The sequence below is a fragment of the Mya arenaria genome, chromosome 9 (genome assembly GCF_026914265.1).
Source record: "Mya arenaria isolate MELC-2E11 chromosome 9, ASM2691426v1".
NCBI lineage: Eukaryota > Metazoa > Mollusca > Bivalvia > Myida > Myidae > Mya > Mya arenaria.
Genome location: NC_069130.1, coordinates 48,626,091 through 48,698,179, shown reverse-complemented (window position 1 = coordinate 48,698,179; position 72,089 = coordinate 48,626,091). Strand labels below are relative to the sequence as shown.

At 38.1% G+C, this 72,089-nt stretch overlaps 2 protein-coding genes, 1 non-coding gene and 1 pseudogene across 7 annotated transcripts in view; 3 read left to right on the top strand and 1 right to left on the bottom strand.

Moving 5' to 3' along the window:
* The window catches only part of LOC128246686 (uncharacterized), a 33,545-nt gene extending 1,549 nt beyond the window's left edge, over nucleotides 1-31,996 (top strand). For 3 of the 5 annotated variants that reach the window (XM_052965026.1, XM_052965025.1, XM_052965024.1), the window contains exons 2-5: nucleotides 5,686-6,271; nucleotides 25,347-25,505; nucleotides 28,444-28,501; nucleotides 28,955-31,996. In XM_052965026.1, coding sequence (XP_052820986.1) covers nucleotides 5,714-6,271; nucleotides 25,347-25,505; nucleotides 28,444-28,501; nucleotides 28,955-31,296 — 3,117 coding nt within the window. In that variant the 5' untranslated portion in view covers nucleotides 5,686-5,713 and the 3' untranslated portion in view covers nucleotides 31,297-31,996. Of the gene's footprint in view, nucleotides 1-1,415; nucleotides 1,669-5,685; nucleotides 6,272-25,346; nucleotides 25,506-28,443; nucleotides 28,502-28,954 lie in introns of those variants that run through there. The other 2 variants (XM_052965023.1, XM_052965027.1) reach the window with 2 other exon arrangements.
* Nucleotides 1,048-1,124, bottom strand: Trnan-guu (transfer RNA asparagine (anticodon GUU)). The gene has a single exon. It is a non-coding gene; the product is annotated as a tRNA-Asn (tRNA).
* A 15,766-nt stretch (nucleotides 31,997-47,762) lies between the features above and the next one.
* On the top strand, nucleotides 47,763-52,800 carry LOC128246121 (uncharacterized). The gene is made up of 4 exons (XM_052964319.1): nucleotides 47,763-47,940; nucleotides 48,626-48,806; nucleotides 51,909-52,465; nucleotides 52,749-52,800. The coding sequence occupies exons 2-4, from the start codon at nucleotides 48,633-48,635 to the stop codon at nucleotides 52,798-52,800; spliced, it is 783 nt and encodes a 260-aa protein (XP_052820279.1). The 5' UTR covers nucleotides 47,763-47,940; nucleotides 48,626-48,632.
* Nucleotides 52,801-52,978: 178 nt separating this feature from the next.
* LOC128246120 (myogenesis-regulating glycosidase-like) lies at nucleotides 52,979-66,273 on the top strand (annotated as a pseudogene).
* Nucleotides 66,274-72,089: the final 5,816 nt, after the last annotated feature.

Here is a 72,089-nt window from a genome sequence, read left to right as displayed (position 1 = left end):
AATATACATGAAACACATGCACATAAATTAACGGGTTCATAGCGGCGCAACGCAGTGTCTCTTTGGAAGCAAAACAATTATTATTTTCATGTCTGCGTAATTATAATCAGCGTTTTATCTTCTCAGTAAATAAATAATATTAGCTTTTAAATTGCAATGTAACTGTAGAATATATTTAGTTGGTGTTTAAATAGTGCCTACCAGTTTTGGAATTACGTATGGCGTTGCCATTTTAGGATTTCTAAGATCTTGTCGTGTAAGAATGTAAATGGTTGAGTGATCAAAAATATAAGATATCCACTGGTGGTGGTGTTAGTAGTTTATACTCCGGGTCCCGGCGTGAGCACATTGAAGGGTCCCAGAGTGACAGTTCAACCACCGCACACCTATTCTGGCGGTGAACCAGTACTAGGTGCCTTCACCTCTGCAAGGAACTGACAACTTCTGTACATGCCAGGGGCAGTGGTACAGTGCGAATGGTCGTAGAAAGGATTTCATAACCAGTCACAACAGAAGTGACCTGGTCCGCCAGATATCCACTGGTGGTGGTGTTGGTGGTGTTAGTAGTTTATACTCCAGGTCCCGGCGTGAGCACATTGAAGGGTCCCAGAGTGACAGTTCAACCACCGCACACCTATTCTGGCGGTGAACCAGTACTAGGTGCCTTCACCTCTGCAAGGAACTGACAACTCTTGTACATGCCAGGGGCAGTGGTACAGTGCGAATGGTCGTAGAAAGGATTTCATAACCAATCACAACAGAAGTGACCTGGTCCGCCCGGGAATCGAACCCGGGTTGTCCGATTAATTGTCCACTGGTGGTGGTGTTAGTAGTTTATACTCCGGGTCCCGGCGTGAGCACATTGAAGGGTCCCAGAGTAACAGTTCAACCACCGCACACCTATCCTGGGCGGTGAACCAGTACTAGGTGCCTTCACTTCTGCAAGGAACTGACAACTTCTGTACATGCCAGGGGCAGTGGTACAGTAGTGGTACAGTGCGAATGGTCGTAGAAAGGATTTCATAACCAATCACAACAGAAGTGACCTGGTCCGCCCGGGAATCGAACCCGGGTTGTCCGATTAACAGTCCAACGCTCTACCGACTGAGCTAACCGGGCGGACCCTGTCAGATTGCGCCGCCTTATATACTCGACAGTCGGTTTGGATTTTAGGAATTAGGAATTCTGACCAATTAAAAAGTCTTTAGGAAATTACCAGCCAATGGCATCGGTGCTTAGAATTCCTAACCCTAGAAGGCAGTACTTCGGTCGAGCAAACAACAACAATTTTATGCATAAATATCGAGTTCAACATACAAATATTAACAAAGGGCAGTAACTGTCGTCATGGAAATATCAATTTAATGCTTTGTGACCTTGGTTCATTTGCAAAAGTCACAATCAAAATAATTTTCATAACCTTGGACTTCGGTTAGAGGAACGCGCGGATGTTACAAAATAGTTCAAATACATATCAGTTCAGAGTAATGCATCATGTGATGCATCTGTTGAATTACGATTTGCTATTAACAAATAACATTGTAAGACAGTTTAAAATTACATTAAAAGTTATAAATAACATTCATGTTCTGAAAATGAACCGATGTATCATACCTCAAAATGGCGCAAATGACAGTTCCATGACAACTTTAGGAATTCCTAAAATCGGTAACTACTTCGAATAAACGTTATTTCACAAGATAAACTATGAATGATTACTTGCATACACTTGCATTGTATTATATTATTTGTGGATTAACATGTATACATAGTGTTTATGAGAATGAAACAGCAATTAAAGATGCACTTTTGCAGAGTCAAAATGTAGTCTAAAATAATAGACGTGTTATACGGGATTCTTCCAATCCCTAACGTCTAAACGGGAATGTGCAAAAAACGGGGGTGTTTCAAAAATATTGAAATTCTTTTAAGTGAAGTATTTTATGGTTGAAATTGATCATAAAGAGTTATTTTCATATTTTTACCATGTAAGTGAAATGTTATTTTGCACTAAACAAGCATTTCATGCATTAAAACAAGTTGTTTACCTTTCCAACAAAACGAAAGTTGACTGACACTGACAACAATTATCCGAAGGGGGACAACTCGTTACAATCGTAAGAACTCGGCCTCTCCGACAAAGCTTCGAGAAAGACCTCGTTATACAATCGTAACAACTCGGCCATGGCCGAAATGTTCCGAGCGATTTAAAACTGTGCCCTGAAGCCTTGCAGGTGCCCTTCATGTATATATCGTTATGTTTCGACAGAATGAAATGAAGAAAAGCCGTCAAACTCATAATTATAAGTTGGATATTTATTTTTTGTGTACGGAACTAATATAAAATAACATTATCTGGTAATATTTCTTGTTTTTATGATATTTTATAGACGCTATATGCTTTAACCCGGAATCCTGATCGGAACAACTACCCACTTTTGATACTAAACAATTTGTACGTGAAGGATTTGCCATATCAAAAATCTAAAAAAAATCTGTCAACGTACAATTATTTGGACTAAGTCAAAATGTCAATGCAGTAATTTATTACAATATTTTTTAACATAATCGCATTTACCATTAATTATTCTAACCTGTCATCAAATGTCATGTCAAAAAGTAGGGAGGGAGATTCTTTATTTCCTCCAATATGAAGTGACACATGATAATCAGAACATATACAAAGAAACATACAGTCACAGTGGCTTGATGACAAAGGCTCATTAAAGTCACAATAAATAATTTCAACTAGCCAAAATTATATTTTATACATACTTGAACAATTATATCACCAGAATAATACATTGCCATAAACATAAAACGAGATTTGACAAAATTCAAAAATACCCTATACTGTAGCTACAATAATGAGCGATCAGGGATACTTTTTTATTATTTTGACATTTCATGTGTATCCCTGTAACCCTACAACTCTCTACCATTTAACACTGGGCGAAAGAATATATAGTAATATTATGCATCGATGTTGATTAATAATGATATAATTGTTACAAATATACCTAACAGTGATCTTAACTGGGTTGGATTTGTCGTTAGAGTCGTTATTTTCACATAAATATACTCTGGGTCACGAAATGAGCGTAGCAGTCCACCATTTTTTATACATGTTGATTTTTATCGAATAAATTTGTACCCATCCGTCAATGATGGTTAACCCTGTGCGCAGTCACAGTTATCCTCCCTTTTCTATGTATTGTGCAGAGCAACGCAACAGTGTTCAAAAATGGTGATACCTAATCATCATCATCATCATCATCATCACGAACATCATCATCATCAACTTCTCCCAACTTGACCCATCAAACACGTTAGCGTTCAGCGCATTGAAATGGTTGCATTTTAATAGTGTTATTTAACCGAGCCTATTAACGACCAACATATTCGAAATCCTCTCCCCCGTTTCATACATGTACACAACCTGTCAGATTTGTCCTAGATTTACAGATTAATGGATACAATCGATGCATGTAAGTGCATTATGGTATCTGAACATGTTTTTTTGGCATAATGACATTAATAAATGTGTGTTTGATAGTAGGCAATGATATTTTCGTAGAAATTTGAATTTATAACAAAGATAATTTAAAAATTGTGGCCGCGAGGATCCTCTGCGCAAGGCCCGTTTGCTACTTTTTGCTGGGATGGTGGACGTCACCAGTCTGCCATAGTCTAAAAATTGTCAAAAGACTGGTTGACGGCCATTTAGGTGGACTACCCTATACTGTAATATGAAACAAGTGAAGAATGTTCGCCCGGCGAAAATGTAAACAAAGACCAATTCTCGTCGAAAATTATAACTTCTTCGTAAGCTACAAACAAAATACCTGGCTCATATATGCAGTGGCCCGTTATATACACGTTAAAACCGGTATTCTTGTCGAGAGAAACAGTATACGACGAAAATGCTTCAAAATGCGAATTATCACAAGCGCTAGCCAGACATTGTTCTGTCAAAATGACGTAGTACCCGATTAGCGAAAGCGGCCGAAGGACGGGAAACATCGGAAAAGCGTTGAGTGTTCCAGTGGTTCCCGCCCTTCGGCCGCTTTCGCTAATCGGTGAAGGAGAGCTGGGTACCACGGCATTTTGACAGAACAATGTCTGCCTAGCGCTTGTGATAATTCGCATTTTGAAGCATTTTCGTCATATACTGTTACTCTCGACAAGAATACCGGTTTTAACGTATATATAACGGGCCACTGCATATATGAGCCAGGTATTTTGTTTGTAGCTTACGAAGAAGTTATAATTTTCGACGAGAATTGGTCTTTGTTTACATTTTCGCCGGGCGAACATTCTTCATTTGTTTCACATTACAGTATAGGGTATTTTTGAACTTTGTCAAATCTCGTTTTATGTTTATGGCAATGTATTATTTTGGTGATATAATTGTTTTAGTATGTATAAAATATAATTTTGGCTAGTTGAAATTATTTATTGTGACTTTAATGAGCCTTTGTCATCAAGCCACTGTGCATACAGTACAGTCTTATAGAACAAAAATTTACATAAATGTTATTCGATAAACATATAAATCGGGTAAGAAGGATAACTTTAAATAATACAATGAATAATACTGTATTATAACAATGCATCTACACATATACTGAAATATAGTGAATGAAACATAGTTTTATCATTTCATTTACCTTTTTTGGTGATTACCTGATACTATAGGCTCGGTAGGCCAGCATGGGAGTCAAGCCTGCGACCCCTTGAGAGTGGTCTAGTGGTATAGGTGTCCGTCTCTCACTCAAGAGGTTGTGGGTTCGATCCCCATCAGGGGTTCTTTCTCATGACCTCTCAGAAAGGACATAGTAATTGTTTCTGCCCAGGAAACAGACTCGGGAGTGATTCTATAAGTTAATCTTTCGTCACATTATCGAGTTAAAATAAATTTATATATATTCATCGAATCTGCGATTGGTGGTTGAAATTATATTTTTGCCCAATGGGATGACAGTATTTTTAAAATCTGCAGTACATTTATTAAGGAAATTATCAGTCAGCGGTTATAGGGGCTGGACCCGTAGACAAAATATAGTCTCGAATACTAAGCTGGTTTAAGGGTTGTTAGTATGGATTTACCAAACCAAAGAGCTCTGCGACTGCATCTCATTAAATTGTTTATTTTGGTAAACAATATAATAACGGTGAACCATTACAAAGGTTATAACTTCAATAATTTTATGCTGTATATTAAGGCATAATTATAATCCCCTACCGATTTCACCGTAGGGGATGTCTGTCCGAATATCATGCACATCATTTTATTCATTGTTCGACAAAATTGTGGTTACCATGGCGACATAAATAGTGTAAATGTTACTTTAAGATTATCAAAGCTGCTTTGTATTGCATCTATGATACAATTGGCTGCTACAGTAGTGCATATGCCATTCTCTTTAACTGGATCTTTTCCGTATTAATGAAGTATTAAAACTTCGTGTAATGCTGTATGCGGATAGAGGGCAATAGGGATATTATGCAGGCCAACAATATTTTAAGTTTGTGTTGTACAAAAATGTGGCTGCTGTTTAAACATTGTGTGTGTTTTCAAATTTATGCTAGTAATTTCAAATTGTCCTCATTGTATTAAGAACACTAAGGGGACTTTTGTATTATTTAATTAGCAATACTCAAGTGACTTGTTTCTTTTACCAGGTGATGAATACAATCTCATGGCAAAACAATGGCAACTTATGGCCAATTATTGAAGGATAAGAAAGCACAGAACTGGGTCAAGGCTGCCTTCGCCCTCAATATAACCAAGGAGGGTCTACAGCCTCTGGTAGAGGATGTGCTGACATGCGTTCACCAGGACATCTATAACAACGTCAGAACATCTAAGGGTCTTCCAGGCGGGGCAACATGTGCACAATGTTTCACCGAGAACGTGTTGAATTGCCCTACTCGTGGGATATGCACCAGTACTAGAAACTGTAAATTTCATAACTCCCCTCAAAAGCTGTATTCTCCGTGTCCAAACGGGATTTGTAAAGGCGTCCATGATGAAATAGTCAAACATCACAGGTTTTCGGGACCATCATGGAAGAACACAAATGCCGACAAATGGTGTACGAGCCACTGGGAGATCGGCAAGTGTTTCCTGCCTCCTGATGGCTATAAGACCGTGTCCTCCATCAAAGACAGTGACTTTAACGGAGTGATCAGCGTCATGATGAATTGTAAGGATTTCCAGAACAAGCTGTCATTTAACGTTGCGACACAGCCAAATTTGTTAACAGAGGTAAACATATGAATCATACTATAATCATGTTATGCGATTTAGATGACTTAAAAGCTGCACTCTCACATATTGACAGTTTTGACCTTTATTTCATTTTGTATCCCAGAATCAGCTGATTTCTAAAGGCATTAATACATTGCTGATCATTCAATCATATAAGATTACTCACAAAGAACTGCCGAAAAACTCATTTTTCTTAAAGCGTTACTAACTTTTAGCCATTAAACTTCAATTTTCGAGAATTTGAATAAAAAGTGATCTGATCTTGTCAGCTGTCTTATATTACTGGTTTACAGATATTAACGCAAACATTGGCTCATTCCCATACAAATTATAAAAAAATGTTGTCTAAACAATCTGTGAGAGTTCAGCTTTAATGAATGTTCATAATTAATGCAGAATGTTTTAGTATTCGCTTGAAGTTCCTCTTTGTACTTATTAAATACAATGAGGCCTAAAAAAATATGTCCGTTTCCTGTAACATGCTGAAAAAAAGATGGGTCGGTAGGTAGGGATTTTTTTAGCTCACCCGTCACTTTGTGACAAGGTGAGCTTTTGTGATCGCCTTTTGTCCGTCATGCGTCGTCCGTCAACAATTTACTTAAAAGACATCTCCTCCTTAACCGCTGGGCCAATATTAATAAAACTTCATAGGGATGTCCTTTGGGTGGTCTTCTATCAAAGTTGTTCAAAGAATTCAATTCCATGCAGAACTCTGGTTGCCATGGCAACCAAAAGGAAAAACTTTAAAATTCTTCTTCTCCCAAACCACAAGGCTTAGGCCGTTGATATTTGGTAGGTAGGATCACCAAATGGTCCTCTACCAAGATTGTTCAAATTATGGCCCTTGGGGCTGATGGGTTTTCTCTATATATATGTGTTATAGTGAAAACTTAAAAAATCTTCTCCGAACTCACAAAGACAAGTTGCGTCTTAATTTAAACTGGATAACATATTTAGTACACATACCAATTTTCAAAATGGGCCACATACAACAATTAATAACAAATATACATATATAGATACACACGTAAAATCAAATAGTGACAAGAGCTTAGATATTTGGCATGATATATCATCTAGTTGACCTGTACCAATATTGTTCAATCTTTGGCCCTGGGGTCAAAAAATGGCCCCACCCGGGCGGTCATGGGTTTCCTTATATATGTATATGATGAAAACTTAAAAAATCTTCTTCTCCGAAACCAAAAGGCGAAGGCCTTAGATATTTGGTATGAAGCATCGTTTATCGGACCACTATTAAGATTGTTCAAACTTTAGCCCTGGGGTCAAAATTGGCCACGCCCCGTGTTCATAGGCTTAGGTTTTCAATATTTGTATATAATGGAAGCATTAAAAAAAATTCTCTCCGAATTCACAAGGACTAGAGCTATTTGGCATAATACATCATTAAGTGGACCTCTACCTTTATTGTCCAAACTTTGGCATTGGGGTAAAAAATGACCCCGCCCCGGGGGGTCATTGGTTTTCCTTATATGTATATAGTAAAACCTTAAAAACAATTCTTCTCCAAAACCACAAGGCTTAGGTCTTAGATATTTGGCGTGAAGCATTGTTTAGTAGACCTCTACCAACATTGTTCAAACTTAAGCTTCAAAATTATCCACGTTCCAGGGGTCATGGGTTTCTAGCTCCCCAGTCACTTTGTGACAAGGTGAGCTTTTGTGACCGCCTTTTGTCTGTCGTCCATCATGGGTCGTCCCTCATGCGTTGTTAGTCAACAATATACTTAAACAACGTAGCAACCAGTGATTTTTTTAGCATCCAGTGACTTCCTTCATCAACCAATGACCTTTTAACAACCTGTGATTTCCCTTGTAACTAGTGATAAACCATTTTAGGAATTATTTTCGTCACTTTTAAGTTGGGCTTGTATATAGAGAATTTACACTAATCCGAGAGAAAAAATACTAGTTTTTTGCTGTCGGGCTAATACTAGTTTCGACCACTGCTCATGACCAACATTGGACCTACTTTTTTAAGCGTAGTACTATAGAAAATAGTTACAGACAATGCGAATGTCCGTCGGACATGTCCGGTATATTTCAATTTTGACCGACGAAACTTTTGTTTTGGTCGGTCACAATGTCCGGTGAAAAATTAAAGTCAGCACCGTTTAATTTTCGGAAAATTTACTTTCAGTTTCTAAATAAATGTTCAGAGTTATTTTTATATCATGATTATTCAGCGTGTTAATCCGTGTTTCACTATTTGTAAACCCCGTTTCGACATGTTTCCGTAAAAGCCGATAAAAGGCTTAAGGTTCCGATTTCAGCTCGTACTCTTATACTTTTATTTTACGGAAATGTTCGGAAATTACAAAATTCTTATGTAGTGGTTCCCGGCAATCATGTTAATTTAAATATGATGATTAATATACCGAGCTGACTTTCTTTCCGCTCTGTTTAACATTGCCAATAACAAGAACTCTACTTTCGTTTTTGCATAAATGTTGTGCCTGAGTTTGACTAGTAGTACAATTCGTTACATTTTTTAACCGTATTGTATCTTTAATTTAAAGATGAATAAAAAGAGTAAGATCTAGCTGTTCCATGGGTAGACGAACCAGATGAGTTTTTTTTGGAAGAAAAAAATTATGACATTTATAAGATCCGAATATTGATTTTTTTACATTATGTTTGGCTTTTTTTTTGTAATTTATTATTGTACTGTAAGACAAATCTAACCAAAATGATCTAAACCTGTTATAATGGGAAATTACAAAACTTATTTAACAAAGAGGCTTAAAATCAAGGTTTAGGCTGATGTAACTGAATACTGTTTGTAACATTGCGACAGGTAAAAATTTGGTGCGACAGGTAAACTTTCAGTGTTTACCTGTCGCAATGTCCTGTGAAGAAGAAAAAGTTTTCGCGTTGTCTGTAGTTACTGAGTAAATCGGTTTCCCGCAAACGTTTTGCTATCAAAACAATGGCGCAAACAAACAAGAAACCAGAGAGTTGTCCTGACGTTGTTGGTTATATTCACAAAGTGTCGCCTCTTAAAACGAGCAGAAATGGAAGTCAGTTCTTTGTCGGACAGTACAAACAGAAACAGGTTACAAAACCCTTGTTTCTTGGAGAGCAGAAAGTCACCATGCTTTCAGAGACATGGAAAATGCGAAGTAAGTCTTAAATGTTCTTAATTTTATAGCATTACGTTCTTTATCAATGTATCCTATAAGTTCGTGCAAATTTTGACCCACTAATAAGGGTATTTAGATTACATACAACCATATTCATCAAAATCCAATTAGACAAGTTCCTGTTGATGATTTAGGTACACTGAGTTGACTGGCATTGTGTTGAGAGTAAACATTGTTTTCATGAATATTTGCACTGAATTTTAGTGGCTTAAAATATCAAGTTTTGCAAAATTTTATATGTTCTCTGGAATAATGCAACTTGCTACAAATGTGCATATTGTATTTTGCAAGAGGCATTTGCAGTTCCATTGGAAGTATTTTGAATTGTTTTTGCATTATAACTAAAATGTTCTCTTGGATGATTCCGCGAGTGGCGATGAAAACACCAGTGCCAAAGATGACTCAATTTCTTCCTTAAACAACTTGTGGGCAAACTTGTAAATTATTCACAAATATGCATTGCTATGAAAACTTAAATGACATCAGTTTATTCTTATAATGATAACTGTATTAATAAGCTCAGTTTAAGTATTTTTAATGTCGATCAAATGCATTGGCTAAGAAACCCAGCCGTTTACACAGTAAACCTATGGTATGCTTGTCAAACTAGTCAATTATTTTACATTTCGGTAGGTTGAATACGATAAAATGCATGTAAAGAGACTATTTATGATCACGAAAAACGATTCACATGGGGGCAGCCATCTTGCTTCTGGATACATTTGGTTGACCGATGTACAACTAATCGAATTAAGGTTGCAAAGCACTAAAATTGTAACAAATATAGGCGATAGTTGTTCGAAATGGCGAAAAAAATGCCAGCTCCAAAAAATATATTGTGACATCTTCTTAATGATGCGGGCGGAGGCAAATTTCAAATAAAAATTATTTTTTTTACTTTGAAAAAAACTCATGCGGGAAATCCGATGAACTAGAAATTAATTTGGTGTGGCCTTAGTGGAAAGAGTAAATTCGGGTAAACACTTTAACGCAAAATATCGTTTTACACCAAACTTCACTTCATCAATACAATATATTAATGGGTGTCGGCATTAGCCGCATCAATATATCGCCGAAACAGTCTGAGATATCTGCACTCTGTATTAATCAGTAATAAGTAGGGAAAAAAGAATAAAATTTGCGAGTTATTTCGTCCAACCCCGACACCATTTGGCTAAGCCAGACACTCTTTTGAAACTTAAAAATATATGATTTTGAAGAATAAAAATGATCATTCAACTTAAGTAACACTATTATTATATGTCAGCATATAGTAAAGCTATTTTTCATTTAGAACAAGCATTATCAGGGTATACTATAATGTTGCAGCAGCACAGGGCATATACTCTCGCTTTTGAATTGAGGAGTGGGAACCATGTTTCTCAGGCCACTTGTCGAAATTACATTTTGTCCATGCACAGTCGATGCTGGCGTCATCCAAGCATATGTGGTAATGGAAATCATACAAAGTACTAAATAATCGTTACCCCAAGAGTACATGACATAAACACTTCATCTTTAATGTAATCGAGCTTGAAAAAAGCTTTAAAGGTGGTGATTTAAGTACACTTTCACAATTTAGTTCAGTGTGCCAAACACGGTGGACTGTGTGTTGTTACGCTTCATTCAATGTATCAGAATGACACGTGTCTTTACATTGATGTTATTCAAAGATGGTTATAACAATTTACATGTATGTTTATTTAATCTACTGCTAATTGTATTGTTAGCATTCAAAGGACTTTATTTTTATTAGTAATTTTATCAATCAATAAATTTTGTGACTTTGTAAAGTGGGGGTTACATCGAATAAAATACAAATCTTCAAAATATGGAAACGTTTGTAGTTTGTCTTCTACCAACCACTGTCTAATATATTTCTTTAACTGTTCTGAAAATTTCACACAATTATCACAAGTAGTTTTAAAGTTATTGCAAAAATGCTACTGGTAGCGTTAGAAAAGTTGTTAAGTGTAAATATGAAATGTCAGTCAACATACAAAATAACAGGTGTCTTTATATTTCCTCAGCGTTTAAATGAATACTGAAGTAGAAGCAGTTTCCAACAAATCGTTTTTCAGTGGATTTGACAAATTATATTTTAATTAACTTTAAAATTCCCCACCGATGAAACACTTGGATGTTATGGTATAAAGAATAAAAAAATATTTTGAAATAAAACAGCATGACATAATTACCCGAACACAAACATTCACCAACAACCAGTTTAGGAGTCAATACATTTTGGGCAAAAACACCTGTTGCTACTAATAAATTTGTCAATATGGTTATCGCACATGCAGATATCGCACGTGAGAGGAACAAAACAGAAATTGTCAAAAACTTGTAGACATGTATTTAGGTAAACTAATGTTTTGGTATTAAAGTATATTGTTGGTTAGTTGCTCAGTAACTACCGATTTAACCTGCAGTAACTTCTTTGTGAATATCAAAAGAAAAAACGAAAAATGCACATTGTCAGAAACTGCATTCTGTCAAAAATTTACATCCAAACACATGCTCTAATCCTTTTCCTTTTTTTGTAGAACACAAGTGTGCCTCCAGCAAATGGCTACAATGCCATCATACAAGAAACCTGGAAACTTTGACTTGAAATACACTTATCAGTCCAAAATTACAAAACCAAGTCGAAAGCTGAACTTCACTTCACAACCACCTGAAGATGTTGGAAAAAAGATGACACTGAATGTTGTCAAAGAAGCACCAGTGTGGGAAAAGGTAAATTTTATGTTATAAACATTTCAAGTTCAGCACTGTAACCCGACATACAGGGTTCCCAGAACGCCTCATATGGGGGAAAATTAATCTTAAGATTTCACCATTTATCACAGTGTTTCCTTTATTTCCATATATGAGGTACAAAATTCCCCAAGTAGGGTTTATGAATCCCCCATGTGTAACAGACAACGGGAACCCTGACTTATTGCCTAACCATGTCTGTTCCATTTCTCTTAATCCCTTTGTCATTTAAAAGCATTTTCGAATCATATTACTTCAAAATGGCTCAAAACTGTTATCGAAAGTGATCAGTGATTCACCAATTCAATTTTTCATTGTTCTTGTCATTTTTATGCCCCCGAATTGAAAATCAATGGTCCGATTTTAAAATAACTTGCCACATGTGTTTGACATATATAATAAAGACGATGTGTCACGCACTAGACCCATGTCCCTATTTCCAAGGTCAATGTCACACTTATCATATGATTGCTATGTAATGCTGCATATAAAAAAATAAGTGTATGTGGTTGTGTCCGGACTGTAACCTTTTCATATACTGACCTTATTAATAGGTCAATGTCACATTCTGTGGCATTCGTCACTTACTGTGACATTTCTTGTTTAATTACTATTTCAGTTGAATTTCATCTCAAACAAATCATTGCATAACTACCAGTTGCATTCATGAATTAAATTATTAAAACTACATGGTATTGACTATACTTCTGGAAAATAGACTGCTTATGATATGATGTAACACTGCAAAACATGCTAATAACACAGAAAACACACTACCTTCTTTGCTGTAAGAAAATCTCTTCTTATACCATACATATAAATGTTATAAAAAATTACCCAAACAGTCAGACATATATCCAACCCAACACCACTCTATGCATGTATACAACTACAAAAATAGAAATTTAATACATCAAGCAATACTTCCATTTCAGGTCCATGTTGTTGCCAAGGTTGTACAGGTATCAACTCCAGTGAAAGTGTCCGAAAAGTTGACAAAAATGACAATCAGAATCGCGGATGAGACCGATTCAATACATCTAGCAATCTGGAATGAGGACATTGAAAAAGTAGCAATAGGCCGAACGAATAGGTGGGAAGACGTCACAGTAAGAGAATTCATGGGAGAGAAAACACTGTCCACTAGCAGGGGTGTAGAAATTAATTCAAGTAGCAGGGAATATCCTAAAAGTAGGCGGGGGGGTCTGGGTGTCCTCCCCCTGTTAGGGTCAAGGGGGCAACGCCCCTTGTGGGATGAATTTAAGCCTTTTTAACCAAACATTCTAGTCTTCTGGTGCATGTTTATTTTGTAACAGGGAACCTTAACATAAATGTACTATAATATGATACTGAAACTGAGTACTATCCCCCCACCCACCAGTGAGGGCTAACTAATGAACCAAACTACTGTCAAATTCAGATTCAGGATAATATTATAATATTATAACATTCCAGACCACATGCCTTGACATTTGCTAGCTATTCCCTCCTAATAATATATGTAATTTCTTCTCTACCAATTATATACTTTCAGCCACTGAATCACTATTAATCTCTGAAAATTAAACATCTAACTTCATTTTCTGTGGTTTTAGATATTTCACCTGCAGCTAACTTATTCCATTTTAATAACCAAAGAAATATCTGGACACTTTGTGACATTAGCGTACTAAATTTCAGCCAACGTACATGTAAAATTCATCAAAATAATGGATTATTTTTAGCAGTGACATCACCGCAAGCTTGTTCATTTTGTTTACACCTGGTTAAGTTTAACACGCGTATATAAAATTTACTGTTGCGTAAATGGTAATAGGACTAACAGAAGGCCAGACACGCTCATGTTGCATACTTACTACGCTTTTTTGTGTCTGGAATTATTTTTTTATTTCACCCTCCATTGCTTCGCAAATCATTAATTTCAAAACATCCGCAGAGGGGATGCGACTAATAAGGTCATGTATCGAGCTAATGTTATTGTATTCGGAACACTGGGAAACCCAAACCTAATACTTGAAAAACATCCCAGAGGGGGATGCGACTAATGACGTCATGTATCGAGCTAATGCTGTAGTGTAGTCGGAACGCGCGGAAAGCAAAATAAACAATATCAACAATCAAGGTTTTAAACGGATGTAAACAGAACAGACATGACAAAAAATAACAGATTTTATTTTTGTTGATGTGGGGAAATTAGCCGGGTAGAGATGCTAAAGTAACCGGGTTATTTTACCGGCTCCCGGCCCATTTCTACACCCCTGCACTAGCACAGACTCTCACATTACCCTCCATGATGATCTTGAAAATGTAACACAAAATGCCGGGGAGGAAATACTGGAGGGAAAGAAAGAAATTGAAAGTGTACAAGCCTCCAGTACATCCACATGTTTTGGATGCCATCAAGAGGTGACGTACAATGAAGACTTGCCAACATTCACATGTTCCCACTGCAAAAGGAAGTTCAGAACTTCAAGTGTCAAAAATCAACTGAAGGCCATCATCACCTGTGACAACAGGGAATATGTTGTAAACAAGCAAGTCCTTCAGGACACTTTCAGTGATCTTGAACAATTATCAATTCACCAACTGGAAGATGAAATCCTACTAAACACAGACGCAATTGTCTCGGGAAAGTTCATTGTTAAACTAATAAAAAAATGATTCATCATTGAATGAAAGATTAAGTGTAAAGATGGGTCAATGATATAAAAAACCTTCTTTGCATTTTTAGCTTGACTATTCTATAAAGTGTTAAGGGGCTTTACCACTTAACCCGGCCTCTGCATCCTGTTAAAGATTAACTTAGAGCTAAATGGAAATTCCAATCACAACTTTTGAATTCCATATCGGTCATCACAATAGTCAAAAGGTCAACATCAGCACGAAAACTTAACATTACCCATAACATTGACATTTCTTTATACTTCTCCTTCAATCAGTTAACAGAAACCCGTCTGAACACAGCTGTTGTTCATGGAAAATTATTATGGTCAAGGTCAATAGGGGGATAGAAGGTCAAACATTGGGCCTTTTTGATGGCCATAATAGTTGCTACTTCTTCATACTTTCCCTTCTAAATATCAACATACAATGATCATGGCAACAGCTTTATAATCCTGCAAATAAATTCTGTTCAAGTCATACAAAAGATTACTTAAAGAGTTAAATATTCAAAATTATTTAAGAAAATGTAACATTACTTTGCCATTTCTTCATAGTTTCTTCTTGAAAATTAAAACATACATTGACAAATTTTCTCGCCCATGAAAAATAAGGTCAATATCACTGGTGGGTCAAAAAGGGTTACACTTTTATGGCAAGTACAAAAAATACCATTAATTTTTTTAACTGTATCAGTTAATTGACTTTGGCATAAATGAATTTATATATTTATTAACAATTTCAATTCGGTACAGGAAAACTTTAAATATTAAAATTTTAAACATATTGCATAACTAATGTTTCACACTAAACAAGTTTAAAACAATCAGGGGTGTCCACGAACTACCATACCTTAATATATTCACCACTGTCAACTTCTCACCAGTTACACATACATAAACCAAAGTATGCTGTTGAAATAGTTATTGTGATTTTTATAGTTTCTGTACATTCGATACACAACTCTTCTAAACTTTGGAGAGTTTAACATTTCTTAATACATAGTTTATAGCCATTTATGTTTACATGTATTACCAGGGCTAAATAAATGATGACCTTTTGAAAGATTAGCAAGTATAACCATCTGACTTCAAAAACCCTTAGGTATCATCTTTCATACATTTAACATGGTTTCTAAAAAAGTTTTGATGGCCTGCGACTTCAAAACTTAAGATTATAATATACAAGATAAAAAGATTATAATATACAAGATAAATAGCCCTGTATAGTTACATACATAGTGCCAAACGCTTGCACATTTTGATTTATAGTTACATAGTGCCAAATGCTTGTACATTTTGATTTATAGTTACATAGTGTCAAATGCTTGTATATTTTGATTTATAGTTACATAGTGTCAAATGCTTGTATATTTTGATTTATAGTTACATAGTGTCAAATGCTTGTATATTTTGATTTATAGTTACATAGTGTCAAATGCTTGTACATTTTGATTTATAGTTACATAGTGTCAAATGCTTGTATATTTATGTCTCCCCCTCTCTGGGGGAGACATATTGTTTTTGCCATGTCCGTCAGTCCGGTAGTCCGTCAGTCCGTCCGTACGTCACACTTCGTTTCCGATCGATAACTGGAAAACCGCATGACCTAGGATCACCAAACTTGGTAGGGAGGTTGGTCATGAGGTGTAGAAGATCCCTATTGTTTTTGGGGTCACTAGGTCAAAGGTCAAGGTCACGGCGACCCCCAATGTAAAAAACATTTCCGCTCAATATCTTGACAATGGTTTGACATAGGTTCACCAAACTTGGTAGGGAGGTTGGTCATGAGGTGTAGAAGATCCCTATTGTTTTTGGGGTCACTAGGTCAAAGGTCAAGGTCGCGGCGACCCCCAATGTAAAAAACATTTCCGCTCAATATCTTGAGAATGGTTTGACCTAGGTTCACCAAACTTGGTAGGGAGGTTGGTCGTGAGGTGTAGAGGATCCCTATTGTTTTTGGGGTCACTAGGTCAAAGGTCAAGGTCGCGGCGACCCCCAATGTAAAAAACATTTCCGCTCAATATCTTGAGAATGGTTTGACCTAGGTTCACCAAACTTGGTAGGGAGGTTGGTCGTGAGGTGTAGAGGATCCCTATTGTTTTTGGGGTCACTAGGTCAAAGGTCAAGGTCGCGGCGACCCCCAATGTAAAAAACATTTCCGCTCAATATCTTGAGAATGGTTTGACCTAGGTTCACCAAACTTGGTAGGGAGGTTGGTCGTGAGGTGTAGAGGATCCCTATTGTTTTTGGGGTCACTAGGTCAAAGGTCAAGGTCGCGGCGACCCCCAATATAAAAAACATTTCTGCTCAAAATCTTGAGAACGGTTTGACCTAGGTTCACCAAACTTGGTAGGGAGGTTGGTCATGAGGTGTAGAAGATCCCTATTGTTTTTGGGGTCACTAGGTCAAAGGTCAAGGTCGCGGCGACCCCCAATGTAAAAAACATTTCCGCTCAATATCTTGAGAATGGTTTGACCTAGGTTCACCAAACTTGGTAGGGAGGTTGATCATGAGGTTTAGAAAACTCCTATATTTTGGGGGGTCACAAGGTCAAAGGTCAACGTCGCTGTGACCTCTAATGTAAAAAAATATTTCCGTGCAATATCAGGAGAATGCTTTGATCTAGGTTCACCAAACTTTGAAGTGAGGTTGGTCATGATGTCTAGTTGATTTTGCAATCAGTTGGTCAAAGGTCAAGGTCACTGACCTTGAGGTGAAGAACCGGTTTCTGCTCAATAACTCAAGAACGTTTACACCCAGGAACTTCATACTTGGTATGCCAGTTAGTCATGACTAGTTGATGGCCCCTATTGATTTTGGGATCCATCATTGATTATTTCTCACCTACGACCACACAATGGGGGAGACATGCGCTTTTTCAAAAAAGCAATCTCTAGTTTGATTTATAGTTACATAGTGCCAAATGCTTGTATATTTTAAATTATTGTTCTAGTTACCGGTACAATTTTAGCGATGTCAAATGTTTGTATTTCTAAACCCTATTTAGCTCGGCCACATTCAAAGACTTAACAGAACAAGTGTACACGCCCTGTCTTCTGTGCCAACTTTGTCATTTCAACTTTTAAAACTCTAGTGTTTAATTCTTGATTCATATAAATGATTTCTATATATAAGTTTTGATGTCATACTAATTAAAAATTTATCTCTTATAATACTGGCAAAAGTTTGTATATTTTAAATCATATTTTCATTGAACAAAATACTTGTACCTTTTGATTTTTAGTTACAAAATGCCAAATGCTTGTATACTTTGATTCATTGTTGTCGAGCCCGCTTGCGGAAGCTCGATATAGTTGTCACAAAGGCGGTCCGGTGTCCGTTCGTTAGTAAGTAAGTAAGTCAGTAAATCCGTCAATTTTGTGTCTGTGCTATATCACTCTCATTGACCAACCAATTTTAAAATAACTTTGCACAAATGATCAACGTGAAAGCGATGTGTCGCGTGCAAGAACCATGTCCGTCACTTCAAGGTCAAGGACATACTTCAAGGTAAAATGCCAAAATTTCTTGTGTCCCGGCTATTTCTTCCTCATTTACCAACATTTTTTTTAAATACCTTTGCACAAATGATCAACATGAGAAGACAATGTATCACCTGAAAGAAACATGTCCGTCAGTTCAAGGTCAAGGTCAAACTTCAAGGTCAAATGCCAAAATTTCTCATGTCCAGGCTATATCTTCCTCATTTATCAACATATTTTGAAATAACTTTGCACAAATGATCAACATGAAAAGGCGGTATGTCGGAAGCAAGAACCATGTCTGTTAGTTAAAAATCAAGGTTCTGCTTCATGGTCAAATGCCAAAATTTCTCATGTCCCAGCTATATCTCCCTCATTTACCAATATATTTTGAAATAACTTTGCACAAATGATCAACACGAGAAGGCGATGTGTCACGTGCAAGAACCATGTCCCTCAGTTCAAGGTCAAATGCCAAAATTTCTCATGTCCAGGCTAAAATTTCCTCATTTACAGATTTTAAAATAAATTTGCACAACTGATCAACATGAGAAGACGGTGTGTTGGGTGCAAGAACCCTGTTTATTAGTTAAAGCTCAAGGTCATTCTTCAAGGTCAAATGCCAAAATGTCTGGTGTCCTGGCTATATCTTCCTTATTTACCAACATATTTTGAAATAACTTTGCACAAATGATCAACATGAGAATGTGGTGTTTCGGGTGCAAGAACCATGACCATCAGTAGGTCAAGGCCATGCTTCAAGGTCAAATGCCAAAATGTCTATCAAAAACAGGTCAAGGTCATACTTCAAGGTCAATAAAACTTCCCTACTTAACCTTACTGTTAGAAGAAACAACGGGCTCGACATTGTTGGCGTTCGGCCGACATCCATCTAGTTCTTATTACAATTTTAATCATGCTATTTTATGTCTAAATCCATTCAGCTTGACAATACAAAACTAAGCAAAACTATCATACTTGCCCTTGCTTCAATGTCAACATTGTCATTTCATTCAAATAAATTTACTTTCAATGCCAACAAACCGTTCAGTAAGGCTTATGTAAAATCCAAACTTCTTTGCGTCATAAAATTAAAACAATGGTGGCTACTTTCATTCAGCAATGCAATATTTACATTATGTTCTTTTTGGTAACAGGCATAGGTAAAACCATATATAAAACTTTGCAATAAGTGGTCCAGTAAATCTATCTGATATGTAATGACTGTTTTAAACTCCTCATTATGCTTTTTTAATACTTACAACATTCAATATTTCATACAAATAGGGCATTTGAAGAAATAATGTCATTTTTATTATTTTGTTGCAGATAGCTACTCATTGCTTCATTAGAATTAAACATATGTGTTACATGTATCATATTTCTGATGTAAAACATCATATTTCTATAACTGCATAAAAGTATCAAAATGTGTGCAACTTACTCTACCGTTTTTTTTTGCTTTTTGTTACGCTACAATAATTAACACATTTTTAAAAGATATGTTACTTCCAACACTTGTTATAATACTGAGTTCATTAATAAAAGCAATTAAACTAATTCTTGTTGTTCATTCACCAGACTCCATGTTATCACTGTTCAACATATCATCCTCTTACTTGATATACTCCATAAGTCCTAGCTTATTCCAGACTTCTAAAAAACCTTAACTACTTTGAACCATCCAGATTTCTTATCAAACCAATGTGCAATATATGACAGGTGAGCGATTCAGGGCAATTTGGCCCTCTTGTTTTTAAATGTCAGAATTATCCAATATTCATGTTTATTTCAGGTGAATTATTTTAAAACGAATTCAGTGTGATATATAGATTCAAGCTTTCTGCCTTAAATAAGTTTAAACTGCTAGCTTAACAGCCATTGTACATGTATTTCAGTTGTAGAATGCATCCTTTTGAAGGGCAAGACCTGGGTTTGAGCATTCTCAGTATGTTCACCAGGGAAGCAGTTCATATTTACACTTTGCAAATATAACCCAGTGAAAAAGTGAATCAAATAACATTTAGACAATTTATTTTTGGCAAATGTTTTAAACAAAACTTTCAAAATGCATACATTTTGTAGTAATAAAACATGATATTATTGCACAAACTATTTTAAAATAGACTGTGTAATAATATCAAGTTGTATTACAATTAAATGTACATGGCAATTACTATTATAATATAAACAGTTGGCTAGACATGGTAAGAATCATAACTAGACTATAAAATCTGACTAGCATCAAACCGCTGTTACAACATGAACTGGCGAGAATCTCCACAAAACATATATATATAAATCTATACTTGGATTGATAAATGACTAGAATCAATAACTAAACCATTTAACTCTTAGAGCGCTGTCAGAATTGTACAGGACCAGTGTAGACCCATCGTATACGCTGTTCACTGCTTGGGCACTTAAGGTTACACACCACCATTGTTATTCCCTATATAATTCAATGTAAAATTATATTTTTAGACAACATTTAAAGGCATTTCGAGCGAATGCAGGCTATGATAACCACATATTCTTAAAGTACAAGCTTTAAATTAACTTTTAAGCCAATACAAAAGGGGGGTCAAGTTATTCCTAAGAAAAATCACCACTTGAAAAACAAACTCTAAAATTTGCACCGTCCGCCATGACAGTTCTTCCAAAATGACCTTTCAACTATAGGGCAGCGGTTTATGCTTTAATCTCTACTTTAAATGATAAATCAAGCAAGAATAGATACTTAAGGTATAAAAGTTTCAGGAATAATGATATGTTTGATTTACAGTGTATTGAGCATGTGAAAACATGTCTATCAATCATAAGAACATTTTTTTTTTATTGAGAATTTTCCACACAACGGAAGTACGTCATACACAACGGAAGTACATATGACGTAATGGTGACGTCATTCCTTAAACCTTACCTACTGACTCGGCAGCGAACAGTGTAGACCCTGAATGGTCTACACTGGTCAAAATACCTGACATAGTTGTGCTTAACGCGTTAAGGGTAATATTAAAAATCAATACTTTATAAAATGATTGGACTGGAATAGGTTTAAATAGACTAGAATCAGTGTCAAAAAAGCTTAGACTGACTGATCAAAAATTAATACCATTTTCTTTTTTAAACAGTGAAACAGCAAAACTAGTACACATACAGTACCTTCATTAAATAGTTTCCACAAGTTAATCAAAGCGCTGATAGCGCTGTATGAACAGGGTTTTAAACGGGTTTTCACCATTATGATTTACGATCATGTGTGTATTAATAAGGTGCTGATATGTTGCACAGTGACTCTAAGAGTCGGCGTGTAAAACAACCATAGGGACCGCCCCAGGTTTATTGAAGCATGATGGTAAATGAAAAATTAATATTTTATTGACAATAAAATTAATGTCGCTGTGTAAGAAGGCAAACAATGATGGAGAACGTAACCAATCCGAGCAGAACTCCATCATATGGTGTTACATATGAGTATATATATATATATATATATATATATATATATATATATATATATATATATATATATATATATATATATATATATATATATATGCTAATCAAACTTTACTCATTAGAAAGAGTTTGCCTATGTTTTGCCTTGTTATTCACAAAACAACTTCGAAAATGAAACAGATTAAAGAGAAATGGTTTCTTAATTAAAATGATGAAAAATTAAATAATTTCAAACAATTGTAGATATATATACATCATATAAAGTTAGCATAAAATCTTTAATTTCAAAACTTTTTTTTCTTCATTGTCTATATGGTCAGCAACTCTCTTCTATTTCTATATCGTCAGGTTACTCGTCAGCACTTTAGCACGTTTGTTATTCCCACGTGGGCTATCACGTGATGTTTTAACCAGGGAAACTGTGTGATAATTGAGATCAATGAGACCATTGTTGCTTTCTAGGTCATTCCAGGTTTTAAGATGAGAATACATTTGTAATTCCTAAGCGAGGGTGGGTCTATATGTCCAGGTTACCATATGTAGCAGTTAAAATTCAAACAACAAACACAGACTGTGTTTGTCAGTGTTCTTCAATATCTCTATATTCAACATTATCGAAGGTAGATATAATATCGGAGCGTCATGAAAATATAAATATAAACAACCATAAGATAATGAATAATAACATGTTTATAAGTTAACATCTTATATCTTATACCAGGTACGATTTAATCGTGTGCAGTGGCAGATTAAATTAAATGGCTAAAGCATATAAAACACACATATAATACAAGCGATTACAACAACAACAACAACAACAACAACACAGTTCATCATAAAACAAATCATTGACATGGAACTTACTGATTTATGGAATCAAACACTCCTACTCCCTCGTACTCCCATGGTGACTTCTGTTATCTATGCATGTTATCATCATTAACCAAACCCACATATATTAATATATGGAAAGAGGCTAAAAGAATCTCACGGAACTGCCATTCTCGGTTTAAATACAAAATCTGCTGATGTCGTAAAAATACATGACAAAACTAAATAAATGCAGCTGAATGAAATAATGATCATTCCAATCCATTGCTAACCCAAGACAAACACAAAAGACTACAAATGCAAATTAATACTACAATCAAGTTTTCTAAAAAAAAGTAAAACAAATATCTCTGTAGACTTCAAATGTGCACGACAATCAATCAAGCTTGGATTTCTTCTTTACAAAGACAAGGCAGAGAAATCTGATTAACTTACTGCATTATCTCATTACAGGATTATCTCTCTTCGACTGTAAATTCACTTGGCTTCATCATTGTGTCACGTGATTGAATGATGCGCTTAGAGTGGATAGTAATTCTTTGTTTACGTTTCGATGTTCATTCATCTTTTGGTGCAGGGATACTTCTTTAATATTATCTTTATCTAAGTTCAACAGATTTAATTATTTAAATAGATATTGCGTTATGATTGCTTCTTGCTTTGTCAAATCTACCTCGGTTATTTAAAACATAGCTTGCACTTTCTCAAACTATATTTTTGGTGGTAAATCGGCTGGCGACATTTGTAACTATTAATAGGAATTTTCTGTTGTGAGTGTCGAGTTTGTGGCTACACTGAACAGGGTTGAAACAACCCTGTTCAAAAACAAACAATTTCCATATTAGATCCACTGTTCATTCTGTAAAAATCTCAAGCACAATGAAAAAAAATCAATTTAACTTTTAATAGAATATCTTGTCTTATTTCCTTTTCTGGACTGGTGGTTAAAAAATTCCCAGAGTTAAAATTTGGAAAAATATGTTCTGACTCTGACGAACGTATTATTTAGTTAATGCATGTTTGTTATGTAACCCAATGCATCCTTGTCAAATTCCAATATGCACCAGCGATTGTTTAGTTGCAACGACATCATTCTTACTTTAACTTTCAGTTTCACTTTCACGTTTATCTTTTTTCCGGAAGTAAACAAAAACATTCAACGTTCTTATTGCAGCATTGTATTTTTCATAAATGGCATAACCATAACTATTATGCACCAGTCAATTGTAACCACGGCCCCCAGGTCCGGGGAATAGCCGGGACTTGGACTTTTGGTCCAGCCAACCACGGGTAAAATCCCCGCCCTGTGGGGACGAACTAATGGTTAAACCCCGGCCAAATGCCCCCGCACCCAGAGACTCTATATAAGACACAAACTCCGCTAAATTTGGCGCTATGACAAAACCACCGCGGTCACCCGGCCCTGCGGGGGCACCTGGAAAGTAAAACACGGCCCTTTCCCCCGGCTATCCCCGGTATACCCCCGGACCTGGGAGGGGGGGGGGCGTGGTTACAATTGACTGGTGCATTATACAATACTGTTTTGTTATAGAACTTAACTGTAACACTGACAACGATCTACGCAGTTCTCCTTTCACTTTCATTAAAATGAAGTTAGCCTGCACCTCAAGGGGTGAAAGCGAAAAGGTTTTATCTGCTTCTTTACTTAATGTCACTTAGAACCTTTTCGCTTTCACCCTTCGAGTCCTGTTTCCCGCGCTTTTTAGACCATGTGCTACGAAAAATGTTTATCTTTCTAATAACTCATTAAAAACTTATAATGAATATTTTTTCAAGATATTAAAAAAAAACTTTAAATAAATGAACAAAATATATCTTTGCATTGTTGTTTTTCAAAACCATTGCGAAAACGCGGAAGGTATCCGGTAATTTGCATATTAGGTGGAGTTAATATTACGTCATTGAGTTTGAGTGCTGCTAATTGACACAGTTACCAATCAAATTTCAGATCGATAATCACTTGTCACTTCGGGTGTTAATTGCTCTTGCGGGTTAAACAAACATTCAGATCATGAATTGAGGCTCCTTTCAGATGATATATACTCTCACACCGAAATATCACGGGTCAAAACTGACGCATACTACAAATGTATGATGCATCAATTTCGGGTCATTTACGATTTCTGTGCGTCAAAGCCCGGGACTCGGGAGCTCGGGTCAATTTAAAGCCCTGCAGTTTAATGCCAGAGCCAATAAGCGTTTTGCCATTGTTTCAACTTATCAAACCGGAAACGTTTGTAACTATGCGACGAGTTCGGACAGGACTAAATTATTTAAATTATCGTTGTCATCACAGGCCAGAGATCGCTAAAAATCTGAATTTTTGAATTATGGGGCATAAAAAAGTTGCGGTCGGCGGTAAACAATTACGGTCGGTCGGGTTACAGGAAACATACATATTTTGTTTAGGCCTGACATTACCATTGCAAATACTCTTATCTTATTGATTATTTTGTACATTCGTTACTCTTATCCAAACAACCAAGAAGTCTTACAGGGCATATATGTATATATATTCTATCATGCATACTATCATACAATATCATATGTAGTAACATATCTATCTATCTATCCCTCTCTCTCTCTCTCTCTCTCTCTCTCTCTCTCTATATATATATATATATATAGAATACATATTATATGTTTTGTACCTTTGTTTGTCAATACATATTTGAAACATTACATTTAAGGTTCGGGACATTGGTCGACGAGTACGCCACTCCAATGACCAGAAGGTCAAGGACACGGAACTAGTGGACTTCCTGTTCAAGCTCCGCACCCTGCTGGAGGACAAGACTGAACTAGCAAACCGACCAGAAGCACAACACGCCGTGGAACAGCTTAAGAAGGTACGAACTTACATGCTTTATGACTCAACTGAACTAGCAAACCCACCTGAGGCACAACACGCCGTGGAACAGCTTAAGAAGGTACGAACTTACATGCTTTATGACTCAACTGAACTAGCAAACCCACCTGAGGCACAACACGCCGTGGAACAGCTTAAGAAGGTACGAACTTGCATGCTTTATGACTCAACTGAACTAGCAAACCCACCTGAGGCACATCACGCCGTGGAACAGCTTAAGAAGGTGCGAACTTACATGCTTTATGACTAAACTGAACTAGCAAACCGACCCGAGGCATCACACGACGTGGAACAGCTTAAGAAGGTACGCACAACACGCCGTAGAACAACCTAAGAAGGTAAGAACTTATATGCTGTATGACCAAATTGAGGGAGCAAACCGACACAAGGCACAACACGCCGTGGAAAAAATTAAGAAGGTACGAACTTACATGCTTTAAGACTAAACTGAGGTAGCACACCGACCCGAGGCACAACACGCCGTGAAACAGCTTAAGAAGGTACAATCTTACATGTTTTAAGACTAAACTGAGGTAGCAAACCAACCCGAGGCACAACACGCCATGGAGCAGATTGAACAGGTATGATTTTACATAGTAGTGGGCATTACTGAATTAGCATACACCGACAACAGGCACAACACGCCGTGGAACAGATTAAACAGGTGTGACATTACATGATGGTCGTCACAACTCAACTAGCATACACCGACCTGAGGCACCACACTCCGTGTAACATATTAAACAGGTGTTACATTACATGATGGCCGTCACAACTCAACTAGCATACACCGACCTGAGGCACCACACTCCGTGGAACAGATTAAACAGGTGTGACATTACATGATGGCCGTCACAACTCAACTAGCATACACCGACCTGAGGCACCACACTCCGTGGAACAGATTAAACAGGTGTGACATTACATGATGGCCGTCACAACTGAACTAGCCTACACCGACCTGAGGCACCACACTTTGTGGAACAGAATAAACAGGTGTGACATTGCATGATTGCCGACACAACTGAACTAGCATACACCGACCTGAGACACCACAATCCGTGGAACAGATTAAACAGGTGTGGCATTACATGATGGCCGTCACAACTGAACTAGCATACACCGACCTGAGGCACCACACTCCGTGGAACAGATTAAACAGGTGTGAAATTACATGATAGATGGCACAGCTGAATTAGCATACACCGACCTGAGGCACCACACTCCTTGGAACAGATTAAACAGGTGTGACATTACATGATTGATGACACAACTGAACTGGCATACCGACCCGAGGCATAACAAGCCGTTGAACACATTAAATAGGCATTTCTTAACTTAATAGCGGACACAACTGAACTAGCGTACCGACAACAGGCACAGCCCGCCGTGGAACATACTAGACAGGTATGACTTTACATGATAGCGGACACAACAGAGCTAGAATACCGGCCCATAGCACCACATTCCGTGGAACATATTACAGGTATGACTTTACATGAAAGCGAACACAACTGAACTAGAATACCGGCCCATAGCACCACATTCCGTGGAACATATTAGACAGGTATGACTTTACATGATAGTGAACACAACTGAACCAGCTTACCGACACAAGGCACAACATGGTACCCAACCTTGGTTAAACATCTCGTCATATAAAATCACCGGATTTTGGTGTAGGTGGGGGTCCCTATATGGGTATATGCAGGGATTTTGGGGTGCATATTTCTGCGTGGTGACCTTATTCGATGTAAGGCCAAACCAAGGTTGCGTAACATTGGGACTCCACCCATGACACAAACTGAACCGATCTGAGCTCTCCCGCGTCTATTGCATACGAAGTGGTGGCCTCGAGTTTATTAAAGTGACTCGCTCATGTTTTGAACCAAACATTAGTTTTCCCGGTAATGCATATAAAACACTTATTTTATCATTAGTTTACTCTATGATGTCGAAATTGCAGAAATTATAGCATAACAAAGTATTTTGGTTTTAGTGAGGTGTGAACCCACGCTGGTAAAGTCAAGAAAAAAAGTTGGAAACAGCCGACTAATCCTCACGGCCACCGGGACTTAAAAAACAGTGGTGGATATGTTGCCCTGTTTTGGATACATTGATAACATCACGTGATAATGTCAATCAATGAATCACGCAACACCACAGCCGTAATTAATTTTCAATTGCGTTACAAAAATGTGGTCTTCAAAAAAACTAGTTGAGCAACATCATCTGCTAAAAGTGACATTCTCATTCAAAATCAATACATACACATGTATAACAAACATCAATTTTGAGCGATAAACCTTTAACTACTTACTAAATAGTGCATTTATGGAAACCATTTATAACTGATAATAGGATTGTAACCGTCGATTTAATAGCAAAAATATTTAATGATTGGCAAGTGCTAAAATATTTACGGTGATCTACTATAGTCGCATAAGGTAGAAATACCGTGTTTCTACACCTTTCTTTCAAATTAAACTCTGTTATATTCATAAGAACAACTGTTTTCAACATTTATCCATTCTTTTCATTATATTTAAACAATAATATTACTTGCGGTAAATCTTATATTGGAGTAAGAGTGCATCTTTAAGGGTTCCAGCTTTTTTTTTAACACTCCTTATGATTTGCCACACTTAATTTCATAATTAAAAAAATGCATGTTACAAACCATGAACGAGTTACTTTAAGTCGTGGCCACAACATGTGAGTCGTTGGAAGTCAGTAAGTCGTGAGCACGAGATAAAAACAGATATTTACGCCTGTCACCTCAATGACAGCGTACATAAAAACACTAATGTAGTTATATTGTTTTTCGTTACAATATTGTCTTTATTAGTTTATATTATTTTTGTAAAATAGCCTTTGATTTATGGGATGCTTAATGCCTTGATCTGTTTTGTTGACAGCTGCAAACAGACGATTTCAAGATAAGCGCTGAGAACGAAGGAGAGATGTTGAAAGAAGGTAAGAAACGCTTTTCATCAATGACGTATCGAGCACTAAAACTCGTTGCCATCCCTAATTTTTATGGCCAAGAGTCTTGTGATAATACTGCTGCCTATCTTCTATCACAAGAGTCTTGTGATAATGCTGCTGCCTATCTTCTATCACAAGAGTCTTGTGATAATACTTATCTTCTGCAACAAGCGTCTTGTGATATTCCTGCTCCTTACTTTCTATACTAAGCGTCTTTTGACATTGCTGCTACTTATCTTCTACAACAAGCGTCTTGTGATATTGCTGCTCATTGTCGTCTGAAACAAGCGTCTTGTGACAATGCTGCTACTTATCTTCCGCAAAAAGCCTCTTGTGATAATGCTGCTACTTATCTCCTGTACTGCGTCTTGTGATAATGCATACGTATCTGATCTTAACTTTTATGTTTTTTAATGTGATATTTTTTTACATTTACTTCAGGATTACGACTACGTTTGGCAAACCATTACCGAACCACGTTGGCCGACATGCCGATATCTCCCATTCTTGGAGAAAAGAACGCAAAACTCAGGAAATTCTACGTGGCACCGAAAATTGTGGAGAAAGATCATAGAAAAATCGGCGAAATTGACAAGGGAGATAGTGGTCAAGAAGTTGCAAAGTTTTCAGATGTTTTCTTAAAAAACGGTCAGTTGCTCAGTAATGCTTTCCTCGTTGGCGAACCGGGCAAAGGCAAATCCACATTCTCCGTAATGTGTGCCCTGGAATGGACTCACCAGTATTTACCAGCGGAGGAAAACGTCGGTATTAAAATAAGCTATGCCGACCCAGAATTCTTCAAAGAGTTTGCATTTTTGTTCCATGTCACCCTACGAGATTCAGGTAAAACGTGTGATCTAGCACAAATGATCAAGGATCAACTTATACGTAAATTCTACCACGAGAAGGATGCCGATGATGGCTACCGGCTCTTACAGACGGTGCTGGAAAGTGAAACATGTTTAATCATAGCTGACGGCCTCGACGAATGGACCCATCCGGAAAACGTAAACTGTACCTGCAAAACTGAGGAAAAAGTCATCCCTTTCCGAAATTCGGCCAACATGGCCACACTCCTCACGACAACGCGTCCCTGGCGAATGTCACAGTTTAGAGTGCAGGATTCAAAGATCGACAAATATCTTGAAATAGAAGGAGCAGCAGACACAAAGCAACTCGTGGAAAATATCATCAACATTCTTAATGGGGGAAATGAGGATGAACGGACACCAGAGGCTTTCATGGAAATGGTGTCAGCGAAGCGTCTTAAAGGATTATTGTCAGCACCTATCAGTATCACCCAGCTCGTGTGCCTGTGGTTCGAGGGCAAATCGTTAACCGATTCAAAGTGTGACATTTATGCTTGCATGATAAACATGCTATCATGTAGACTTAGTTATATGCAAAGCGGGCATAACATTCCGGAAATTGAACTGCCATCTGTATTAAAGGAACACGAATGCTTCGTGCAAAATCCCATGGTTTACCTTGCGCTGGCAAAGTTAGCATACACAACTTTGTTTTCAGAGTGCAGAGATTCGTCTGTTGTTTTCAGCAACAAAACAGTCAACGCTTCGTTAAGCAGGGAGCAGGTTGAATTTGCATTGAAGTCAGGCTTACTCACGGAGAAGAAATCCAACTCATTGATCAAGAGATCATCTCACTTTTCATTCTTTCATAAAACACTTCAAGAGTTTTTAGCGGCTCTTCATTTATGTTTAAATGAAAACGACTACAGTCAGCTATCAAACAAGTACGAACAAGATAATAAGAAAAATATCTTGGGAGATGTTTCTCAGACATTTATTTTCATATGTGGAATGAAGCCCGAGCTCGGTGTACAAATGTCTTCATGGATCAATAGTTCTATACCAGACATGCTTTCATGGATCGATAGTTCTATACCACCAGACCAACCAACAATCTACATTAGAGAGGCTGAACCACTTCAGCGCCTGATTCTCTCCGGACACCGTGAAGCCAGGGCGAACAACTATGGTGACATACCGCTCTATCTCGCACACTTGTGGATTCGTAGTTACGAGGATGTCGTAGTGTTAAAAAAGCTGATGATGATAAACAAGGAACGTATTCAGTCACTAGACATCTATGGATGCAATGATCAAATTAATGGGGAAGAGGTGCAGGAGGTGATCACATCCTCCTCCGACTCCCTCAAAGCAGTGACACTGTTGTACCGTGATGGGCAGTATGACCTGTCCCAGTGTCACAGGCTGGAATATCTGGATATACTGGGACACAATACAACACGTGTGCAGGTTGATCCAACACATATTACAACATGTATCTTACATGAAGTATCATCGAATGTTGAAATGGACATATTTAGATTATTTAAACACAATCAAAGGTGGAGATTTAGATTATTTAAACACGATCAAAGGCGGAGTAAACTACAACGTGTTGAGTTATATGACGTTAAGAATGTCCAGTTACTTGTGGATACACTACCAAGTCTCCCTCAGTTACAAAGCCTTTACATAGAGAGTACAGATCTAGGTGAGCTCCACCTCCTCTCTCCAGCCTCCATCACCGATATTACACTATGGGATGTGACAATGACAGCGGAGGCGGTGCGGAGTCTGATAGAGACGATGAAGAACATACCACACACCATTACATGCAACATGGAGGGCTGCACGGTGAAACCTGCCAGTGAGATGAAAGACATCCGAGAACATATGGACAGTTCGCCGTCATTCAAGGTTCTCGAGTTTGACGATAGGTGGGGAAGGCTTCATTTCAGCTTCACCAAAATGTGAACAATAAGTTAAATGTTAGCATCGATTATGGGAATTCATGTTTGATGAAAAACAGTGAAACAATCAATGGGGAAGTGTCATTCTATTTATAGATATATATGTCACTTTTCCCGGAACTAATTATCATCAACCACTTTCTGTGTGTATTCAGTTAATTTGATTTATGTTGTGTATTTGCATGCATCCTAAAATAGATTTAACTGTACACAGCAATGACGTTGAGGCAGGTGTTATTAAACATAATTATCGAACTTGGATGAAAACTTTCTTTTTTTTAATTATAACACAACAGTTCGCAATCAACACGTGCAATAATCGGTTAAACTTGATCAACTTTTTAAAAAAGAATCCCTTTACAAATGAACTCATTTCCTAGTTTAATTAGATATCATTTGATAAATGTTAAGTACTTACTTCGCTTAGGGATAATTGATTGATGGGGATGATAATCCGTATTTAATAGACAAATATACCAATAACACGTTGACCTTTTTAATTTGAATTATCTATTACATAAATTTCACGTAAATATAATAATATCTTCAAAATAGTAATATCATATATGGACAATTGCTACAAAAGAAATACCCAAACAGTAAACACATTTAGTTACCTAAATAATTGAATATACAATGGCCTATTATTTAACATGTCACACAATTTGATTATAATTGAAGAAGATATTAAACGTTGAAAATATTGTTTGATTTGTATTTAATACGATAAGGATGAAAATGTGTTATAATGATGATGATGATGGTGGTGTTGTTGGTAATGATGATGATGATGGTGGTGTTGTTGGTGATAATAATGATGATGATGGTGATGATAATGATGATGATTGTGGTGGTGGTGATGGTGGTGGTGGTGGCGATGTCGACTACAACCACCACGACGTTGATGATGGCGACGACGATTACAACAACGACGACGACGTCGATGATGATGATGATGATGGTGGTGGTGGTGGTGGTGGTGGTGATGATGATGATGATGATGATGATGATGATGATGATGATTAGCTAATAATTATGCCTTAGAAATCAAATTTAAGGCTGGACAATAAATGTTAACTTGCTCTTGAAGCAAGGTACGTAGAAAACATACAACACACTCATGATGTTGGCATTAGAAGTACGTTATCAAAATAATCATGCAAGGCGAAGTATTTCTAATTTAAGCAAAACTCCGAAAAAAATGGTTTTGTATACAAATACACACATTGCGGGAGTCGATTCTAGCAGGCTCAGAAATGCACCTGATAGCGTTTATATGAATGAATCCTTTGGGGACTGACGGACACGTCAACTACCAGACCATTTTACTACCAGAAGGCGGACACAGGTATCACATTATTACTATTTACGAGGTCTATCTCGTAGCTTGCCGAAGATGGCCGAGTTGTTACGATTGACCTGGCGTCAAACCAAACAAATTGCAAACACAGCGAACGGTATTCAAGAACCTTATACAATATTCCATGTCAATTATTATCATTTAATATAAACTAGTTTAGTCATATCATTTTATTCTTTAAATTTGACCATTTTATAAATAAGAAACATCAACATAACACTATTAAACTATACTTATAGCAATTCACCGATTTTTTTTATTGAAAACAAATTTAAAGTGACACTCGTATTTAATATTTATACTTACACATGTATAAAAAAAACATTAATCTTGAGTGATACACCTTTAACGACTTCTTAGATAATGCATATATGGATAATATTAATTACTGGTAACAAGATTGCGTCATCGTGAGGTGTCGTTATCAGAGAGGCGTGGTCAATAGCGTCATCGTCGAGGTGTCGTCATCGGTGAGGCGTCGCCCATAGCGTCATCGTCGAGGTGTCGTCATCGGTGAGGCGTCGCCCAAAAGCGCCATCGTCGAGGTGTCGTCATCAGTAAAGCGTCGTCCAAAGCGTCATTGTTGAGGTGTCGTCATCGTCGAGGTGTCGTTATCAGTGAAGCGTAGCCCATTGCGTCTTCAGTGAGGTGTCGTCATCAGTGAGGCGTCGCCCATTGTGTCATCGTCGAGGTGTTGTCATCGGTGAGGCTTCACCCATTGCGTCATTGTCGAGGTGTCGTCATCAGTGAGGCATCGCCCATTGCATCTTCGGTGAGGTGACGTCATCGGTGAGGCGTCGCCCATAGCGACATCGTCGAGGGGTCGTCATCGGTGAGGCGTCGCCCAAAGCGTCATCGTCGAGGTGTTGTCATCAGTGAGGCGTTGCCCATAGCGTAGTCGTCGAGGGGTCGTCATCAGTGAGGCTTTGCCCATAGCGTTATCGTCGAGGTGTCGTCATCAGTGAGGCATCGCCCATAGCGTCATCGTCGAGGTGTCGCCATCGGTGGGGCGTCGCCCATAGCGTCATCGTCAAGGTGTCGTCATCAGTGAGGCGTCGCCCATAGCGTCATCATCGAGGTGTCGTCATCAGAGAGGCGTCGCCCATTGCGTCATCACCTTAATGCACTAACACATCTTTGCATCCTTATGGTGAATGGCGTACCGTAATGCACTAACACATCTTTGCATCCTTATGATGGATGGCATACCGTAATGCACTAACACATCTTTGCATCCTGATGATGGATGGCATACCTTAATGCACTAACACATCTTTGCATCCTTATGATGGATGGCTTACCTTAATGCACTAACACATCTTTGCATCCTTATGGATGGCGTACCGTAATGCACTCACACATATTTGCATCCTTATGATGGATGGCTTACCTTAATGCACTCACACATCTTTGCATCCTTATGATGGATGGCATACCGTAATGCACTAACACATCTTTGCATCCTTATGGTGAATGGCTTACCTTAATGCACTAACACATCTTTGCATCCTTATGATGGATGGCTTACCTTAATGACTCACACATCTTTGCATCCTTATGATGGATGGCTTACCTTAATGCACTCACACATCTTTGCATCCTTATGATGGATGGCATACCTTAATGACTCACACATCTTTGCATCCTTATGATGGATGGCTTACCTTAATGACTCACACATCTTTGCATCCTTATGATGGATGGCTTACCTTAATGACTCACACATCTTTGCATCCTTATGATGGATGGCTTACCTTAATGCACTCACACATCTTTGCATCCTTATGATGGATGGCTTACCTTAATGCACTCACACATCTTTGCATCCTTATGATGGATGGTTTACCTAAATGCACTCACACATCTTTGCATCCTTATGATGGATGGCGTACCTAAATGCACTAACACATCTTTGCATCCTTATGATGGATGGCTTACCTTAATGCACTCACACATCTTTGCATCCTTATGATGGATGGCTTACCTTAATGCACTCACACATCTTTGCATCCTTATGATGGATGGCGTACCTAAATGCACTAACACATCTTTGCATCCTTATGATGGATGGCTTACCTTAATGCACTCACACATCTTTCCATCCTTATGATGGATGGCTTACCTTAATGCACTCACACATCTTTGCATCCTTATGATGGATGGCGTACCTAAATGCACTCACACATCTTTGCATCCTTATGATGGATGGCTTACCTTAATGCACTAACACATCTTTGCATTCTTATGATGGATGGCTTACCTTAATGCACTCACACATCTTTGCATCCTTATGATGGATGGCTTACCTTAATGCACTAACACATCTTTGCATCAGTATCATGGATGGCTTACCTTAATGCACTCACACATCTTTGCATCCTTATGATGGATGGCTTACCTTAATGCACTCACACATCTTTGCATCCTTATGATGGATGGCTTACCTAAATGCACTAACACATCTTTGCATCCTTATGATGGATGGCGTACCGTAATGCACTCACACATAATTATTTGCATCCTTATGATGGATGGCTTACCTTAATGCACTCACACATCTTTGCATCCTTATGATGGATGGCTTACCGTAATGCACTAACACATCTTTGCATCCTTATGATGGATGGCTTACCGTAATGCACTAACACATCTTTGCATCCTTATGATGGATGGCTTACCTTAATGCACTCACACATCTTTGCATCCTTATGATGGATGGCTTACCTTAATGACTCACACATCTTTGCATCCTTATGATGGATGGCTTACCTTAATGCACTCACACATCTTTGCATCCTTATGATGGATGGCTTACCTTAATGCACTAACACATCTTTGCATCCTTATGGATGGCATACCGTAATGCACTAACACATCTTTGCATCCTTATGATGGATGGCATACCTTAATGCACTAACACATCTTTGCATCCTTATGATGGATGGCTTACCGTAATGCACTAACACATCTTTGCATCCTTATGATGGATGGCATATCGTAATGCACTAACACATCTTTGCATCCTTATGATGGATGGCATACCGTAATGCACTAACACATCTTTGCATCCTTATGGATGGCATACCGTAATGCACTAACACATCTTTGCATCCTTATGGATGGCATACCTTAATGCACTAACACATCTTTGCATCCTTATGATGGATGGCATACCTTAATGCACTAACACATCTTTGCATCCTTATGGATGGCATACCGTAATGCACTAACACATCTTTGCATCCTTATGGTGGATGGCTTACCTTAATGCACTAACACACCTTTGCATCCTTATGATGGATGGCATACCGTAATGCACTAACACATCTTTGCATCCTTATGATGGATGGCATACCGTAATGCACTAACACATCTTTGCATCCTTATGATGGATGGCGTACCGTAATGCACTAACACATCTTTGCATCCTTATGATGGATGGCTTACCTTAATGAACTAATACATCTTTGCATCCTTATGATGGATGGCTTACCTTAATGCACTCACACATCTTTGCATCCTTATGATGGATGGCATACCGTAATGCACTCACACATCTTTGCATCCTTATGATGGATGGCTTACCGTAATGCACTAACACATCTTTGCATCCTTATGATGGATGGCATACCTTAATGCACTAACACATCTTTGCATCCTTATGGTGGATGGCTTACCTTAATGCACTAACACATCTTTGCATCCTTATGATGGATGGCTTACCGTAATGCACTAACACATCTTTGCATCCTTATGGTGAATGGCTTACCTTAATGCACTAACACATCTTTGCATCCTTATGATGGATGGCTTACCTTAATGCACTAACACATCTTTGCATCCTTATGATGGATGGCTTACCTTAATGCACTAACACATCTTTGCATCCTTATGATGGATGGCTTACCTTAATGCACTCACACATCTTTGCATCCTTATGATGGATGGCTTACCTTAATGCACTAACACATCTTTGCATCCTTATGATGGATGGCTTACCGTAATGCACTAACACATCTTTGCATCCTTATGATGGATGGCTTACCGTAATGCACTAACACATCTTTGCATCCTTATGATGGATGGCTTACCGTAATGCACTAACACATCTTTGCATCCTTATGATGGATGGCTTACCGTAATGCACTCACACATCTTTGCATCCTTATGATGGATGGCTTACCTTAATGACTCACACATCTTTGCATCCTTATGATGGATGGCTTACCGTAATGCACTCACACATCTTTGCATCCTTATGATGGATGGCTTACCGTAATGCACTCACACATCTTTGCATCCTTATGATGGATGGCTTACCTTAATGCACTAACACATCTTTGCATCCTTATGATGGATGGCTTACCGTAATGCACTAACACATCTTTGCATCCTTATGATGGATGGCTTACCTTAATGCACTAACACATATTTGCATCCTTATGATGGATGGCTTACCTTAATGCACTCACACATCTTTGCATCCTTATGATGGATGGCTTACCGTAATGCACTCACACATCTTTGCATCCTTATGATGGATGGCTTACCTTAATGCACTAACACATCTTTGCATCCTTATGATGGATGGCTTACCTTAATGCACTCACACATCTTTGCATCCTTATGATGGATGGCTTACCTTAATGCACTAACACATCTTTGCATCCTTATGATGGATGGCTTACCGTAATGCACTAACACATCTTTGCATCCTTATGATGGATGGCATACCTTAATGCACTCACACATCTTTGCATCCTTATGATGGATGGCTTACCTTAATGCACTCACACATCTTTGCATCCTTATGATGGATGGCTTACCTTAATGCACTAACACATCTTTGCATCCTTATGATGGATGGCTTGCCTAACCTGGTTCTAGTGGGGTACAAACCAACGCCGGTACAGTCAGGGAAAAGGTAGAGGAATGACAACAAAACCGCTTTCCCACAAGTACAGCAACTGAGAGTTAATTTAACATTAAAGCTATTAACGCTATTTAAAATATTGGCGTTCAAAGAAAGTTTTTGAGCGAATATCAACTTTTGTTGACTTGTTCTTAGTTTAACACTCCTAATGTTTTGCCACACGTTATTTCGTCATAAAAGGGTGCATTTTACAAAACATGAGCGTGTCCCTTTGATCTTGTCGATACTACTAATGTGCGTTTGCTGACGCGAACATAATAAGTCCTAGGATATACAAACACATTTAACAGAACTTAAACTTTGTTTGGGCTGACCATTAAAAGTCAAATCTTGATACCACTCGTATTTTGTTGGCCTTAATGTTCAGCTTAATATATTAAGTCAATACTTGATTCAACGGGACATTCTTACGTTTGGCTTCACCAAACCTACAATAAATGTCAGTTTACCTGTGAAATACTTTTGTTAAACAATTTCTCCAAACATGCTGCGGAGAATTGAATGACGCGTCTCGGGTTTAACCTTTAGATGTTTGTTTGCGTCCAATGCAAATTTTGGAAAGTACCTCAATATTTGCCAAACTCCTTGCGTGTTCCTACAAGCAGTAATAGATGGCGGTGACGGATCCAGGAATTCACAACCGTCAACCCCCCCTCTCCCCCAAACCAGGAATTTATAACCTTCACCCCACCCCATCTCCCCCTCTCCCCCCAACGAGGAATTCACAACCGTCACCCCCCCCCCTCTCCTCCCAACCAGGAATTTATAACCTTCACCCCACCCACTCTCCCCCCTCACCACCCAACCAGGAATTCACTACCGTCAACCCCCTCTCCCCCAGCCAGGCATGTATAACCTTCACCCCACCCCCTCTCTCTCCCCAACCAGGAATTTATAACCTTCACCCCACCCCCGCTCCCCCTCTCCCCCAACCAGGAATTCACAACCGTCATACCCCCCTCTCCTCCCAACCAGGAATTCATAACCTTCACCCCACCCCCTCTCCTCCCAACCAGGAATTCACAGCCACCAAACCCCCCTCTCCCCCCCACCAGAATTTATAACCTTCACCCCACCCCCTCTCCCCCTCTCTCCCCAAGCAGGAATTTATAACCTTCAACCCACCCCCTCTCCCCCAACCAGGAATTTATAACCTTCACCCCACCCCCTCTACCCCCTCTCCCCCAACCAGGAATTTATAACCTTCACCCCACCCCCTCTCCCCCCTCTCTCCCAACCCGGAATTTATAACCTTCACCCCACCCCCTCAACCTCAACCAGGAATTTATAACCTTCACCCCACCCCCTCTACCCCCTCTCCCCAACCCTTTACAACTTTTATCTTACTGAGCTCATGAATTGAAATAAAAGGTGTAAATTTAGTTTAAAGCTGCACTCTCGCAGATTGAACGTTTTGACAACTTTTTTATTTTTTGTCTTGGAACGAGCAGTTTCTTGCGTAAATATCTGAAAACCAGTGATAAAAGACTGCTGACAAAAGATCAGCACAGAGTTTCATATTTCCTCTCCAAAATTGATGTTTTATGCATTTTTCTTTAACCGTTAGTAACGGTTTAAGCCATAAAACATCAAACTTGAAATGGGAACATGAAAATCTGTGATCTGATCTTTTGTCAACAGTCTTTCATCACTGGTTTGCAGATATTTACGCAAAACTTTGATCATTCCAAGACAAAAAATAAAAAAGTTGGAAAAACGGTAAATCTGTGAGAATGCAGCTTTAAACTTATAGTTATCGAATACATATATGTTTGTAGGTCGATTTTATTCTCTCTTTTTCTGTTCTTTTTTTCTTTTCCTTTTGTGGCCTTTGAGAAATTTGATGCCAATTTTAGCCAAAAGCATGTATTTTCTGATATTGCCAATAAAATGAATCTATCAAAGATTAAATGCATTTCCAGTGGACATATTAATGAATAAAAACTGTATATGTTTTTGTTCATACATGTAAGCATGTTAACTTTAGAATATACCTATTTATTTAGCTCGATTGTGGCGCTAGCTGAGCTTATAGAATCACTCTCTTGTCCGTTTCCTGGGCAGAAACCAGCACTGATGTCCATTTTGAGAGGCGGTGAGAAAGTGCCCCTAGTAGAATCGCACCCACAACCTCTTGGGTGAGAGGCGGACATCTAGTCAACTTCAGAAGGTGTATGTCAGCGTTTAAATTGGTAAAGCAGTTAAAGCATCAATATTAGGTTAAAATTATATGTTTTTAGGGTTTATTCGCCCGCCAAGTGGGATGGGGGGGCATTGGCCGTTGTGCCCCCCGCTAGATCCTGCACTGATTGATATTGTTAATGAAATAAATCTTCTGTATACTTATTTATCCTATAATTTAAATATTTACTAAGTGGAATCCATTAAGACGTATTGTTCTGATGTTTGGAGAAGCCAGGATACTTTGAGAAATACATGTACAACGTTGTTGTTTTTTTAAGTTTGGTTAATAACTTCAGACGAAATTGATCTAAGTTACTGTATTAATTTTGTTGTAACTAATAATTTTCTGCAAATAAGGTGTATTATTTTCTTCTATTTTCGGCCTTTTGATATTGAAAGTATTACTATAAACAAGTTAAAAGCGATTTACCAGTAAAGTGAAAATTTCCGTATTTCACTGATTCCAACAATAAAATTTGTGTTGTGTTATTTTTTACAGTTATGAAATTTTACCCCGTGGGACTTAATCGCGCACAGGAATTGGGCACCATTTTGCAAACGATTTGGCATGTATTTCTACAACACTACAATAAGAGTCACATCTTTTAGGCATGTAATAAAAAACAATGGTTCGTTTAATAAATAATACTTAATGAAGAGCGACAGTAATTCTTTCAATATACAACTTTTGGTTCTCAGTCGATTATATATTTTGCTTAATTACAAATATGCGATTCATTTACATACAACAATTTGTAGCTATTTTCTTCTGAGCACTTTGGGGTTGATTATTTAGCGACGGCAGTGCCTCAGAAACCAAACACTTTTGTTTGCCTAAACCCTATAACATAATTTTCTGCAAGTCTCGAAAATTGGCAAATTTTGTCCGGGTGACTTAGTGAATTTCGAGAATGTCAAACTATTTGAGCAAGTGTCTTTGATATGCAGCAACAGTAGCAGCAGTAGTTGTGTCTTGATGGCCTAACGCATTGGAAAGTGGTTCGGGGAGGCTAAAAATAAAAATGTTTAAAAGCTTCATTTTTTATTTAGTATATATTTTAAATGAAAAACATAAATCCTTTTCAAAATGAAAAAATGCTGCTGATGGACAGCGTAATGAAAAAGCGTGCTGCGTATGGACAGCATAATGAAAAAGCGTGCTGGGTATGGACAGCATAATGAAAAAGCGTGATGCGTATGGACAGCATAATGAAAAAGCGTGATGCGTATGGACAGCATAATGAAAAAGCGTGCTGGGTATGGACAGCATAATGAAAAAGCGTGCTGGGTATGGACAGCATAATGAAAAAGCGTGATGCGTATGGACAGCGTAATGAAAAAGCGTGCTGCGTATGGACAGCATAATGAAAAAGCGTGCTGGGTATGGACAGCGTAATGAAAAAGCGTGCTGCGTATGGACAGCATAATGAAAAAGCGTGATGCGTATGGACAGCGTAATAAAAAAACTTGCTGTGTATGGACAGCATAATGAAAAAGCGTGCTGGGTATGGACAGCATAATGAAAAAGCGTACTGGGTATGGACAGCATAATGAAAAAGCGTGCTGGGTATGGACAGCATAATGAAAAAGCGTGCTGGGTATGGACAGCATAATGAAAAAGCGTGCTGGGTATGGACAGCATAATAAAAAAGCGTGCTGGGTATGGACAGCATAATGAAAAAGCGTGATGCGTATGGACAGCATAATGAAAAAGCGTGCTGGGTATGGACAGCATAATGAAAAAGCCTGCTGGGTATGGACAGCATAATGAATAAGCGTGCTGCGTATGGACAGCATAATGAAAAAGCGTACTGCGTATGGACAGCATAATGAAAAAGCGTGCTGCTTATGGACAGCGTAATGAAAAAGCGTGCTGCGTATGGACAGCGTTATGAAAAAGCGTGCTGCGTATGGACAGCGTAATGAAAAAACTTGCTGTGTATGGACAGCGTAATGAAAAGGTGTGCTGCGTATGTTCAGCGTAATGAAAAAGCGAGTTGCGTATGCTCAGCGTAATGAAAAAGCGTGCTGCGTATGCTCAGCGTAATGAAAAAGCGTGCTGCGTATGCTGAGGGACAGCGCAAGGAATAAGCTCTGACACGGATGAATGGCCATATTGTTAAGGCGTAATGCGGAGGGACAGCGCAAGAAATAAGCTCTGACACGGATGAATGGCCATATTGTAAAGGCGTAATGCGGAGGGACAGCGCAAGAAATAATCGTGGTGCGGATGAATGGCCATATTGTAAAGGCAAAATGAGGAGGGACAGCATAATGAATAAGCGTGCTGCGTATGGACAGCATAATGAAAAAGCATGCTGCTTATGGACATCGTAATGAAAAAGCGTGCTGCGTATGGACAGCGTTATAAAAAAGCGTGCTGCGTATGGACAGCGTAATGAAAAAACTTGCTGTGTATGGACAGCGTAATGAAAAAGTGTGCTGCGTATGCTCAGCATAATGAAAAAGCGAGTTGCGTATGCTCAGTGTAATGAAAAAGCGTGCTGCGTATGCTCAGCGTAATGAAAAGGCGTGCTGCGTATGCTCAGCGTAATGAAAAAGCGAACTGCGTATGGACAGTGTAAATAAAAGCGTGCTGCGTATGGACAGTGTAAATAAAAGCGTGCTGCGTTTGGACAGTGTAAATAAAAGCGTGCTGCGTATGGACAGTGTAAATAAAGGCGTGCTGCGTATGGACATCATTATGAAGGGCGTGCTGCGTATGCTCAGCGTAATTAAAAAGAGAGCTGCGGATGGACATCGTAATGAAAAAGCGTGCTGCGAATAGATAGCTTTATGAAAAAGCGTGCTGTGGATGGACAGCGAAATGAAATATCTTGCTGCGTATGGGCAGCGTGCTGCGTATTGATATCGTAATGAAAAGCGAGGTTCTTCTAGACAAAGCGATGAAAAAAGGGTGATGCAGTTGGATTGCGCAATAAAAAAAACAATTGCTACGGATGGACAGCGCAATGAAAAGGCGAAATAAGGAGGGACAACGTATTAATAAGCTCTGACTCGGATGAATGGCCATATTGTAAATGCGTAATGCGGAGGGACAACGTATTAATAACCTCTGACACGGATGAATGGCCATATTGTTAAGGCGTAATGCGGAGGGACAGCGCAAGAATAAGCCCTGACACGGATGAATGGCCATATTGTAAAGGCGTAATGCGGAGGGACAGCGTAAGGAATAAGCTCTGACACGGATGAATGGCCATATTGTAAAGGCGTAATGCGGAGGGACAGCGCAAGAAATAATCGTGGTGTGGATGAATGGCCATATTGTAAAGGCAAAATGCGGAGGGACAGCGCAAGAAATAAGCGTGGTGCGGATGAATGGCCATATTGTAAAGGCGTAATGCGGAGGGACAGCGCAAGAAATAATCGTGGTGCGGAGAATGGCCATATTGTAAAGGCGTAATGCGGAGGGACAGCGCAAGAAATAAGCGTGGTGCGGATGAATGGCCATATTGTAAAGGCGTAATGCGGAGGGACAGCGCAAGAAATAATCGTGGTGCGGATGAATGGCCATATTGTAAAGGCGTAATGCGGAGGGACAGCGCAAGAAATAAGCGTGGTGCGGATGAATGGCCATATTGTAAAGGCGTAATACAGAGGGACAGCGCAAGAAATAATCGTGGTGCGGAGAATGGCCAAATTGTAAAGGCGTAATGCGGAGGGACAGCGCAAGAAATAATCGTGGTGCGGAGAATGGCCATATTGTAAAGGCGTAATGCGGAGGGACAGCGCAAGAAATAATCGTGGTGCGGATGAATGGCCATATTGTAAAGGCAAAATGCGGAGGGACAGCGCAAGAAATAAGCGTGGTGCGGATGAATGGCCATATTGTAAAGGCAAAATGCGGAGGGACAGCGCAAGAAATAAGCGTGGTGCGGATGAATGACCATATTGTAAAGGCGTAATGCGGAGGGACAGCGCAAGGAATAAGCGTGGTGCGGATGAATGGCCATATTGTAAAGGCGAAATGCGGAGGGAGAGCGCAAGGAATAAGGGTGGTGCGGATGAATGGCCATATTGTAAAGGCGAAATGCGGAGGGACAGCGCAAGGAATAAGCTCTGACACGGATGAATGGCCATATGGTAAAGGCGTAATGCGGAGGGACAGCGTAAGGAATAAGCTCTGACACGGATGAATGGCCATATTGTAAAGGCGTAATGCGGAGGGACAGCGCAAGGAATAAGCTCTGACACGGATGAATGGCCATATTGTAAAGGCGTAATGCGGAGGGACAGCGTAAGGAATAAGCTCTGACACGGATGAATGGCCATATTGTAAAGGTGTAATGCGGAGGGACAGCGCAAGAATAAGCTCTGACACGGATGAATGGCCATAATTTTAAGGCTTAATGCGGAGGGACAGCGTAAGGAATAAGCTCTGACACGGATGAATGGCCATATTGTAAAGGCGTAATGCGGAGGGACAGCGCAAGGAATAAGGGTGGTGCGGATGAATGGCCATATTGTAAAGGCGAAATGCGGAGGGACATCGCAAGGAATAAGCTCTGACACGGATGAATGGCCATATTGTAAAGGCGTAATGCTGAGGGACAGCGCAAGAAATAATCGTGGTGCGGAGGGAAAGCAAGCGAAAACCATATACTTGTACATAGAAGCACAGTGTAATATATATCGCAGAACTAACAATAGGTAGGTATAGGATACACTTGTGTAAATATTGTTTAGTGTATTTACCCAACTTAATAGGTTCCATATTTACTGGTATATCTATTTATATGCATCGCCAGTGTTTCGTAATTTGATGAAAGGATTAAATAGGCCAAGTATAATATATGAATCTGGAAAGTAAATAACGCACGTTCGTATATCAATTAATTTTCGACATCTTCAAATGAAATAGTGCACTTGGATGGTATTCAAAATGCAGACAATACAGCAACCGTCCCTCGCAACAGTTTTCATATCAATAGTTAAAGTGCTGACGTAAAAATTCATATGTCCGTAAAGTTGGCAGCGTAAATTATCAGTCTGGCAATCCGGCAAATCGAGTTTAATTTGGTAAAAGAATAAATTGAATGTCTAAAGCGACATTTAGTTGTAATAAAATAAGAAAAATAAAATAATTAATTAATTAAAATCTGTTTTTAGAATAAAACTACTACTACTACTACTACTACTACTACTACTGCTACTGCTACTGCTGCTGCTGCTGCTGCTGCTGCTGCTGCTGCTGCTGCTACTACTACTACTACTAATATAATAATAATAATAGTATTTTTTATAATAATAATAATAATAATAATAATAATAATAATAATAATAATAATTATTATTATTATTATTATTATTATTATTATTATTATTATTATTATTATTATTATAACAACGCTTAGCTGTACAATATGCTGTCATTTGCGGTCCATGTTAGCAGGACATTGAATAGCTTATATCATACGGAACTCCTCGGCCATTTTCCATCGGACACTTCATCGAACAGGAGTTCGGAATGGGCTTAACCGAAAACTAAATATTGAGGGATAAGTTGTTAGCTATTTAGTATTTTTGCAATTTTTTGCAATAAGGTACGTTAAACCTTAACGAACAACACTTCAAGTCTGCCTTTCTTTGATTGGAAGCATTATAAGTTCGATGCTTTAAAATATTACGGTAAACCATCAATAGTATTTTAAGTATTTTACTAATAACCCCTCCTACGATAGTCACTAATTTAACTTCGTTCCATTAAAGCTGCATTCTCACAGATTGAACGTTTTGACAACATTTCATTTATTGTATTGCCCTGGAACGAGCCAATTTATGCGAAAAATACATGGAAACCAGTCGAGGGGTGAAAGCGAAAATGTTATATCTTCTTCTTTATTTAATGTCACTTAGAACCTTTTCGCATTCACCCTTCGCAGTGAAATAAGACAAAAAAAGCAGATCGCAGATTTTCATATTTAAGTTTAAAAAAATGATGTTTTTAATGCACTTTTCTTAAACCGCTAGTAACGCCTTTAGCCATAAAACATCAATTTTCGAACGAAAATTTGAACATCTGCGATCTGATCTTTGGTCAGCTGTCTTATATCACTGGTTTGCAGATATCTACGCAAAAATGTTCTCTTTCCAAGACATACAAATTTAAAAGTTGTAAAAATGGTAAATCTGTGTAGTGCAGCTTTAAATAACAAGTGAGTATAATTTTCACCAATCATGACGTTGTAATTATCGTGAAGGAAATTGCGCGTTTCAAATGACAATTTGACAGATTTATAGGATTGTTAAAACTTAACTTACATCATTTAAAATTTTACATAAATTAACTGATAAAATGTTGACCAATGGTTCGATGATGCAAAACTATAAGTTGTTTATATGTAATAGATATCTCTTGTGGTATTTTGGATGCATTTTTTACTTATTGGCAACCGATTTTGAACTGTGCACTTATATATTGCCTTATATGCAGTATATTTTAATTTAAAGTATTCTAGTATAATTATGTCTCTTAAGAGACAAATTTTACTTCCTTCTTTGAAAGTATTTACAGCCGAAATGTTCTGAAGCATGGATGGCCACAGACCACGCCCAAAATAACAACCCTATTCAACATTAAGTCATTTTCATGCCTGGCGCCGACTTATCGTTTAAAAGACCGACAATAATTGCTAAATTTCTTAGTGGTCAGCGGGAAATGCCTCTAAAATTCCTTTATATATAGCAAACGCGCATGCGAGATCTTTTCATTAACTCAAACCCTGGTCACATACACGCTACGAGCTCCATTCGAGCAGGTTTTTCATTTTAAAAAATGCAAAATCGACCGAACGGACATCTTGACGCTTGCGAGCATGGTACGGATTTTTTTTACTCAAAGAGGAGTCTGGGCTGAGTGAAAATATTCAGCCGAGGTCCCGAGTAATCACTTTTGTATTAATTGGTTATTGGACAAAGACATACTTATTATCAAAGATGAATATCATGGTCAATTTCCACGGTATAATTGTACCAAACTGAAGGTCCATTATAGATCGTTCCATTCCCAGCGCCAACTTCAATCCACTCCCCACTAGAAAAGAAAATATCCCTTTTCCAGGCCCCTTGGGTCACTATGGGAGCAACAAGCCTTTTGTCGCCGACCAAAAACTCGTCTTCACAGGTCAAGGCCGTTTCTTTATCTTGGTCAATCCAACAGAGGTCGAATAATGGGTGCACCGGTTTGATCAGATTCTTTGGCGAATTCTATGATGTCGTCTGCAACAAGCCGTTTAAACCATAAGGGTTCAAGATTTAATGACATCCGCGAACATTATTTTCTTGGTATCTTGAATATAGTGCCATGGTTCATTTCTATAATATAAAATCCGCTGCTTTTTATGTTCATAAACTCATGTTAGCTATCGAAAATACTAAACTTTGTTGACCAAGCGACACAACTCTTATTTAGTTACATATCTGTATTTTTTTGTAATATTTAAATTGCATTGTAACACGTATTATGGGCAAGGGGGGTTCGTAGAAAAAGTCGGGAGCAGCTCACAAGGGCACCAGTATGGGAATCGCAAGATGTCCGTGCAGATTTGGAACACTGAGAGGGTCGTAACAGCTAGCCGGTGCTCGCAGAACTATTGCAGAGGAGTCGCACAGTCCCGACGATAATACGCACACTGGCCAGGGGACTTACGATGTCCGCACGGGGCCCGCATGGTGTAACGTTCGCCTTACGAGCTCCGTACAACATCATTGAAGATTAAATTTAAGTAAGCCGTTCTCCATTGTTCAGTTGATGTTTATTTTATCTGTTTATCTATCCTGTATTGCATACAGGGTTTTGAATTTTTTTAATAAAGTTTCCAAGGTTCCAAAGTTTGAACAATTGTACTAAAGATTACCAGCAAACTGAGACTTGCATATTCATGTTGAAAATTGATATCACCATTAATCTGATAACGTTTGTAACCTGCATCTGAGGAAGATGATTATGAGCATCTGTTAATATGTTTAAATTTTACTACTAATACATTTGAATACAAATTTTGTAGACGAAGTCATACTTATATCATTCTTAATACTTAAAATTTGCGATAAACACATATACAATAAAGGAAGTCGTTTGTACTCAGGGAGAATTTTACTGATAAAGCTTATATTTATGCCTATACCATCTTATGAGGATTATAAGGGTAAGTTAATGAATTGTTTTACCCGAATTAAACCTTCAGTTTACTCTTAAAGGGGTGTTATATAGGTAACACTTGGTAGATGTTAAACAAATTTAAAACATTTTAGCTATATTTTGGCGCTTTTTAACTGGTAACTTTGTGGCCACGTAGCCATAAATTGGAGGAAAAAAACAACATAATTACAAAGGCTAATATTTTTTAACTGTACTCAATTTAGATTTGTTTTAGTTTTGATTATTAAAGTCAAATGATTTATACATTATAATACATTAAAATAAAAAAAGATGATATCTATCAAGAGTAAACCATAATGTGCCCCTTTGAATAAACTTACTTTTAATCATTTCATTCGTGTTAAATATTTTCACTGATAAAAGAACTTAATATGGATAATCATGTTATTACAGTATAACCCCGTTGGCTCGAGCTCGCTTAGCTCGAATACCTCGATAGCTCGACCTTGATGTAACTACCGATTTCTTTTTACTGAAGAAAAGAATTCCCACTCGGCTCGAATTGTTCGAAGCTCGATTTATTTTCGCCGGGTCCTGGTATTTCGAGTTAACGGGGTTTGACTATTAATATAATGTTACATATCGGCAAAGCAAGGAGAGCAAAGAGTAATTTTAAGACAAAATTCAAACAAAACATATCTATGCTACAATTATGTATTTTTTCTGTAAAGCGGAAATATGATCAAGACTGGGAGTTCCTCCTACGATTTGACAGAAGTGTCGCTGCATGATGAGCACGAGTCCCCGGTCGTGCATGCGAAAGACGTCCGCCGACTCAAATTCCGGTTCTACGCCGCTCTTGGTGTGGCCGGCGTCATCATTCTGGGTCTTATTATTGGAGTCGCGGTCAAGGTTTGTGCGCATATAACATGGACGTGTTCTTTGTCAAGACCACTCTATTCGTCTTCCGGGAGGGACGTTTAATCACAGAGACTTGAAAGTGTGATGCAGTTCCCAACAGCTGCCCCTGGTGTACTTTAAACAGTTGACTGTGGCCTCAGCTGAGAAAAAATCAATATTGGCCCCGAAAAAAGACTTCGACTTTATATGGCTTGCTTAACACGTCTTGGAACATGATACAACTATTCATCATGATTTATCGACAATATTTCAACATATTATTAAAGTTAAAAATCCACTAGGATTATATAACCGTACTATATAAAGTAAGCCAGGGGCAGCTGTTGGGATCTGCATAATACTTTCATGTCTCTGGTCGTTAAATGGGGGTCCCGTGTGACAGTGATATTCACTGAAAGTGTCACTGGTGCATGTTAAAGCTGCACTCTCACAAATTGAACGTTTTGACAACTTTTTGTTGCCTAAGAACGAGGTAATTGATGCGAAAACTAGCATGGAAACTAGTGGTATAAGACTGCTGAAAAAAAAGCAGATCGTAGATGTCATATTTAAGTTAAAAAATTGATTTTTTATGCATTTTTCTTAAACCGTTACTAACGCTTTGAGCCACAAAACATTAATGATCGAACGGAAATATGAAAACCTGCGATCTGATCTTTTGTCAGCAGTCATATATCATTGGTTTGCAGCTATTTACGCAAAAATTGGCTCATTCCAAGACAAAAAATAAAGTTGTCAAAACTGTAAATCTGTGAGAGTGCAGCTTTAAAGAACAAGGGTAGCTCGAATCAGGTTAACATTCTGTGTATACACTATGTTCCAAGAAACTAATATGACTAACAATCTTATAGGAGCACTCGCCGAATAGTCCTTGTCCGAGTATGTATAAGCTTACACACTACCACCCAATCGTAACAACTCGGCCATCTCCGGCAAGCTTCGAGATATCTTGATACTAGCCGAGGAGTTCCGATTGACTACCACCAGGACCGATGTAGATGCCATTCATCGTGGGTCTCGCGGTGTTTTGGGTAAAATATTCTCCTTTGGAGAATATCGTATCAACTCGTTGGGGGTAAAATTCCTCATTCGGCTTCAAAATTTGTTTAAGTCACACTTTGGGATTGACGGGGTCAAGCCATAATGCAGCCAGTATAGGGCTTATAAGTTAACTTATATATTTAATAACGATTGTGAAACAACATTATATTAATTACTCTCTTTGGCACGATGTTAAACGATAATGTGGTAGTGTAATTGGAGTATCCTGGGGGAATCCCACTTGTAAGGCTTGGTCACTACATAGCGAACTCACACGCGCCCAGGCCGGGATTCGAACCAAGGTCGCCTATGTGAGAAGCGAGTGACTAACCACTGCGCTAACCGGACAAGGAAACAACATGTTCTTTATGATGTGTGTGAATCTATTAAGACATAAAAACACGCAAGATTTTGAATCATACTAGTATGCTTCTATGTGGTACAACGAATTAAGTCTGGGTCTGAGATTTGACTTTAGTAGTATCGTGATATTGGAGCCAGTTCTTAATATTATGTGGGACTTTCATATGACACTTGTACATTTATACAGTCGAACCCCGTTGGCTCGAACTCCCAGGGACCGGAGAAAATACATCGAGCCTCGAAAAAATCGAGCCAATAGGGATGTTTACCTTCAATATTATAAAGAAATCGGTCCTCTACATCCAGTTCGAGCCAATGAGGAATTCGAGCCAAGCGAGTTCGAGCCAACGGGGTTCCATTATCTTGTGCTCTTCATAATACGATGAAGAATATCACAGTAGATCACAGAATTCTCATACAAGGCTTTGCATAAAGGGACTTGTTCAAAGAATTCACGTTGGCAACCATTTCTTTCAACTCTGTTTGAAATTGAGTTACTTAAAGCTGCACTCTCACAGATATACCATTTTTACATCTTTTTTATTTTTTGTCTTAGAAAGAGCAAATTTTTACGTAAATATCTGCAAACCAATAATATAAGATTGCTGACGAAAATCAGATCGTAGGTTTTTATATTTCCGTTCGAAAATTAACGTTTTATGGCCTGAACCGTTACATACGGTTTAAGAAAATTGCATAAAACATCAATTTTTGAACTGAAATATAAAATTCTGCGATCTAATTTTTGACAGCAGTCTTATTTAACTCGTTTCCATGGATTTTTGCAAAAATTGACTCGTTCCAAGACAAAAAAATAAAAAAAGTTGTCAAAACGTTCAATCTGTGAGAGTGTAGCTTTAAAGATGTGCTCTTACTCCCAAATAAGATTTACCACAATCTATACAATTGTTTTGATATACAAGAAAGGATGATTAAATGTCGAAAACAATGGTTCTTATGATTGAGACTGGGTTTAATCTGAATGAAAACACGGTATTTCTACCTTATGAGACGATAGTAATAACAGTAAATACTTTAGCATTCACCAATTATTTAATATATTTTGCGTTTTCAGCTATCAACACACGGTTAAAATCCTGTTATCTGTACATAATATTTTCCATAAATGCATTATTTAGTAAGTAGTTAAAGGTGTATCACTTAAAATGTATGTTCGTTATATATATGTGTATGTATTGATTTTGAATAAGAGTGCCACTTTAACTTACTCATATGAATAAAGACCAAACAGCAACTGGCAGATATTCATTTGAAAATATATAGAAAAAATATAATATATAAATCAAGTTATTTTCAAAAGCGTGACTGAAGCTTTTTTTCCAGCAAAACGCACCATTTCTTGTCACATTTTTAAACAAAATTTACATTAGAGCTATTACGGCCAAAACTCGCTGTGTCGAAGTCGTTGGGACATCGGGAAGAACTAAGATATAACGAGAATTCGATACATCAGAAAAACGAAACATGTCGAATGATTCGAAAAAAGTTCAACATAACCGGAACAACAGAATTCGACATAGCGAGTTTCGACTGTATATTCCACAATTATATTGTTCGATGCCTGGCCCTTTTAAACGTGTGCTAGTTCCATTACAAATTGGGCTGTTTGTGTAACATAGACAACAAACTGTGTTTTGAAAACTAACACAAATGTAATGCTTATCTCAGGGCAATGGAAAAGGTGGCGGCGGAGGAGGGGGAACTACTGTGACGCCATCAAATACTTATATGACGTCAAACCCGACGTCAAAGCCTACGTCTTCGAAAACCGCCAACCTAGGGAACCTTTCAGTCACTTGGGGCTCTGGCGTTAGTTTTAACATTGCAGACAAAGGTCAATGGTCCCACAATGACGCTAATAAAAGCACACCGTTGCTATCTCCAACTAATTGTTCTTCTACCATTGCTGTAATCTGTCTGGAATGGGCCGATGATCGTCGATTGAAAGTATCCCGGAAGAATGACATCACTAACGAACAAAATGCATCGCTCTCCTGTTATGACGTCGAGTGGACGGCTCTGAAATGCGTCGGTCAAGTATTAACCGACTGTTTCAACACAAGTGGTGCCCATTGGTACGGCGGATATGAAGACCATGATCAGCATTGGCCATTTGAGAAGAACTCTATCAAAGAAACATCCTATACAGGGAACGACCCATTTCATCCTGGCGTCATTGGTAACATTCTGGAGCGATATTTTGTCTCCTCAAAAGGGGTTGGCGTGTACGTAGATAATGACGTCCCATTATATTTTAGCCTGAACTCGCCCCAAAATGGTTTGATGTGTTTCTCGGCAAAGTATGAATCATATCCGTACTTCAATTTTACGGCGATTACGACTTCGATACAAACCAGACGAAATTTCCCAATGCTAGTGATATGATACAAAATATTCACGATCTCGGATTCAACGTTTCCGTCTGGGTTCATCCTTTCTTTGATCCAAGAGGTGAATCTTACAAAGAAGCAGAACAAAAACATGACCTTTTGAGGCGATTTGATTCAGACTTCCCGGAAGTGACGTCATGGTGGAACGGAAACGATTCTGGCATACTTGACGTCACGAACCCAAATGCAACAAAGTGGTATCTCGATAAAATGGAATATTTGAAGAGACAATACAATATTGATTCCTTCAAATTCGATGCTGGGTCGTTATCCTTCGCTCCGCATTTGTACAGCGCTTACAATTTAACAAATAATCCCTGTGATATGTATCCTGGATTGTACGTCAAAATGGCGGCGCAATCTGACCATCAAAACCGTCAAGAGGTACGCAGTGGGTACCGGTCACAGCAGTATCCTATTTTCTTCCGGCAAATAGACAAAAGATCAAACTTGAGTCACAAAAAGGCTTTCCAGTCTATTATTCCAAGCGCTCTGACGATTGGATTTCTCGGTTACCCGTATGTAATGGCGGACATGGTTGGCGGGAATGCATACGAAGGGTCTTTTCCCGATACGGAACTCTTTATTCGATGGACTCAGTTGAATACTTTTCTACCCGTTGTTCAGATGTCAATTGGACCGTGGGATTTGCAAAACGATACATACGAAGGACACAGCGTGGTTGATATTGTCAGGAGTTTCATAGAACTCCACTCTGAAGTTGCAGACGACATCATAGCATTCGCCGAAGAATCGGTTCAAACCGGTGCACCCATTATTCGACCTCTTTGGTGGATTGACCCTAATAACGAAACGGCCTTGACCTGTGAAGACGAGTTTTTGGTCGGCGACAAATGGCTTGTTGCTCCCATAATGACCCAAGGTGCCCGGAAAAGGGATATTTTCTTTCCCAGTGGGGAGTGGACTGAAGTTGGAACTGGGAATGGAACTATCTATACCGGACCTTTAGTTTGGTACAATTACACCGTAGAAATTAACAAACTTGCGTATTTCCGAAATACGACTTATAATCCAACGACCAATGCTACTTTATTCTAACATACGGATTCATTTTCCTCCGGAAATGACGTAAAAGCGTGACTCTGACGTCACATTAATTAGTGCTAAATTAACATGTCAAATTATGGTGATATCATAGTACTTAGATAATAACATTATCGCAAACGTTGAGATATTCTTGACCAGAGTCAAACGCACATAAACGTGTTGCCATGTAGATGTAGATGTGTATGAAATACGCCAATCTTTGCCCATAAATGTTGTTTGCATTGACCTTCATTTGTACATATTCACACGAGTTGATATATATATATTTCTGTGCAATATTATATGAAGAGAATCACACAAACAAGTTATGCTCCAGTCAATTGTAACCACGGCGCCCCAGGTCCGGGGGATAGCGGGGACTTTGACTTTCCGCCCAGCCAAGCCCGGGCAAGAACTCGTGAAACCCCCGCCAAATGCCCCCGCACCCAATCCAGGTTAGGCCCATTCCCCCTAAATTTAGCGGGAAGACAAAACCTTCGCATACACCCGGCTCTGCGGGGCCACCTGGGTGGTAAAAACACGGCCCATTTCACCGGCTATCCCCGGTATACCCCGGGGGTGGGGGCGTGGTAACAATTGACTGGTGCATTATGTTTTTGAAAACTTATATATTTATCGTCTGGCGTGACCCCTTCGTCGGTAGATGAAAAACATAGACAGGAAGTGACGTCAACGTCAAAAAATGTTCAACAAAGGCACGTCGGTTAGTGGCAAAATAAATGACGTTGATGGAAACAGAAGTATGATACAGACAAATACATAAATATGAACATCGATCATAAATGATACAATAGACCACTAGACATTGTGTAGTGAAAACATAGATATGTGACTGTATTAATACCATATAGACATATATTATTGAGACAGGTTGGATGTATTGTTTTTAGTTTAATTATGTATACGAAATGTTACTCTCCATAAACGTCAAGGTTATTATTAACAATATCAATGAGAAGAATAGTTTTGAGGCATGATGAACATTTATTATCTAATGATCCGAAATGGGTCGCTACATGTGAAATAGGATTGGTGAACCAGCTGGTATATCAAATCTCATCTTCGGCACCCCAGCGTATTCATATCATATGTGAAATGATAACGCCTGGGTCCTGATGTTGATCAAATTTCATTCGGAACTCCTCGGCCATTTCCAAAACAAAACAACCTCGGCTGTATGCCGGTACATCAGTAGAAGTAGTTCGTAAAGAAAATAATAACAGTATTTATTTATTTTATTTTTTTGTAGCGTTTTAAAGTGTTTTGTATATCTATTTTTAAATTAAATGTCAGTGAAGTGATTTATTGCATAATTAATTAAGATTTTCAAGAGTAAAGCCCTTTTTAAATGCTCAATTGAAATTACTACGCGATTTACTTGCAGTTTAGTTAAAAGATTTCTGTCATTGTAAACCGTATATCCGATGTTGTTTTCGATGCAAAATGGCCGCCTCGTTCTGAATGATCCAAAATATATGCAAATTCATTCTTCGGAATTACTTTGATAAGTTGTATATTACAACTTGTACATGTAATAGGGTATATAACATTACGTCCAGACTAATAAAGAATACTAGTCATAATGCTAGGGGGCATTCGGAGGTGCCTTATTTAGTACTGGAAAATGGACAGTATTAGGATCATGGAGTCAAGTACGCATGTATACTGCAACTTTGGCTTATTATTATTATTATTATTATTATTATTATTATTATTATTATTATTATTATTATTGTCAGAACAATGTTGATTCAGCCTCGTGCTCGTGTATAGGCAGCTACGCGCCTGGCTGCTATTAAATTGGAATCAATAAACTTGTCTACATTGATTCCAATATCGAATCACAATTACCTCCCTTTGTTGACGTTCTCCTATTCACATGACGTGACGTTTATGACGTCACATAACAACGTTGTTAAATCAAAGCTAATCTAGCTTAACGACACACGCCAGAATGGATATTGTTGATAAAATAAAGAAATATGTCTTTAAAAGACAGACGTATTCTATCAAAGAAGGATACAAACGTACTGCCTTCCATACCAAGCCGCCACGTCCATGTAAGTGTTGGTTTATGTTATTAAACGTTAAATATAACATCCCTATGTATGAACTACCACAGGAGCAGGGTGTATTGATATTTAACACACCTATGACCACGCCCCTTCACTCCCTACTCCCCCCCCCAAAAAAAAACCAAATGAAAATAAATAAAATTAAATAAATATTCCAAGGCGTATTAAAAATGACTTTTATATTATCATATAATCTTTGTAGGTTATAGAATAATAGTATAAAAATAATTATTGTTAGTTATTACTATTTACAGTTTCCCCATCACATACGTCTTGGAATATGTATTTATTTTTATTTATTGTTTTTTTGGAAGGGGCGTGGTCATAGGGTTGTGGCATAACAACGCACCCGGTCAGTGTGTGCACTACAGTACGACTAAGATAGATTGATAATGCGGAGTCATACCATTTCTATGGAACGGTTGAATAACAACTAGGTTATGTTGCCATTGACAAACTGAATCTATCTAGAAATTACCTGCATTGTTATAAAATATATTAATAATCACGTTTTTTCACTATATATGCATACGTTTGATAATAGAAATCTATATATTATTTAGATGCCGCATAATAATGATATTCATGTTTTACAGTAGTATTAACAACAATGTTTCGTCATACATAGAATCTGGGACCAATAACAAACCATAATCATACTCCAGGATATAATAAAAGTAGATATAAGTCGAGAAGACCGCTCTATATATAATATAAGTAGATATAAGTCGAGAAGACCGTTCTATATATAATACAAGTAGATATAAGTCGAGAAAACCGCTCTCTATATAATATAAGTAGATATAAGTCGAGAAGACCGCTCTCTATATAATATAAGTAGATATAAGTCGAGAAGACCGCTCTATATATAATATAAGTAGATATAAGTCGAGAAGACCGTTCTATATATAATATAAGTAGATATAAGTCGAGAAGACCGTTCTATATATGATATAAGTAGATATAAGTCGAGAAGACCGCTCTATATATGATATAAGTAGATATAAGTCGAGAAGACCGCTCTATATATAATATAAGTAGATATAAGTCGAGAAGACCGTTCTATATATAATATAAGTAGATATAAGTCGAGAAAACCGTTCTATATATAATATAAGTAGATATAAGTCGAGAAAACCGCTCTTTATATGATATAAGTAGATATAAGTCGAGAAAACCGCTCTGTGGAAGTGTACAAACGTATTCTTCTTTTTTAATGTGATAGTTTTTTTTTCAGTGCACCACCATATAAATATATTTAGTAACTAACACTTTTTTGGGCGATAATGAGGCAGCAATCCACTAAGATCCTTTTTTCTCATTTAAAAGGTCATTTGTATTCGTTTTTCAGCATTTGGGACTAATCTCAGCGCTTCGAAGTATGGGAAAGAGCCCCTTTACTGGGTATGTAAAATGCATTCAGACAAACCATTTGAAATACACCTTTTTCATTCAGACTTTTATATAAATAATGTCTATATCAAGAAATAAAAAGCGAATATTTTCAGGTCGTTTCATTTGATATCTGAATTAAGTTATCCGGTCGGCACAGAGGAATATAAGTATCTTCCATGGCCGAGAGTGTAAGATATTCTTATCTTACCCACGGGCGAAGATAAAATGCCCGTATGGAACTCCTTTTTAATGGTTACCACATTGTAATTACCCCCTTGTTGAAGACTGTAGCGTCAAGGAAATCTTGCCTTATGGTAATATTTAGAACGCTAATTAATTATTTCTCGCTTCAAATGTCACCATAAAACAGTTTTCACGCACCATTCAAGAAATAATGCTTCATTTTCTTTAGAACTATATAACAAGACCGATTTGACTATTAACATTAACTGAATCACTGCGCGCATATCTATGGCAACCACGTGCTATCGCATATCCATATGCAATTATTTTCACTAAGCACAAAAGAGTTCCAGCAAAAAATACATTTTTACTTAATTTTGTTTAACTGAGGTGGGAGAAAAAACATCTACCATAGCCGCTCGTGTAAGATAGGTTCATCCCGACCCTCGCGCAGGGTGTTTTGCGGAAACTCGGTAAACCTCGTTTCTGCAAAACACCATACGCTCGGGTCGGAATGAACCTATCTAGCATGGTTAAATTATTGGATCTACTTATCTGAGGTGGGGGAAACCTCACTCTCGCTATTTAGCAAGGCGTCCCGGGTTCGAAACCAGCCCTTGTCTCATGAGAGTTTGTTTTGGTGTTTACCAAGCTGGACAAGTAGGTTTCCTCCGGGTTCTTCAGTCGGACGACCATGGTCATTTTCCATCGAAAACAACCTCGGATGTATATGGACGATCTTCAATGTCAGAAATCTTAGATATCAAAACACTGCCATTGATTGGAACTATTTATGAAAAAATAAATACTTCTGATGTACCGGCATACACCCGAGGTTGTTTTCGATGGAGTGCCGGGTTCTCAGCTTTCCCAAAGGCATAAAACCACACTCTCGTGTAACATCGTGCCAACAAGAGTGGTTTATATAATGATATGATAGCTTGTTTCACATTCGTTATAAATTAAATTAATTTAAAACTATCAAGCTTCAAAACTCATTTATACATTTAAAGGTTCCGACAAGACGGCGCCATTCAGATATTGAGGATTTTTGGAGCAAGACAGAAAAGCTGAAAGTAAATATCATCGCCGAACTTCAAAGAGAACGAGATATTCCAAACAGGTAATTTAAATACAGCCAAACCCCGTTGGCTCGAACTGGCTTGGCTCGATTTCCTTGTTGGCCCGGTCTGGATGTAAAGGACCAATTTTTAATCCCCGCTTGGCTCGAGGCTAGAGGTATTGCACCGGTCCCTGGGAGTTCGAGCCAACGGGGTTTGTCTGTAATGGACTTCGAAAATGATAATATCCATTTCGAACGCCATCATCGTGAGTTTGTTTTAAGAAATATTATCAACAAACCAATAGTTGTTATCGTCCTTTTAGATCTTTCATATACATGCGGATGCACCCTTCCCTCCCCCAGCGTGCCGATTACTCAAGACTATTTTTTTTACCCAAAAACGTAGCGAATAGTTTTTAAATCTTAAGTCTGCGTTACGCACACTGCCAATATTTTTAGTGTCTGCGTAATGTGTACCATCACCAAAAACTCATTAGGTTCCTTTTGAATACCGCTTTAATACTAAAATGGCGTGTTTCATTCTAAAATATGCATATTTGCATGTAAGTGTAGATGTGCGTTCTCTTTTCTTAATGTCGTTCTCTTCAGACAGTTGTATTGTTCATATTGAAATTTCAGGAAGCCGGCACAGCCAGACACGCCTCCCGCAGTCATCTTCCCCGCCCCCTTGCTGCCGATCCCCTTCCCGCCGCCCGTCCATTCAGCCCCTCCACCACTCTACTTCACCTTCCCACCCGTTCACCAACCACCACCTCGAGTTTTCCTGCCCTTCGTTCCCGTGCCTACCATTAAGATAGAGGATGCGAGTGATAATGACAATTCATTTCTTTGTAATATGTTTTTGAATAAATCTTGAGAAAAAATATCGTATTTTGTTTAATCATATGTATCCCAAATACTTAAATAAATGAGGGTGTAACTATACACCATTGCGTACCAAAACACTGTCCATTTTAATGTTCTGCGTACTGCATATCACAACTTTGCGTGCTAAAATACTGTCCATTTGCTATTTCAGCGAACTACCTACCATTCAAAATACTGTCCTTTGTGCGTACCACCCCACCGCCTTTCGTACCAAAATCACTGTCAATTTTAAGACTGCGTACCAAAAAAATGTTTATTTTGTTAGTTCTGACTATTGCGTACAACCCATATGCTTACTGAATACTTTTTTAAATATCGAATATTGCGTACCGAAAGGGGGTGGTGGGTCGGGTGGGGGTGGGGTCAGACTCAATGTACGTTTTATGAGTATAGTCAACGGTTATTCATTGTAATGATATAAGGTTGAGGGACAATATCTAAAAGGAGACCGTTTATGTGGAGGGCCGGTTTTCTAATCTGTGAAAGATCTTAAACAGTGAAGTAACTCTATCTCTAACAGGGACGCAATCTTTTAACATGTGCCCCGCTCTTTGAACGGAAATTTATTTAGATTAAAATTTAGCAAGGGGGAGGGAGCGGGGGCTCTTTCTGGAATAAATTTATAACAGCTCAAGTCCGAACTAGTGCATTTTGGGCGTATTGTATTACTTTTTTCCCGATATTGACATAAAAGGTAAACGAGCTATATTGTATTTGTATTAAATTTCATTAATGGGGGAGGGAGGGGGTAGGCAAAATCCTAGTGGGACGTCATTCATAACAAAATTCGTAAACATGTTCAAAATGCCGATCAGAATTTGGTCGCACATTTATTAAGAATTTTCCAATTTAGTCTATTTAAACAAAAAAAGAACACTGTACCTGTTAAAAGTAATCCTTTTTACATCAATTGCACTATATATTATAAAATAATCACGTTCCGAATTGTTAAAACAACATACATTTTCAAACACCATCAAAATTCACCAAACACCATTGTTTTTGTTAACGAATGTAGCCGAGAATATCCAAATGCATTTTCTTTTCTCTGCTTAAGGTTACACATGACTATTAGTTACTTTAGTACGAGCTGTAGTGTCATTGGCAGTAGTTTTGTTAAGGCAACTTTTGTAAACCTGAAAATTATTCAAAATAAATTAAGAATGAAGTGTTTACAAACATTTATTACTTTTGTTAGTATATTGGAATAAAGACATTTAGTTTTTGCAAAATGAATCAAATAGCAATATCATTCAGTTTGTGGAATGTTATCATGCCAAGTATGGGAAGAATTTTCATTTGCATGCATGGCATTGTTTTCAGTTCATATCATTATTTTCTATTCTTGTAATTTACCCCTCATTTGCGCTCAATTGGATGTCTTTGAACTTTTGTATGCTTAATATCCTTTGTTTGGTTTCTTTAAAGCATCCAGATTCTGACACACAACAAAAAAACTTTTTCAAGTACTACTTGTCACAAACTTGTGGTAAGAGCAACCTCAGGTACCAACTGGTGATTGTACGAGCTCTCTCCTCCCTACCTTTTTCCTACCAGTAGGCGAGTAAGTTTTCTGGTGTTCCCCAGTGAACGACCATTTGTATGTATGTTGACAAAAACCTGCCATGACGGTTTGAAATTCTGCAATTATTTGGAGGGTTTTGATTGCCATCTTTTGACAAAAAATCATTTCTACATTTCTTTCCCCTTTCCCACACGCACCTAGCCTCCCGTCTAAAAACGACCATACATTATAAATACTATATGTGTGCTTTTACTTTGTATGACAGAAATGAGAATACTGGGTAAAATTACCGGTTTGCCTTTATAAGCTTTGTTAAATTTTATAGCGTCTCTTTGAACCGCTGACGCGTTCACGTCACAAACTGGGCATATGACCTTCTATAAGATGACATCTTAAATGTAAAGTCGGCGAAGATTGCACAAGTGTCCCATAACAACCCGAGGCATATTCTATAAGAGCATGAAGGCCAATTCTCACACAGAGTCCCGGCTTTGTCATGTTTTAACCCCTTAAACTCATAAGTGTTACTTCTGTTTACCAATATAGTTCTTTTAAAAAACACACAACAATTCTAACTCTAGTTGTTTTCCTATAAGCTTTAAGCTTGACGATAAAACACACTCTAGTCGGAAAAAAAAGCAAACAACAATGTTCTGTAATTACGTTTTTCTATCAATCCTTTAAAAATAGTAATTTCCTGGAGATTACCTTTAGTTGAGTTTTGTATAGGTTTTCTGATGTGAGGAATAAGGTATTTGTTAATATAAATATCATCATGAAACATCTGTTCTGGCGAAACTATATATATATATATATATATATATATATATATATATATATATATATATATATATATACACACATAATAAATTGATAATTCAGCAAAATCTCTGATTATTGTAAACTTGGATTGTCATGTTGAAGTCGAATTTTGATTAATAGGTTACACAATAAAACATTTTGATTCACTTTGTGTAACAATGCTGTTGATATACATGTTTTTTTTTAATATTTAGTCTTATTTTAAATACATGTGTATAATAGTATGCATTGTCCACATTGCCCATAGAATAGTTTGTAAATAAATCTTGAATCCTGTATGTGACGATAAATGTTTTTCAAATTCATTAAGTACAAAAGTGTGGTAACTGATAATGATAGTGTTAGGGGAAGATAATCCATACTAAAAATACTACTTCAGATTAAAACCTTAAAGTTAAGTTGTGTGTAACCTTTTTTTCTTTTTGGCAGTAAGAAAACTCCTGTCAACTGAAATCTGGTATTTAAATTACTTTTTTGAAGAAATAGCTTATGAATTTGCAAAATGGATATGGTTATTGATAAGAATTAAGGTATTTATTGGCAGTCTTAAGCCAAAGAATACAAATGAAGAACATTTCATTTCATAGACAGTTTTTACATGTTTTTGAATTTTGTTATGAATGATGTCCAGGCTAACCATCATTAAAAAAAAAGCCTGGACGGCATTTTAGAATGACTAGGCAAAATCCAAGCGATGATTTGCGATAAGGACGAAGTTCCCGCCAAAAACGAAGTTGACGTTAAAGAGATTTGCTCATGTTTTGGCTCCGTTTTTTCCTGGAAATTCATCTGAAAACACTTATTTTTAGAACTTATTTACTGACAGTGTGTGTGTGTGTGTGTGTGTGTGTGTGCGTGTGCGTGTGCGTGTGCGTGCGTGCGCGTGTTTTGTTTCCAAACGACCTATAGTGACATTTAAAGAGTATAGCTCATTGGGTACTCAAACCTGAGACTAAATAACAGAATTATATGCTGAGATGAAAACTAATAAAAACATAAAAATAGATGGCGTAATAAGTACCTTGGCACAGACGCTCTTCATGCGTGAACGCTGTACGTCATCCAAATATGATCAACGGCCATACGCCATAGTCTCTACCACTTCTGTTGCTGAAAGTGTAACAGTTACTGCAGGCGTTACTCAGAAATCCACCAAGCAAAGAGTTTTGACAAACCGTGTAGACAAACCTGCCTTCCTGTCTCCACTCCCGCGTTTTAATTAAGATTGTAAGGCTTAATGGCCTAGGGACTTACGCATGTAAAATGCATTATTTTGTATGTCGATATAAGCTCAAATATAAGTCAACGATTTTGAATAGGGTTAGTAACGCGATTCAACAAAAAGCTTAAAGGTTAAATTATCCATAAAGAGTTACTTACAACGAGTTATCCATAAAGTTGATAAGGAGTCATTGTGGGCGTGAGGTTTTGTTGTCAGTTTTCTATTTTTCCTTGACTGTACCGGCGTGGGCTCGCACCCACTGATACTAGAACATCTGTTTACACTTTAAGTGTATTTTTTCTGCAATTTTGGTATCAAAGTGTAAAATAGATATAATATGAGTGTTTCAGATGTATGACCTGGTGCCAAAACATGAGTAAGTCCCTTGGAGACCGTAACTATGTTTTGGTCGTAAACTGCTTACTTATTGTAATGCATTTATCGCAGAGCGGGCGCATGTCAAAAGGTTGCTCCCCTAAGCTACACTCCCTCAAACGTCAATTCCTTGCTCGTACCTGGAGGCGGGGCCCAGGGGCGGGATTAAAGTTGCAATGGCATGTGAAACTATATATTTATATTAGAAAGAAATATTTGTGGTGGGTATCCCCGAACTCACGTAGAACGTACAAGCTTTTAGGCCTAGCTACCCCCCCCCCCCGTATATATATAATAATAATCGGACTGTAGCTCACTTATGGATGTTTATATATATATATATATATATATATAAACATCCATAAGTGAACTACAGTCCGATTATTTTGGAAATAAATAACATCAGACTTCAAACATTACGATGGATAAACCCCCAATACCTGATATAAATTTTAGTGTGTACGTTTGTTTATAACTATGCATTCGTGTTTGCGGTATTACTTTATTTACCTAGTTATCTTGCAGATAAACGAGCTATTTAGTCGCGATCTGAAAATGACAGATTACGGAACGTTTTAAAGGGTTTTGAGATATGTCTTCGGAAACAGTATGTTTATATTGCGTTTCTTATTTATTATTGTTGTTTTTTTGTGTTTATTTTTCCAGGTTCATTTGTGTGTTATTTTTAAAATTCCAATAACTACTAATAAATTGTTATTGCAATGCACAAAATAACACAAGGGGGTATAAATTGCTCTCGTCAGAAGTAATCTATTTATGGTCAGCAAATAAATTCAGTACGTAAAATGTCGTACCAAAATACCACAAGCAAATAATTGTTGATTTTGTTGCAAGTTAAAAATTGCAGTTTGCAACTTTTATTTTAGGAGTTTTCAGTTTTCTTTTTACACATTCAAACTCGTTTCAGAATTTGGTGTATGAAACGCGGACCGTTACCGCAGCCCCTGCCCGCTCCCAGCAGACTCGATCTCTGCTGGTTGTAATGAGCTGCCTTATTCTCCTCGCGGGCGTTGTAGGCCTCGTCGTATGGCAGGTGGGCGCCGGCGCAGGCGGTGGAGGCAACCCGGGACCGCACACGTCGGCTTTTTCCGGTTTGTGTAAGGAATCTCATGTTATCTAGTGAGCTGGAGTTGAAGATAGTTAACGGAAGTGACGTCAAATTGTTAATAGACTTAGGTAAAGGTAGATTTTCTGCGGTGCCTCGTCGGTGCAATAGTTCGTCTGCTAGTGACGTCAACGCTTGTCTCGAATGGGAAAATGAAGCTCGATTGCGTATCAATTACAAAAGCCATAGCATCGATCAGCGCCTTTGATCCACGCTGGACTGTTACGAAATATCATGAGAAGCGTTACGTTGCGTGAACCAAGTTTTGACGGACTGCGTTAACGTCAGCGTTGATCAATGGTATGGTGGGTACGCCGACAAGCATCAATATTGGCCGTTCCAAAAGAACACACGTTCGCTGAGGGCTTATCAGGTCAATGATTCTTACGTTGGCGAAATTGGCGGCGTAGTCGAACGTTATTTCTTTTCAACAGCAGGCGTCGGTATGCTAATTGACCATGACGTTCCGCTCTACTTTAGCTTAAATGATCCGGATCAAGGTCGAATGCGTTTCACGGCAAAATACGAAACGTATCCGTACGTTAACGTCAAAAACGTGCCTCCGGTGTTGAAATACAAACTATGCCAAGCGGCGAACGTGAAAGACGTCCATCTGAAGATGACTGAACTTTTTATCGATAAACCGACGGGGACCCCAGACGAAATGCTTTTTAAACGGCCCATATGGTCAACATGGGCGCAGTATAAGAAAGACATAAATCAATCCACTGTCTTAGAATTCGCAAACGATATCATTGCAAACAACTTCTCATATGCCCGGATTGAGATACGGTAAAATTCCCAGACGCTCGGCAAATGATCAAAGACTTGAATGGCCTAGGATTTAGGGTAACCCTCTGGGTTCATCCGTTTTTCAACGCGGATTCCATGGCATTCCAAGTGGCTGCATTGAACCGTATGTTGGTACGGCAATTAGATAGTCCCGCTCCCATGATTATACCGTGGTGGGACGGTCCTTTGGCGGGAATTTTGGACGTTTCAAATAGGTCCGCAGTAGACTGGTTTCTTTCAAAATTAAACTACATGAAAGCGACGTACAACATTAGTTCCTTTAAGTTCGACGCTGGGGAGACGTCATGGGCTCCTCACATTTATAGCCAAGCTAACGTTACGTTGAACCCCGCTGAGGCGTACCCGATGAAATGGGTTCAACTAGCAGCCGAGGCGGACCAAACTTTTCACCAAGAGGTTCGAGTTGGGTACAAGACTCAGAAATACCCGATCTTTGTACGCATGATGGATAAAGGTTCAAACTGGGGTCATGACAATGCGTACAAGTCCATTATTCCTTGTGAGTTGACGTACGGGCTTCTTGGGTATCCATTTGTACTTCCGGATATGATTGGTGGGAACGCGTACAACGGCCAACCGGATCCAAAATTGTATGTTCGATGGTTGCAGCTTAATGTATTTTTACCTGGAATGCAGTATTCTATAACGCCTTGGCAATTTAACGATACCATTGTCGATATAGCTCGAACGTTCACAGAAATGCGGGAAAACTTCTCGTCTGTTCTCGTCAAATTTGCGCGAGAATCGACGGTACTGGCGAACCAATCATACGGCCGCTTTGGTGGATGGATCCGAATGATCAGGTCACGTGGACGATAGAAGACGAGATGAGATTTTGGTTGCCCCAGTAATGGAGAAAGGAGCAAGGTCACGTGACATATATTTTCCACGAGGTAACTGGAGGAATGAATTGCGTAACACAAGTGACGTCATTTCGGGTCCAAAGTGGGTGCAAGATTACAAAGTAGACATTGACGAACTAGCTTATTTCATGAATATTAGTTGACATTTAAGTCATGATTGTTTATTTGATGTAAGGTGTTGCCAGGGACACCCATGATGTTGTGGGCGAATGTAAAAATTTAGGAATTTACAACAAGAAACTAAGAAAGCCTGAAAATTTCTCATGGGAGAATTCAAAGTACGTGCTCTGTACAGTTTAAATGGTTCAACACGTCTGTTCATAAAAAGTTTTCGTTTTCCTCTTTGTAAACATTTTATTTATAGAAACATAGTAAAGGTTAAAATATATGTGTGGTTAGGATTGCATCTGGTAAAAAATAGAAAGGATAGGTTGGGTGTTTTATTGGGAAATGGTATTAAAGCAGATTTTCAGTATAAAGCTTTTATGCACCAGTCAATTGTAACCACGCCCTCCCCCCAGGTCCGGGGGTGAACCGGGGATAGCCGGGGAAATGGGCCGTGTTTTTACCTGTGGCCCCGCAGTGCCGGGTGAATGCGGTCGTTTTGTCTTTGCGCAAAATATAGCGGGGAATGGGCCTTACTTCGGCTCCCTGGGGTATGGGGGCAATTGGCGGGGATTTGACCATCAGTTTGTCCCCGCAGGGCGGAGATTTTACCCGGGGTTGGCTGGACCGAAAGTCAAAGTCCCCGCTATTCCCCGGACCTGGGGGGCCGTGGTTACAATTGACTGGTGCATTACTGTTTTAAAACTACATATTAAAACACACTATAAAAACGCAAGTAGGGTCGGGTAACCCGAGCCACAAGTGTTATTTAAGGCCATATGAAGATTACCTAGGGACTTTTTTACTTTTTTTTTACTTTCATATCGCAACCTTGATTTATACGGTCAGGATTTAGAACTAAATTCATAACTAACATATTTACATGATTTATTTCACATCTTATTACAATTTTGGAAAAGACCCATAAACTCCATGAGCAAATAGCCCTGATCTGAAAGCAACTTCCAGTGCATACATAAATAAAGCTTTGCATAATTATACTTTGTACATAAGAATTTACATGCAAATCCAAAGGCAATAAAATCTATACAAAACAATTTTCCAGCGCAAAGCTTATTATTTATAACCATGCACATGTACTTCACTACATTCTTTTCGAACACGAATTAATAATGCATGATATATGCACAGGGGTTGGGCCACAAGTTTTTACAACGTTAGAACTCCGCTCTCCATGATTGGTCACATATATGGAAGTCTTAGAAAAGTTTTGTTTTGATTATATGATAGTTTAAACTCAATTAACAAAAATGACTGAACCATCGACGTGTTATCTTAACATATATATATTTAAAATTCTGTGAACAGCCTATGATTGTGATAGCAAAACACACTCATGTTTCAAAGCCATTTACAATCGAACTCCCAGGGACCAGCGAAAAAACTTCGAGCCTCGGGAAATTCGAGCCAAGCGGGAGTGTTTACCTTCAGTGTGAATGAATCAGTCATTTACATAGAGTTCGAGCCAACGAGAATTTCGAGCTCAGCTAGGTCGAGCCAACGGGATACAAGCCAACGGGGTTCGACTGTATATCATAAGCTACCTACAATTGATGTCATTCCTCGTCGTCGCTAGGTCGTAAGCGCTACCATAGTCGGCGTCGGAGTACGTCGGGTCCTGGATGCTGTCGGGTTTCGGTGTGCCGACGGCGCCAATCATGACGTCGGCACAGTTGTAGAACTCGACCTGTGGGCCGCGGCCGACACCACACCAGTCACAGCCTTCTGCACTGTTCTCTAAAAATGGAGCATTTCGTAAGCCATCCGTCATAAGGGTTTAAAGATGTGTTATTGCATTTTAGATATCAATGCTGCACTCTCACAGATTATACGTTTTGACATCTTTTTGACAAAAAATTAGATCGCAGAATTTTATATTTATATAATTCAAAAATTGATGGTTTATGCATTTTTCTTAAACAGTTAGAAACGCTTTAAGCCATGAAACATTAATTTTCGAACTGAAATATGAAACTCTGCGATCTGATCTTTTGTCAGCAGTCTTTTATCGGTGGTTTGCAGATTATTACGTGAAAATTTGATCTTTCCAAGACAAAAAACGGTATATCTGTGAGAGTGCAGCTTTAACATAGAAATTATTTCTATGGTTTATTTATTTTGATGAGCTTATATTATCTTTGAATGGATTACATTTTTGATACACCATGCCGATACTATAATGATTAAATATGTTATATTTAAAGCTGTACTCTCACAGATTTACCGTTTTATAACATTTTATTTTTTGTCTTGGAATGAGCCAATTTGTGTGTAAATATCTGCAACCTAGTGATATATGACTGCTGACAAAAGATCATATCGCATATTTTAATATTTCAAACGGTCTAAGAAAAATGCATAAAACATCAATTTTTGAACGTAAATATGAAAATCTGCCATCTGAATTTTTGTCAGCAGTCTTATATCACTGGTTTCAATGCATTTTCGAATAAATTGGCTCGTTCCAAGACAAAGAAATAAAAAAGATGTCAAAACGTTCAATCTGTAAGAGTGCAGCTTTAAGTTTTAATTAAAACAATTTTACTGAGATTATATAGCAATTTGATTCATTTGCTTCCGAAATAACAAAATGACTATTCAAAAAAGCTCCCCATGAAAACTTTACTAATATTCAAAATATTCAATCTTAACATTTTGAAACTTGAAAAAATGGAACTTATCTAGTAGCATTTTTTTGTAATAATGATCGATGGATTATCTCAATAAAGTTTAATGAACATCAGTCTACATGTTGCGAATAGGCGGAAAATTTCTGCTAATTTTGAAATAAATGATTTCTTATAACATTTTCCATAGATAAAAGGATGAAGAATACGTCACACGACCAAACATTGTGCTTGCGTTTTGGGAGAAATATACCTTGCCTAAAGCGCCACTGCAGCGTGCAATAATCACACGTGACACCAACCGGAAGTTGTACACGTTGAGTCCCTGGGTGGTTGGAACATTGACGCTGGTGCTATCGGCGTCGCCCTCATGACCCACGATTGTGAGCAGGTAGCGGCCAAAGCATGCCTGAGATTCTCTCTGCTCTGCGCATAACCGGAACTCGTAGAAACCGGGACTTCCTGTAAACGAAGTTATAAATGATATGCATGTTTAGAACGCACGTGCAGCCTTTGAGTTTATACACCAGTATGCTAGAAGCAAAGTTGTTTGTGTAAGTCACGAATTTATTTCCGGTTTTCACAAATTAGCATATATGCATTCAAAGTACTTGATTCAAGCAACATTTTGAGAAATCTCCCAAAACTTATCTTCGTACCGAATACTATTTTTGTCCAAATTCTTTGTGCGTATGAGCGTACTATCCCCGTGTGCGCGGAATTCTCCATAGAAACCGCAATGGATACAACAAACAGTCGAACCCCGTTGGCTCGAATCTAAAGGACCGGTGAAAATCCCACGAGCCTCAAGAATATCGAGCCAAGCGAGAATTCTTACCTTCAGTTTTAAGAAATGGAAGAAATTAGAAATTAGCATCCAGTTCGAGCCAGAGAGGAATTCGAGCCAAAGTTTGACTGCATATAAATGAGTGTTGGGAAGGAAGAGGCCAATCGGAACACCTCGGACATTTTCAGTCGAAAACAACATCGGTGTATATGAGGGATGTCCAAAAATCTTTACATTTAACTACGCTGCAAGTAGATCGCGTAGTAACTTCAATTTAACAGTTGAACTTATGGCTTCTCTCTTGGGAATCTTAATTATTATGCAATAAAACACTTCACTACCACTCAATTCAAACCTAATAATAGTTTAGACACTAAAAAATACGAAATACTATTTTTGTACAAGCAAACATCATCCGAGGTTATTTTCGATGGAAACTGACCGAGGTGTTTCGAATTGGGGTGCGGCCAACCGCAACTATGTCAGCTAGGATTTTCTTATTTAGAAATTCCCTTCCGCGTACACACGGAAACTAGGACAAAGAAAATCTTAAGGGCTTTTTTGCTGGTTATAAACTGGTTTCGGTTTTATTTCGGTTTCACGAACTGTGCATTTGTTGTTACAGTTTCAAATAAAACCAAAACCAGTTTTATCGTTTTTTTAACGAAAACCGAAACCGGTTTTCGAAACTATTGAAACCCCTACCGGAGGCGGTTTCATCGGTTCGTTCCATCCGAAAACTAGTTTACTTTGAAACCAACATGGCGGAAAGTGATCAACCACGTTTGTTGAAACTCAATCCTTTTGATAACAATGCCTTACAATGGGCAGATGAGCTAAATGATAAAGGTTATATTTATAAATAAAAATAATGGCTACATGCAGTAGCTCCGCCATGTTGTTTATACTGTACATAAAACCATGCATTTGTTACTTCAAGCCAAACAATCAAACCTGAGTTCGAAACTGCTGAAACCATTGACACCAAAACTGAAACTGGTTTGGTATCAACTAAAACGCCCTAGAGGCTTACCAGGATGGTTGTTCCAGATACTGATGTCGACCTCTTGGCCCGACTCTTAGACTATAACATACAGTGCTGCCCTAAAACAAATACACTGATTATAACACACAGTGTTGCTCTATAACGAATATACTGACTATAACAGACAGTGCTGCTTTAAAACGAATATACTGACTATAACAGACGGTGCTGCTCTATAACGAATATACTGACTATAACAGACAGTGCTGCTCTATAACGAATATACTGACTATAACAGACAGTGCTGCTCTATAACGAATTTACTGACTATAACAGACAGTGCTGCTTTAAAACAAATATACTGACTATAACAGACAGTGCTGCTCTATAACGAATATACTGACTATAACAGACAGTGCTGCTTTAAAACGAATATACTGACTATAACAGACAGTGCTGCTCTAAAACGAATATACTGACTATAACAGACAGTGCTGCTCTAAAACGAATATACTGACTATAACAGACAGTGCTGCTCTATAACGAATATACTGACTATAACATACAGTGCTGCTTTAAAACGAATATACTGACTATAACAGAGAGTGCTGCTTTAAAACGAATATACTGACTATAACAGAGAGTGCTGCTTTAAAACAAATATACTGACTATAACAGACAGTGCTGCTTTAAACAAATATACTACCTATAACAGACAGTGCTGCTTTAAAACGAATATACTGACTATAACAGACAGTGCTGCTTTAAAACGAATATACTGACCAGAACAGACAGTGCTGTTTTAAAACGAATATACTGACTATAACAGACAGTGCTTCTTTAAAACAAATATACTGACTATAACAGACAGTGCTGCTTTAAAACGAATATACTGACCAGAACGGACAGTGCTGCTCTATAACGAATATACTGACTATAACAGACAGTGCTGCTCTATAACGAATATACTGACTATAACAGACAGTGCTGCCTTATAACGAATATACTGACTATAACAGACAGTGCTGTTTTAAAACGAATATACTGACTATCACAGACAGTGCTGCTTTAAAACGAATATACTGACTATAACAGACAGTGTTGCTCTAAAACGAATTTACTGACTATAACATACAGTGCTGCTCTAAAACAAATATACTGATTATAACAGACAGTGCTGCTCTATAACGAATATACTGACTATAACAGACAGTGCTGCTTTAAAACGAATATACTGACTATAACAGACAGTGCTGCTCTATAACGAATATACTGACTATAACAGACAGTGCTGCTCTATAACGAATATACTGACTATAACAGACAGTGCTGCTTTAAAACGAATATACTGACTATAACAGACAGTGCTGCTTTAAAACGAATATACTGACTATAACAGACAGTGCTGCTCTATAACGAATATACTGACTATAACAGACAGTGCTGCTCTTTAACGAATATACTGACTATAACAGACATGCTGCTCTAAAACGATTATACTGACTATAACAGACAG

Excerpts from the sequence above, each read along its gene's own strand:
- LOC128246121 (XM_052964319.1), top strand. The coding sequence starts at position 48,633 with ATGATCAAGACTGGGAGTTCCTCCTACGATTTGACAGAAGTGTCGCTG. Across the intron at positions 48,807-51,908 it reads TTATTGGAGTCGCGGTCAAG|GGCAATGGAAAAGGTGGCGG; the intron begins GTTTGTGCGCAT and ends TGCTTATCTCAG. Across the intron at positions 52,466-52,748 it reads TCCTCAAAAGGGGTTGGCGT|ACTTCCCGGAAGTGACGTCA; the intron begins GTACGTAGATAA and ends GATTTGATTCAG.